The following is a 70588-nucleotide window of genomic DNA, read 5'->3' on the forward strand; positions in this document are numbered from 1 at the left end:
GTGGGCATCTTAGCATTATTCAGCTACCACCCCCCGAATCTGTCCGTGTGTATTTCCTAAGAACATTGGTACAGTCACAGCACAGTATTCTCATCAGGAAGTTAACATTGCCACGATTAGTACTATTTTCTAATCCCAAAACCACATTATCCCAATAATGTCTTTTATACAAAAAAAAAGTTTTTCACAGACCATATGCCAATATGGCATATGTGCTTTCTAGCAAAGAAAAAACGTTTTTTTAAGTTATGTGTGTGCTCGCGCGTGCACACACACGCACGCACACACACATACACTTCCCCAGTCCGGGATCACAGGTTGAGTTTAGTCATCACATTTCCGTCTCTATCCGTCTGGCCCCGTTCCTGAGTCTGCCTTTATCGTTCATGACCTTGACACTTTTGAAGATTACAGACCAGTTGTTTTGTCTCAAACTTGGGTGTGTTTCCTCACGATTAGATTCGGTTACACATTTTTGGCAGGAGTATCCCGGGAGGGTACACCCCCCTCACCTCTGCGCCACCCTCTTTCTCTAAGTAAACTGCGTAGCAGGGTAGCGCAGGCACCAAAAATTGCACCATAGACTGTAAGCGTCTAGCTCAGGACCTCGGCCAGGGAACGCCGGGTATAACCGGCCCCTTCCCATCACCGGCACCCCCTGAATGTAACCATTATTCTGGGGTCTGACAACATGGAGTTGTGTCGCCCGTTCTTGAATTTGGTACAGACAGACCCATACCGTATGCATACTGGTGTCTGGCTTTTTCCACGCAACCCTGTGATTGTGAAATTCATCCGAGTTCAGTGAGTGGCCAGCAGGGGGCGGCGAGGCGCTGGCTCCGAGCTGCCCTCGCTTTGTCAAGACTCCCTGAGCAGGAAGTGTTGGTTTGTGCGCTTCTGTGTGTGTGTGCTCTGTGTACGTGTTTACATTAGAATTCTACGTTAAAGGGACGAGGCAAAGGGAACCACAGTCGTTAAGAATATAGACCCCAGAGTCAGGCTGCCCGGGTTCGAATCTCAGGCCTGCCGCTTATGAGCTCGAAGATCCTAGGCAAGTTCATGACCCCATGTGCCTTGGTTTCCCCATCTGTCAAGTGGGGGTTTTACTCAGTTTTCCATCTGTAAAATGCTATTGTAGGACTTGCCTCATTGAGTTCTTATGAAGCTTAAATCAGTTCTTTTGTGTTTGGAACAAGACCTGGCATGGAGAACGTAAAAAAGAAAAAAAAAGAAAAAAATCAGTGTCCGTTTCAATCCGTAAATCGTGAAGACTGCCCTAGAACTGGCGGCTGATGAGGCGCCTGGGTGCTTGCCCCATCTGTAGCACCCCCGTGAAAGCAGCGGACGCAAGCCCAGCCTGGTGTAGGCGTGTTACGCGGTCGACTCACGTGCCACGCGCGGCTTGGCGGTGGGAAGCGAGAGGGTTCTGAAATGCTGACCGCATCTGAAGAAAATTCTGAACAAAACCAACACCAGTTTTTCCTCGGATTGCACAGTGGCTCCCGTCCTGGAAAATTCACTGTGTGTAAAAACCAAATCCTTTTGTGTTTACACGTAAAACAGTTGGGATTCGTGTCTGAGCATTAGAGACCATTATTTCACGATGTGACTGTGCAATGGGACGTTTAGGAGTCACACGGGATGTGGACAGTTCTTTGCGGTCCCGAGGAACGTCTGCTTCCTGTCCTCACTCCCGATGACATCCAGGAACACCCCACACGTTGCCTCAGTGACCCCCATCTTTATGTCAACCAAACGCTACACGTTTCTGAGACGTACACTAGGGGGCAGCATTGCCCCCTTCTGACACGCTTTCTAGAAGCTCTGCACAGACAAGGAAATACAGACAGATACTCTTAGACGCATGGATGTGCTGCTCACCTCCTGATGAGCCCACAGTAAGGTGAAAATGTCCTAAGTCGAAAATGCACTTAACACAGTGTGAACGTCATAGCGTAGCCTAGCCAACCTGAAAGGTGCTCAGGGCACCTGCATTAGCCTACAGTTGGGCCCAACCATCTAACACAAAGGCTATTTTGTAATCAAGTCTCGAACACTTCGTGTGATTTATGTAATTGTGGCTTGTTGCCTTCCTGCTGGACAGTGATCTTGAGTTTCATCTCAAGGGTAATTGCTTTCTCACCAGAAGCAGGAGACACAGGCAGGTGTTTGTAGACATGATGGGACAGGAAACCACAAAACACAGTACCCCCAAAATGCAGGCAACACAGCACCCTTAGACTATGGGCTGTTTACCCTTGTGATCAGGTGGCTCACTGGGAGCTGGTTCTTAGGGGAAAAAAAATCAAAATTCAAAATTCGGAGTATGGTCTCTGCTGGAGGTGTATCTCTTTGGCACCATTGTAATTTTTTGTTTTTTAGATTTTATTTATTTATTTTTAGAGAGAGGGGAAGGGAAGGAGAAAGAGGGGGAGAGAAACAACAATGTGTGGTTGCCTCGCGCATGCCCCCAACTGGGGACCCGGCTCGCAACCCAGGCATGTGCCCTGACTGGGAATCGAACTGATGACCCTTTGGTTCACAGGTTGGCGCTCAATCCACTGAGCCACACCAGCTGGGGCACCATGATTGTAAATTTGAAAGATTTTAATTTGAACCATCATACGTTGGGGGACATCTGTACATCCTCATTCATGGTTTCTGTTCTTGGGAATTACCCCCCCACCCACATTTATTTGTAACCCCAATACTCCTGCATTTGTGGTCATTGAGGTCATTCACAGAGCGGGGGGTGGGGGGTGGGGGGGGAGCTTGAGTTGCCCAGTGCACACTCACAGGGGTTGCCCAGCCGTCTTGTTTCAGCTCTCGTATTGTACACCAGTGTCCTTTGTGTGGTCGGTGGAGTTTTTCACGTTTTTGTGCTTTTTTTCATTGTGATGGTGAATTCTCTGTCTATAATGCCTTCCAAGCATAGCGCCGAAGTGCAGGGTAGCACTCCTAAGCACAGGGCGGCTGGACTGTGCCTTACGGAGAAAATACGCATGTTAGATGAGCTTCCTTCAGGCGGGCGTTACAGTGCTGCTGGCTATGAGTTCAATGTGAATGAAGCAACAGTGTACCCCCGGGGAGGGGCAGAAGCAGGTGTACAGCTGTGAGTACGCGCAACACGGACTTTATTCTTGTATTGTTTATTAATTATATTATTTTCCATATAAATAACTGTAAACATAATTTTGTCCCGCTCTGTCTATCAATGAGGTGTCTTTAAATGGAAACACACATTGCTCTGGCTGGTGTGGCTCAGTGAATTGAGCCCCGGCCTGCTAACTGAAAGGTTGCCGGTTCAATTCCTGGTCAGGGCACCTGCCTGGGTTGCCGGTCAGGTCCTCAGCTGGGGTCGTGGGAGAGACAGCCAGCTGATGTTTCTCTCCCTCTCTATCTCCCTCCCTTTTCCTCTCTCCAAAGTAAATAAACAAAATATTTTTTAAAAAATAAGCAGAAACACACGTAAAACAAAGTGATGTATTGATCAGTCGATGAAAACGTTGTGGCCAGAGGCTCACAGGAACCAAACCCTGTATGTCCCCTTAGGAGCACTCATTCGCAGTCACTACGTCAGTGTTCTTGGTGACTTTGTGGAACATTTCTGCAGATGACGAGAATCAACTGTCCTTCCTGTTTTCTGCCTTTTGTACACAGAGTACGCCATGAACACCCTTCTGCACCTCGCACCTTTCACTTGATAGTTCAGAAATCCTTCCATATCGCTCATCCATTCTCAAAGTTCTTCTAAGTCTTATCGGCATCATTTCATGAAACAGACAGTGTGAGCAGACACTGAATGGTCATACCGTGAACCTCGAACACAAAATACAGGATTCACTTATCTGTTCATGTGTTTTAAGTCCTGCCCAGTGTCACATGTGAATTTTAAGCTCAGGATGATGCTGTAAACTGACATAGGATTTTTTCTTTTCAATCCTCACCCGAGGATTGAGGGTATGTGTATTGATTTTAGGGAGAGAGAGAATAGAGAGACATCGGTCAGTGGCCTCCCGTACATGCCCCGACCGGGGACCAAACCTAGGCACGGGCCCTGACCGGGAATCGAACCCGCAGCCTTCTGGTGTACAGGACAATGCTCCCACCAACTGCACACCCCAGCCAGGGCTGACATGGGATTTTTAAGCTAGATTTCTGAAGGGACAGTGAAGACCACACACAGTGTCTGGAGCCGTAGTGATCTCTCCACCCCCCCCCCTCTCTGCCGCCCCTTAGCCATGCTGCGGATGGTCTCTGCGGTCCTTCAGTTCGGCAACATCATCCTGAAGAGAGAACGAAACACCGACCAAGCCTCCATGCCAGACAACACAGGTGACACCCCCTGGCCTGCTGCCCAGCCCCGTGACCCTGCATCCCTTGCCCCACAGACAGAGCACCCCCTCCCGGCCGGGCCGCTCTGACTCCCTGCCCTTCGCTGAGTCTTCAGCATTTTCTCACCCTTCTTCTGTTATAAAAATATGTGATCCCTGCTGAAAGTCTGAACAACACCAGCCTGCCAAACAGGGGACAACAGGGTCCCCGGTCGTCCCAGCGCCTTGGAGAGACCTGCCATCAGTGCTGGGCACATCTCCTCCTGGCCTCTGTGCTTGCATATGTGTATATTTTTTCCTTTTCAAAAGCAGGATTATAGTTGATATTCTTTTTTTTTTAATCAAAATGGAAATAGTTCTGCTTCCTAATTATTATAAAATAATATGAGCTGGATGGGGAAAAATCTGACAGACAGAACAGTATAAAGACAGTCCGTTCTTTGATTCAAAGTGAAATACACGTATCATGAAATGCACGCCTCAGTTTAACATGTCATGAGTTTCCAACGTAATGAGGGTGGAACAGCCATTCAAATGGATGAACTCTGCTCCTCTAACCAATCCCCAAGTGCTGGACGTTCAGGTTATTTCCTGGTCATGTCCACTGTAAACAATGCGGTGATGAACATCCCCGTAGTCCAGTTTTGGCTCACCCGGGATTATTTTCGCCCACTGGGGGTCCCAGAGGAGACTTGCGGGCCAGAGGATGCGCACACTGGTAGGACCTGTGCAGCCTCCGGGGGGAAAGGCCGGGCAGCCGCGTCCTGGGACAGAACGCTGACCCCACCCACCTCGATGCCTGTCTTCCTCAGCCGCCCAGAAGCTCTGCCGCCTGCTGGGACTCGGGGTGACGGATTTCTCCCGCGCCCTGCTCACCCCCCGCATCAAAGTTGGCCGGGACTACGTGCAGAAAGCGCAGACCAAAGAGCAGGTGGGCGGTGTGGCGGGGGGTGGGGGGCAGGTATCGGGCTCCCGCCGCCCTCCGACTCCGGCGTCTAGGAAGTGGCTTATGCCGTTTTTCCTCGCTCGCTCACGCAGACTGGTGCTGGCTGCTCAGTTACCGGCTCCGGACTAGGCACCGGGAATAAAAGCAGCAATAGAAACGTGGAACTCAGGCTGTAGTAAGAAAACCTAATAAACGAAGATTAACAGGATGCTTGTAGACAGGGGTCGACAGGGGTGCCGTCTGCCAAGGAGGGGGTTGGGGGGGGGGTCTGGCAGGCCCTCTCCCAGCAGGTCACGTTCCAGCCAAGACCTAGACCGTTCAAAGTGGAGGGCATAGCCTATGTAAAGGCCCTGGGGTTGAAACAAGCTTGGCGAGATGGGAACACTAAGGAGGTGGGTGAGGCTGCAGGCGGAGAGGTTGGTAGGGGACAGATCACGCAGGGTCTTAGGGGCCACCCTAAGGAGGTGAGTTTTATTCAGGGTGCAGCAGGAGGCCAGCGAGGGTTTAGGCCAGGGAGCGATTTGATTCAGGTTGTTTTTTTATAAAAACCCCCTTGTCTTCTGCATGGAGGGTGGAGTCCCAGGGGCGCAGGTGGAAGCAGGGAGTTGGGAGGAGGCTGCCGCCATAATCCAAGCCAATGACAGTGTGGCTCAGACCAGCGGGCAGGGCTAGGGGTAGAAAGAAGTTAACATGGGCTAGTGGTTTTCAGGATCCAGCTCTTGGGCAGAGGCCTCTGCTGGGCCCCAGGCCGGGTGCTCGAGGCCCTGGGATGAAGAAGACACAATAGGGGAGGCAAGGACCAGAGACTGGAGGTCACACTGGCCGTGATTCTGCTCTCAGGGGAATTACTATTAGGATCCATTTTACAGATGAAGAAGTTGAGGCACAGAGAGGTTTATTCACAGCCTGAGGTAACACAGCCTCTAAGTGGCAGGAGCAGGATTCAAACTCAGGTTGTTGGGTCCAGAGTCCACCCTCTTAACTGTTATGTTAATTGTTCCAGGAAGTGGGGTCAGGAGGGCAGAGGATTAATGAACTAATGAGCCCTGAGGACTTCAGGCAGTGCCTGGAGCACAGTAGGGCTGAGGAATGGAGGGCTGCTGTTAATGTCATCTTGAACCATGGTGGGGGCCCGGACAGGCCGGGCCACTCATGTGCAGGCTGGACCCTCACTATGCATCCCATCTGCATGCAGGCTGACTTCGCCCTCGAAGCCCTGGCCAAGGCCACCTACGAGCGCCTCTTCCGCTGGCTTGTCCTGCGCCTCAACCGGGCTCTGGACCGCAGCCCCCGCCAGGGTGCCTCCTTCCTGGGCATCCTGGACATCGCCGGCTTCGAGATCTTCCAGGTCTGTGCTGTGTGCCCCGCTGGGGCCTGAGGGCGCCATCACGCTGCCCTGTTCCCTCCCTCTGTGCCCCTGCCCTCCTCACCCCCTCCCTCTCAGCCTCTGTCCCCCTCCCTCTGGGTCCCTGCCCCACTTTCTCCAGGTCTCTGTCCCCTTGTCTCTGGGTCCCTGTCCCCCTCTCTCTGGGTCCCTGTGCCCCCCTCTTTGGGTCTCTGTCCCCTGTCTCTGGGTCTCTGCCCACCCCCCCAGGCCCCTGTCCCCTCTCTCACGCATCCCCTCCTCCCTGCAGCTGAACTCCTTCGAGCAGCTGTGCATCAACTACACCAACGAGAAGCTGCAGCAGCTCTTCAACCACACCATGTTCGTGCTGGAGCAGGAGGAGTACCAGCGCGAGGGCATCCCCTGGACCTTCCTCGACTTCGGCCTTGACCTGCAGCCCTGCATCGACCTCATTGAGCGGCCGGTGAGTGAGCCCGTGGCCACTCCCTCCTCGCAGCCCTCGCCATCTCACCCCGCCCCCTCCAGGCCAGGAGCCAGCCCCTCGCCCAGCTGGCCTCAGCCTCCGCATCAGTTACGTGGAGAAAACGATGTAGGTCTGTGTGACCGGTAGCAGATCAGGCCCCGGGACACGCCCGCCACAGGGCCTGGCTCCAACCACGGGGCTAATCCTGGCTGTTACTAACTGTGGTTCTCCGTCCAAGTGTCGCTTACAAACACTAAAAACCAGCCGCAACCTAAGTGTCCAGTATTTGGGGATCTGACCTACTCTCCCCTTCCTGTCAACGGTCAGGCCAACCCCCCTGGACTCCTGGCCCTGCTGGACGAGGAGTGCTGGTTCCCGCAGGCCACGGACAGGTCCTTCGTAGAGAAGGTGGCCCAGGAGCAGGGCGGCCACCCCAAGTTCCAGCGGCCGAGGCATCTGCGGGACCAGGCCGACTTCAGCGTCTTGCACTATGCGGGCAAGGTAGGGGCGGGGCCCGCCTTGGGGCCTGCGGGTGGGAGTGGTGACAACCTGGCTGCAGATGTGGGGAAGGGTGCAGAGGGACGGCAGGGCCACCGGGTGTCCACTGGGACAGGACACAGCCAAGGCAGGGGCCAGGAAAGCCCAAGGAAGAGTGAGAACTATCTGACGAAGTCAACAAAGGCTTCCTCAAGGAGCGGGTATTTGCAGTAGGCTTTGAGGGATGGATAGGAGTTTGCCTGGAGGACAATTATGTGCATTTTATCCACTCATTCAGCAAACCCGTGCCTTCTTTATTTTCTTTTTTTTTTAATTTTTAAAGTATTTATTTATTTATTTTTAGAGAGAGGGGAAGGCAGGGAGAAAGAGAGGGAGAGAAATGTCAGTATGTGGTTGTCTCACTCACCCCCCAACTGGGGACCTGGCCCACAGCCCAGGCCTGTGCCCTGACTGGGAATCGAACCAGCGACCCTTTGGTTTGCAGGCCGGCTCTCAATCCACTGAGCCACACCAGCTGGGGCTAAACCTGTCTTTTGTGCACTCAGCCCTGTGCTGAGCAAAGTTGGGGACCCAGGTCGGACATGGTTTCTGTCCTTACAAAGTTCCTTATCTGGAAGGGAGGCAAATCCAGACAACCGGGATGTAAGGCCAACAAGCGCCTTCATAGGGGCAGCGAAGGGCAGCGTCAAAGCCGACGCCCAGAGGAGGGAGGAACACCGGGGAAGCGTCCCCAGGGGAGCGTAATGCTTGATCTGAAATCTAAACCAAGGGTCGGCAAACCTTTTTTGTAACTGCTTCCCGCTCTGCGGGCCAGACACTGCCTGTCACAGCTACTCAGTTGTGCCGTTGCAGCGTGAGGGAAGCCACAGGTAACACATAAATAGATATACTAACGGGGGCTGCATCCCAATAACCCTTTACTTACAAAAAGAGGTGGCTGTCTTGACTTGGCTTGGGGGCTCTATGGTGTGAACGATGTGTAACGGGTGCCGGAGAGGCCAGGTGAGGGCGCGAGGGACTCTGCGGGCCCAGGGGACGGTGCGCATCACGGCGAGGGGGCAGGAGCCCGGGTGTCCTGCGTGCGGCTCCAAGGTGCCCAAACATTTGCTGAGACCTGCTGGGGCCCAGGCCTGTGCTGACACGAGTCAGAGCCGGGCCCTGGCCTCAGGGAGCCCCTGTCTGGTGGGCGGGGGTTGTGGTCAAGGCCGTGACGGCGGAACTCTCAAAGCAAAACCCTGCATTCTCCCAAGCAGCCGTCCGTGGGAAAGCGCACAGAGAGGGAATCCCCGGCGGCGGGGACAGCTCGGGGGGAAAACCTGAGGTGGAAATGCGGTTGCACGTGTGAGGAGGGACAGTGGAGAAGCCAAGGTGTCTGGAGTAGAATGAAGAAGGGAGAAAGTGGTGATGGACGGGGTCAGCGGTGGGCAGGGAAGGAAAGGGAGAGGAGTCCCGCGGGCGGAGGGTGCAGTTCAAGGTATGGACACGAGGTGGCACCAATGTCCTCCCCCCGTGGTGAAGCCTGGAGCTGGAAAATCAGGGGAGCCCGTGAACCTCCAAGTTCACCACGCTCCAATGCCTGGTTTCATTCAGGTCGACTACAAGGCCAATGAGTGGCTGATGAAAAACATGGACCCTCTGAACGACAACGTTGCCGCCCTGCTGCACCAGAGCACGGATCGGTTAACGGCGGAGATCTGGAAAGATGGTGAGGACTGGCTTTCCCCCGGCCCTGTCCCTGGGGCTCTGGGCATCCCTGCTCCCAACCCACAGTGTGAGCACCTTTGTTTCGGGGGCTGAGTTGTCTGCTCTGACGCAGCACTTCTGCAGGCCAGCCAGTTAGTGTTCCCAGTTAGTGCTGATTGATGGATATCTCAAGCCAGCATCGTATTCAATAATAAAACACTCCTCCTTAAACAAGACAAGGCTGCCCACTGTCAGCACTGCTGTGAAACACTGCTTTGGCAAAACTAGCCTATGCAATCAGACCAGAAAAATAAATAAGCATGTGAGCATTGCAAAGAAAGCGATAACATTATTTGCAGGTGGCATGTGATCCCCTAAAAAGAGATTTGACTGGAAAAGAATTAATGACAAGACAACTCAGAAGGGTGCTGTTTATCAGGTTGGCCAACTTTCAGACTTTTCTTTCTTTGCTCTCTCACAAAGTTCCCCTTAGGGCCCCCAGGAAGAAGAAAGAAACAATGGACTGAGATATAGTTTTGGAGTTGTCTTGCTCCAACAAGACCCATGTGAATTTTTCCCATCAGTCTTTTCAGAATGACACTTCTAAGAGGCATAAGCAGAAAAGCCAAATGCCTTTGTGGTAGAACCCCATACTTTCCAAGCTGCCCCCTATCCTTAGAGGGGGTTTGAGAGATGATTTTATACAGCTGGAAGCACCAACATCTTGTTTTTTTTCTGATTTCAGGTTTCTAGAATCTGTCAGTTTACCTTAATCTTTTGTAAAGATTTTATTTTATTTTTTTCAGAGAGAGGAGAAGGGAGAGAGAAAGAAAGGGAGGGAAACACCAATGTGTGGTTGCCTCTCGTGCGCCCTCAACTGGGGACCTGGCCCGCAACCCAGGCACGTGCCCTGACCAGGAATCAAACCTGCAACCTTTTGGTTTGCAGGCTGATGCTCAGTCCACTGAGCCACACCAGCCAGAGCTTGCCTTACTCTTTGATGGGAGTGAAAAGCATAGTTGTAGATGTGCCAGTCCATGCAACTAGACAAGAGAACAAAATAAGCAAGATGAGTGGTTCCCAAAACCAACTCACAGAGCGAAAGGGCATTGGGTCCCTTGATCTTGTGAGCTGACTTAAGAAAGAAAAGTCTGATATTTGTGTCTCATGGAGTTTACACAGGAGGGATTGAAAAGCAGTGTTTGATGTTTAGCAACAAAACCGGATTCTGCTAGAAGCTCTCCTTCCGAATGAACGTCCCCCCACCCACCCTGCTTGTTTAGAATCTGTGCTTCATTTACATGATGTCCCAGTGACCCCTCACACGTCCCACCCCGCATGTGGCTGACTCAAAGCATTCCAAGAGGGAGAGTGGAAACGGCAAAGCCTCTTGAGTCCTAGACTGGAACGTGGCACAGTGATCCTTCTCCCACAGCCCTCCTGAACGCAGGAGCCCACACTCGAGGCGCTGCAGGTCCCACAGAGGGGTAGGGAGTCGGGGCTAGTTTTGCATCAGTCCCTGTGACAGCTGCCCTGAGCCCAGAGCGGGAAGCCCAGCATCCTGGCAGCCCAGGGGAAAAGGCAGATGAGGACAAGCCTCAGAGAGACCAACGCCACATGCCGGGCAGAAGCCACAAGGTCGTCCTCGAGCTTCCTGGCCGTCAGGGGGAAAAGATACCTAATAGGACATACAGACTCAACCTCGAGGGAGAGAGACCTTTTCCCTCTGGTACTAAGGCTCATGGAGGACATTTGTCCCTTCAGCTGACATTGATGCCCTCAGTGGGTAGGCACAAAGATGAACAGGACAGTCTCCCTGGTTTTAGATGTTTATGGCCAGTATTCAGGCTCTCCCTCCTGCTCTGGCCCGTGCTGTTGACTAATAACCCTCCTCTTTTTTTCCTTCCTGCCACCTCCTGTCCCTCTTCTCATACTGCTCCCTTTGCATCCCCCATCTTTTGCATCTCCCCGCATCTGTCCTCTCCCCACATCTGTCCTCATTCCCCAGAACATGGGGGCTTCCAGCAGTTCTCTTTCCTTGGCTCCTTCCCACCGTCGTCCCCGGGATCTCCAGGGAGGCGCAGCTCTGCCATTTCTCCACCAGGGGGTGGGTGCTACTGTGCATCGATGGGTGAGATTTGCCAGACGAGGCGGGCGGGCCTGTTGGACCGGGAACCTGGTTTTGAACACCCGTCCCCTCTTTTCTCCATGAGGAGGTCTCTCATGCTTCTTCTTCCTCCTTGCCAGCTCTCCCAGCAGTTTCCAGACTCAGTGCTAACTAGACTCTTCTAACTAAACTGCATGCCAAAGTACAATGGGGCTACTACCAGCTGGCATTTATTGAGCACTTACTATGTGCCTTGCATTGTGCGAAGCCCTTTTATGATCATTAACACGTAGAATCCTCTGTATGACCCACTGAGGCAGGTGTTGGTACTAGTACCCCCCTTACACAGTTGAGGAAACTGAAGCACAGAGAGGTTAAGTCGCCAATCCAAGATCACACAGCCACTAAGTGGCAGAGCTGAGATTTGAACCCAGGATTTTGAGTCCCAGAGCCTCAGCTCTTACCTGTTCTATAAGAGCGTAATAAATGGCAGTTATCATTTTGATAATAACTGTAAGGATGGTGGTGGGAGGGAGATGAAACCTGGGGAGGAAAATGCTATATCTGAGCCCCCACCATACACCAGGTCCTGCCTAAGTGCAGATGACCTGGTTGACCCATGATGACCCTCATCACTGGGGACATCAGATTCAGCCCCAGCTGTAGGATCCTGAGAAACCCGGCATGATTTGGTCATCGAATTCTAGAAAAAAGCTTACTGTGAAGGCAGATTGCCTTATTTCACAGATTGCACATAAAAGCCAGACCCTATTGCAGTTTTAAAAATCCTCACCTGAGAACATATTTATGGATTTTAGAACAAGAGGAAGAGAGAGAGAAAGAGAAACATCAATGTGAGAGTGAAACATTGATTGTCTTCCGTACGCACCCCAGATGGGGATCAAACCTGCAACCTTTTGGTGCATGGACTGCAATCCAAACAATTGAGCCACCCAGCCATGGCAGAGACTATTACATTTTTTAAAACATAATTTATTTATTTCTAGAGTGAGGGGAAGGGAGGAGAAAGAGAGGGAGAGAAACATCAATGTGCGGTTGCCTCTTCTGCACCCCCAACTGGGGACCTGGCCCACAACCCAGGCACGTGCCCTGACTGGGAATCGAACCACAGACCCTTTGGTTCATGGGCTGGCGCTCAATCCACTGAGCCACACCAGCCAGCGCTCTATTACATTTTTAATGTGACTCTGTTTCATGTTCCTACAAATGCAGCTGTGCTTGTGATTACCCTTTTCCTTCTCTGTGCCTCGGTTTCCTCATCTGTAAAATGGGAGCGACTCTCACAGGCTTTTAAATCAGCCAGAGTATGTGAAGCGCTTTGAACAGGGCCGGGCAGAGACTGCGCGCTAAGTCAGCATTTGCTATTGTTGTCTTCACCTGTCGGTAAGGAGAACGGAGATCATGTCCTTGAGGAGGAGAGGGGTCAGCGATCAGCCTTCGAGAGGACTCACCCTGCCTGGGTTTAAATCCTGCATCTGCAGTTTCTAAGCTGTGAGGCTTTGGGCGCTGCCTTCCACTTTAATGAGCCTCAGTTTGCCCCCCAGTACAATGGGGCTGGTACTACCTACCTTACCAGGCTGTGGGAGGCACTTTATATATAAGATGCCAAGCCCTGTAAATAGTAAAGCCCTTAACCTTTGGCCAACTCAGCCCCTCCAAACTGACCACTGAGTCCCTTCTCACCCTTCATCTGATTTCCTCTTCACGCAGTGGAGGGCATCGTGGGGCTGGAGCAAGTGAGCAGCCTCGGGGACGGCCCACCGGGTGGTCGCCCCCGCCGGGGCATGTTCCGGACAGTGGGGCAGCTCTACAAGGAGTCCCTGAGCCGCCTCATGGCCACACTCAGCAATACCAACCCCAGCTTCGTCCGCTGTATCGTCCCCAACCATGAGAAGAGGGTGAGTGACCTGGGCCGGGGAAGGGGAGCTCTGGCAGCTGGACTTGGCTGGAGCCACATCTGGGCCCAGCTCACCGCTGACCAGATGTGTGACCCCGAGGGACTTGCCTCTCTCCCCAAATGAGTGCTCTGTTAGGAAAATTTATTTGTTCATTGGACTTACATTTTATTGAGCACCTACTAAGTGCCAGGTACTAGGGATATATTAGATAGAAGCACAGCCAACCCCTATCCTCACAGTCTAATACAGAACACATATGTTCAACTAATCACCCAAAATGAATGACTGGTTGAATTTGTAGGAGTGGTAAGTACCACGTAAGGTTTTATCTGCTCAGTGAAGTCAGGGAAGGACCCCTGGAGGAGGTGGCAACTGAGCTCTGAAGCATACATGGTATTCTGAGCAGAGAATAGTTTGTGCAAAGGTCCTGTGGTAGGTTAGAGCATGGAAGGCACAAGGGATAGAAAGAAGGCCACTGGGACTGGGGATGTCATGCAGGTTTGGGGAGACCATCTCTGGCCTCCCAGGGCACTGAAAAGTATTTTTGTGGGGAAAATCAAAGAATGGGCCTCGTAGAGAAGGGTCAACATGAGAGGAAAATGAGAGCACGAAGTTAGGGTGCTTGAGGCTTACACTGTCCTTGGAAAATAGCTGTAGTTATTGGGTTGGTGGATCTCTGTATGTGTGTGTCTCTTTCTCAGGTCTACAAACACCATATTTTATCAAATCTAAGACACATGTATTTCTGACACTTTAGCATTTCTGAACTTGGGATATGGCTTATAATCAATAGCTTGTCAGAGTTTAATTGACAGGAGTTTTGCTTTCTCGGTGACATATAAAATAGAAGTGTCTCACTATTGATGGGACTTACAGTTGATAAAATATGACATCCATAGACATCCACTTCTCCAAGAAGCCCTGGTTCTTTCTGGTGGAGAATGGTGCTTAGAGTCTAAGATCTGGGTGCTGGGTGTGCTCAGGGCTATCAGGGTGGCACTCCCAGGACCTCTCAGTAAGCAGAGCTATGTTTTTATACACAAATGTATATACAAGCACACACATAGGTTTACACATGCACACACATAAATGTATACACATGTTTACTTCTGTATTTATTTTTATAACTATCTTTATACTTTGCAAACCATGCGTTCACACTATGTCAAGTTGCAGTCCAATGCCATAGAGTTCATTGTAATTCTTTCCCCTGTACAAATTCGTAACTTTTTTTTAGCCACAGGGGAGACCTCGATCTTATAATATAGTACATATTTACCTGTTTTATTGGTCCCCTTTTATGAAATCAATCTCCTGGCCTTGCTGAGTGCTTACCCACTCAAGCCTGCCAAATATCTTGTCAAAGAGTGGGATGGAGGGAGAGAGTGGGAAAAAAGGAAGGAAGTTCTTATGAGACCGTCTTATTTATTATGTCCAATTTCCAGCTGTTTTCAGCTAATTCCTGCGGGCTCTTTCGGTGGTGAGAGAGTGCCAGCTAAGGCAGCCTAAGCGAAAGTGAGAATGTGTAGATTCACGTAATTGACAATTCCACTGTTGGGTTCAGATACAGCTGGATCCAGGTGCTCAACTGGTGGCATCAGGAACCTTTTTCCTTTGCTTGACACTGCTTTTCTGTGTGTTGCCTTCACTTTGAAGGAACCTCTCTGTGGGTCTCTTTCTCTCTCAGCACCCTCAGGGTGGCAAGGCAGCCCCCAGTGGGTCCAGCCTTCTATCTCCCAGTTCAGCAGCCCTAGGGAAAAGGGCATCTCTTGCCTCACAGCCCCAACAAAAGTCCCAGGGCAGGCTCTCATTGGCCCAGGATGGCTCTGTGCCCACCTCCGAACTGGTTACTCTGATTGGCCAGACCTAGGTCACATGACCATGCATGGAGCCAGGATGAGATTCCACCCGGTCACTCTGGACTGAGATCAGAGGGGAAGGCATGGCTCCCTCCCACAACATTGAAGCCTTATTGCCGGGACAGGGGAGTATTATATAGTCACAGACAAACAGAAACTCCCTTTTGCCAGAACACGAACAACCTGAAGTTAGGTGCTTTTATCTCCTTTTTCACTGCTCAGTCCCCAAAACCTAGAGCAGTGCGTGGCATGTGATGGATATTCGGTAAGTGTTTGATGGATGCATGGATATAAAATAATATGCCTAAATGGCTGTAGAAAAAGATCCAGCCCGGTGGTTTTCCTGAGTTAAATCCCACCACCCAGCGGTTCCAATTCTGCCCTAGGCTAGGGCAGGAGCATTGGGTGTGGGGTTTTGTGTGTGTGTATGGGGGTGGTTTTTGTTGTCTTAATTGTTTTAAGCTTCCCATGGGCCCTAGAGTTTAGCCGGGGTTGGGGACAACTAATCTAGAAGGTTCCATAGGAAACGAGGGATTGTGTTGACTGCTCTGGGGACATGGGCAAGGCAAAAGGTCTCTCTTGGAATGTATCATTTAAATTCGTGTACTGTTTACCATTTTTGCCATTCTTACCAAAAATAGTGATTTATGGGCTTTGTTCACACCACACACCTTGACCGACCATCCTCTGCGCTAAGTCAGCGCTTCCCGCTCCTGTTCTGTTCTACTGCGCACTTACCGTTATTTCTTTCTTTCATTTATTAGTCACTTCTCCGCCTCATTTGCTGTCAGTCTCTCCCACTGGACTGCGAAGTTCCCCAGGGCAGGGATTTCTGCCTGGCACGTAGTAGGTGCTCAGTAAATTATAGGTGGAACCATACGCAATGGCCAACCAGGGCTGACCTGCGAAAACGGCCGTTCCACGTGGTTTCCCCGGACGGCTGTCGTCCCGCGAGTGGCGCCCCCATGCGGGCGCCGCTGACCCTGCGTGTCCGTTCCACCGCCCACAGGCCGGGAAGCTGGAGCCGCGGCTGGTGCTGGATCAGCTGCGCTGTAACGGCGTCCTGGAGGGCATCCGCATCTGTCGCCAAGGCTTCCCCAACCGCATCCTCTTCCAGGAGTTCCGGCAGCGGTGAGCGGGGTCAGGGGCGGCGCGGGGCTCGGGTCTGGAAGACACCCTACCTGCATCCAAAGCCTCTCGCTGCTACTTCTGAGCCGGGACAGCGGGCAAGTTCCTGAGGTTTGCTGAGGCTCAGTCTTCCCCTCTGTGATGCGGGCCAGCAGTCACCCGCTCGTGCGCTCCCGGAGAGAAAGGGCAGGGAGCATCATATTGCGATCAACGTGTTGCAATTGGCATTTCTTAAAAAAAATTGCAGTGGAATAGGCTAGAATAGAAAATATCAACTTAGAAAAAAAAGAAAGCAAATAATATGGTAAATATTACAATAAAAATTACGCTTCACACAAGCTGTATATATCAATGCTGTCCATTAGAAATAGAACATTAGACCTGTATACAATTAAAATTTTTGTAATAGCCATATTTTTTAAAGTAAAAAGAGGTAGGCAAAATTAATGTCGACAACATATTTTATTTAACTCACTACATCTAAGATATGGGGTAAATTGAACATGTAATCAGTATAAAAATTAGTGGTGAGACATTGTGCATACTTTTTTTCCTACCAAGTCTTAGAAATGTGGCGTGCCTTACACTATATTTCCATTGGTCAAAGTGAATTATAGTCCTATCAAGACAATGAAGTTGTGTTAAAGAAAAACATATTTTACACTGCTTCAGTTTTTACATTTAAAGTTCAGTTAGTGAAAAGTAAATACAGTTACAAATCCAGTTCAGCTCTTGCCGGTGTGGCTCAGTTGGTTGGAGTATCGTCTGGTGTGGCTCAGTTGGTTGGAGTGTTGTCCCGTACACCAAAAGGTTGTGGGTTTCATCCCCAATCAGGGCGCTATAGGAGGCAACCAATCAATATTTCTCTCTCTCCCTCTCCCTGTCCCCCTTCCTCTTCCTCTAAAATCAATAAACAGCCCTAGCTCATGTGACTCAGTGAATTGAGCGCTGGCCTGTGAACCAAAGGCTGCCGGCTCGATTCCCAGTCAGGGCACATGCCTGGGTTGTGGGCCAGGTACTCAGTTGGGGGTGCATGAGAGGCAACCACATATTGATGGTTCTCTCCAAAAAGAAAAAAAAAAAGGAAAATCAATAAACATGTTTTTAAAAATTCAGTTCCGTTGCCCAGATGACATTACAAGGGCTTGGCAATCACACATGGCCGGGAGCTGCTGTACTGGACAGTACAGGTCTGTAGTTTGCTACTCAAAGTGTGGTCCCCGGAGCAGCAACACCAGCAGCCAGCAGCTGGTCAATATGCAAATTTCAGACCCCGCCCAGGCTTACTGAACTAGGATCTGTATTTTAACAAGACCCCTGGTGATTGAGAAACCCTGATACACACACACACACACACATACACACACATTCTCAAACACCAGTCTTAAAAATGTATATTATATATGACATATAAATGTGCATATATGTGTTTATAAATGGTATAGATAATATACATTATTTTATAGGAAATATTGAAATCTGGGGAGAGGGCACAGCAGGAGCAAGGCTCTGAGGACAGACCATGTATATGTTTATAAAATGTATTTTTTAAAGATTTTTTTTATTTATTCATTTATTTTAGATGGGGGGGGCAGGGAGAAAGAAGGAGAGGAACATCTAAATGTGTGAGAGACATCCATCAGTTGCATGCCCCCTACTGGGACCTGCAACGCAGGCAGGTGCCCCAACAGAGAATCAGACTGGCGACCTTTTGGCGCGCAGGCCAGCTATCAATCCAGTGAGCCACACTAGCTAGGGCTATAAAATGTTGTTGTTGTTTTGACGTTCTGAGTTTCACTCAGAAATTGGAAAGAAATTGATGTAGAGCAGCCCAGGGCCTGACCCATAAGAGATTCAAAACATCAACTGCTGTTTAAAAACATTTTTTAAATTGATTTTTAAAGAGAGAGAGGAAGGGAGAAAGAGAAAGAGAGAAACATTGAGTTGTTCTTCCACTTATTGATGCTTCTTGCATGTGCCCTGACCGGGGATTGAACCTGCAACCTTGATGTATCACGATGCTACTCTAACCAACTGAGCTGCCTGGTCAGAGCTCAGCTGCTGTTTTTGTTATTCTTACATGCCCATTCTGAGACCCTCCGTTATTTTCTGTCTCAGTGAAAAGTGGTGGCGAGGTAATAAACGCTCATAGTCAGCATGAGGTAGGTATCCACGGAGCCGGGTCTGCTATTATCGAAGTTGGCGGCGGTGGTGCTAGTGCTCTTAGCTCAGGGTGTGGCTGAGGTCGAACGTCCACTTTTCTTACTGTTCTCGTTATTGTCATTGGTTATTGCTAGCTGTCACTCTGAGCCCAGTGTCCGGCCATGGTGACAGTTTGCTGTAACTCTCGACTCCCCACCCCTGCCCGTCCCCTGAAGGTATGAGATCCTGACACCCAATGCCATCCCCAAGGGCTTTATGGACGGGAAGCAGGCCTGTGAGAAGATGGTAAGTGTGTGTGTATGTGCGCGCGTGTGTGTGCGCATGTGTGTGTGCGCGCACGCACAACCCCAGGAGGGAGGAGAGGGGCTGGGACCTCCCCTCTCACAGTCCCTTCTTCTTATCATCCCCGATCCCTCACAGATCCAGGCCCTAGAACTGGATCCCAACCTCTACCGTGTGGGACAGAGTAAGATTTTCTTCCGGGCGGGGGTCCTGGCCCAGCTGGAAGAGGAGCGGGACCTGAAGGTCACAGACATCATCGTGTCTTTCCAAGCAGCTGCCCGGGGATTCCTGGCTCGCAAGTGAGGCACCACACTGTCTTCTGGGGTCCCGCTGACTAAGGAGGGGGGCGCACATGCAGGGAGGGGTTGACCAGATGGCCCCAGATGGCCCCAGATGTCAAGGCCTCCAAAATAGTAGAAAGGCTGAGAGGCAAAGGGAGGGAACCACCAGGTGCCCACGCCTCTTGGCTCTAAGGCCCCTGGGGCCCCTGTGAGCTAGGCCCAGTGCAAGGCGACACTAGAGACTCGCAGAGCTAGACTCTGTCACAGGGGGACCAACCCTCCCTGTTTGCCTGGGACTGCAGGTTTCCCAGGATGCATGATTTTCAGTGCTAACAGAGAAAGCCCCAAGTCCACTAGGTCGGGGTGGTCACCCTACTGGCCAGTCCCTCGAGGGACTTCAGTCTGGAGGGGGAGACAACAGAGGCACAAAGCAACATAGTCTGGGGCAAGATGTGCTTTGATGGGGGCCGTACAAGTGCATCAGGAGGCCCCGCAGAACAGGGCGCCCCCCAGGTCACACTTGATGCCCAGGGGGGCCAAGCAGGGTGGGAAAGACTCTCTGGGCTGCAGGAATGCAGGAAGTTTGCAGGAGCATCTCCTTCTTGGAACTGGCCCGGAGGAAGGATCAGCAGATAAAAGACCCCCAAATACAAGGCTGAGGGGCGGGGGCCTTGCTTGGGGTGCTAGGGAGCCTCAGGAGTGGGTGGAGAAAGACCGCTCTGGAGGCTGGGGGCCTGGGGAAGGGGCTAGGTGAGGGTGCAGGTGGTGAAGGTGAGGCTGCGGGGCTGAGGAGGGTCAAGGCCGAGAGGGTCGAGGGCGCAGAACTGATGAACTGTCCACAAGATTTACCAGGAGTAGAACGGTGCTTGAGCACAGTAGGCACTTAATAACAGTTGACGCAGTGAAGGGAGCTCTCTGTTGCTAAGGGGGCAGGGCCTGGGGGGCTGAGCGCCCACTCTCCCACGTGCCCGTCTCCCCGCCCAGGGCCTTCCAGAAGCGGCAGCAGCAGCAGAGCGCGCTCAGGGTGATGCAGCGGAACTGTGCGGCTTACCTCAAGCTGCGACACTGGCAGTGGTGGCGGCTGTTCATCAAGGTGAGGCCGCCTGAGCAGCAAGGAGGTGGGGGCCTTGTGGGCAGGTCTGCTGGGGCAAGTGACCTCCTCTGTTTGGGCCTCAGTTTGCTGCATCTGTAAAATGGGACCAATCAGCCAGACCTTTGTTCATCGGGATTCTTTAGGTAGCAAGTGACCCAAATATCCCATTTCAACCAACATGGAAAAAAGAAGTAGGACAGCTTCAGGTGCAGCTGGATCCAGAAGACCCCTTCAGAGTCAACGATCCACGGGAAGGCCTCACAGAGATCAGAAACACTGTTATACTCATGGTTGCAGTTTATTACGGTGAAAGGACACAGATTAAAATCAGTAAAGAGAAAAGGCACACAGGCCAGAGTTCAGGGGCCCACGCAAGCTTCCGTGTGTCTCTTCCAGTGGCGTCATGTAGACAGCTCCTAACCTTCCAGGCATGACGTGTGACCACACATATGGGATGCTGCCTGCTGGGGAGCCTCACCCAAGCCTCAGTGTCCAGGGTTGTCATTGGATCTGTCACATAGGGGTGGCTGAGCCCCATGTGGATGACCTCTGTTACTCGGTCTCCAGCCCCTCCAGAGGTCAGCTGATACCATCCCTCAGATAAACCAAGTCATCCATCAGGCAGATATTCAAAGGGCTTAGCGGCTGCCTCTAGGACCCAGGCAAGGGCCCGTCCTTTCTTTGGAATGAGCAGGGTTTGGGCAGCCCAGGCCAGCTGAGCTAACCCTTTTCTGCACCGAAAGGGCCCGAAGAGTGAGGTCGGTTATCCCGCATTCTTTGGGACCCAGGAAACCGGCCGTATGCTCAGTGTGAACGCTTAGCTCCTGGGCCCAGCCGCCTCCCAGCCATTTCACCACCTTGACCTGCCCCTAGGTGAAGCCACTGCTGCAGGTGACACGGCAGGATGAGGTGCTGCAGGCGCGGGCTCAGGAGCTGCAGAAAGTGCAGGAGCTCCAGCAACAGAGCGCCCGCGAGGTGGGCGAGCTCAAGAGCCGCTTGACACAGGTAAGGGGGCGGGGCTGAGGGTGGGGCGGGGCTGGGGTGGAGCCAAATTATAAGGGGCGGGGCTTCCGGCCGAGTCCCAGGTTCCCCGGGCAGGGCTATGGCGAGAAGGGGTAGGATAGGTCAGACCCAAGGTGCACTGGGGCCGAATAGGAGTTGAAACTCTGGTGTGACTGAGCCGTGGTGTGCAGGAGGCAGGACCCTGGGGTGTAGCCAGGGTCTTGGGTACGGGGCTGGTTCCTGCCAAGCCAAGATGCTCCAGGCGTAGGGCTCCAGGATGGGGCCGAGCACGGGAACAGCTCTGTAGCAGGGTTAGGGTATACAGGTGGTCGGCTTCTCACTGAGAATTTTTCCGTTTGCTTTTCCTAAATCATGTCCTTTGGTTAAATTGCTGGGCGGGCGTAGGAGTGTTAAATGAAATGTAAGATGGTGGAAAGGCCTCTCTGGGAATGTCTGTAGGGTGGACTGGAGAGGGGGAGACTGGAGGCCCTGAGGCTGCGGAGAGTGTCCATTGGGGGAGAACAGGCCTGAGCATGTTGGGGCTATGAGGACAGAGAGGAGGGGACAAGGCAGAGGGAGTCGGGGAAAGAAGGACAGGGCCGGGGACTGACGGAGTAGTGAGGGACAGGGCGGCACCCAGGGCTCTGACTCGGTGACCAGGGGAATGTGGGGTCATCCTGAGATGGGGACCTGGCGGAGGAATGGGTTCCAGGGCTGTACCTCAAAGAGCCAAGCAAGTCAGGGGACAGGAGGGACCTGGTGTCCACTGACTGGGAGCACCGCCTGCTAACCGCTGCCCTCCCACCCCACCCCCAGCTGGAAGAGGAGCGTGCTCGCCTGGCAGAGCAACTTCGAGCAGAGACAGAGCTGTGCGCTGAGGCCGAGGAGACCAGGGGGCGGCTGGCAGCCCGCAAGCAGGAGCTGGAGCTGGTGGTGTCGGAGCTGGAGGCCCGCGTGGGTGAGGAGGAGGAGTGCAGCCGCCAGCTGCAGAACGAGAAGAAGAGGCTGCAGCAACATATACAGGTCTGGTCCCCCTGAACCCATGGGCCACCGCCCCCTCCCTTCTGTCTACCCTGCCTACCTTTGCTTTTCTCCAAACAATGTTGCTTTTGGCCATGAATTTGCAGAGAACAGCTCAAAGTGGGTTAAGCAGAAAGAACACTTTTTTGGTTCAAAGAATGGGAGACTCCAGAATGTGTAAGCTTCAGGCATGGCTGGATCCAGGTGCTGAAGTGACTTCCTCAGTACTCTGCCTCTCCCCATCTCCTGGCTCCATTTGCCTCTGTGCTGCTGCATTCACAGGCAGGCTGCTCTAGCGGGGTTGCCCTTCAAAATCTGGTGTATATTTTACATTTAAGACTCATCTCAATTTAGAGGCTGAGTTTCCATTTGGCAATTCTTATATTTCATAACTTCTGTTGAAAAAGTCGATTTACATACCCAAGTTGTTCCAAACATACTTAAAAGTATCCCACAGATTAACTGGATGTCTTATTTGAAATTTAAAATAAATAAAATAAAATAAAGCAGGACACGTAATTGCTCATTCACACTGCCCACATTTCAGGAGCTCTGGGATGTTTTCGTTGCCTCCTCTTTAGCTGGTGGGGGAGGATGGGATCCTCCCCTTCAGTTACGGAGACAGCCTGACACACCGCACCCGACCCTGGGCAGATGAGATAGACAGCAGTTTACGGGTCACGAATACTCACAAGCAGAATGAAGCAGATACCATGCCCCAGGGAGCCGCCGGGGGGCGCACTCAGGAATAGTGTGAACAACTGTGGCTGTGGGAGGCAGGCTTCGTAGTGACAAGAAGGGGAGGTGACCCTGGTTCCTGCAGGAAGATGCGATGGTTGGTTTGACTCATTCCCAATGGCAAGCCACTGACTTCCCCTCTGCAGGGACAGGCAGGCACGGTGCCTGGTCCCTGCGGTACAGAGGGCTCCTTGGCTCGGGGACCTTGTCCATGGAGCAGAGCGGGTAGGAGGGCTTATGGCCAGGATGCTATAGTTCCCCCCAATTTTACCAGATGTCAAGGCAGCTCATAATGTTGAATCGTAATTTCTGGGTTCACACCTAAGTCTCCACATGCCATAGGGGACAGTGCCCACCTACATGACATGTTTATTTATCATGTTTATGTTGATCTAAATCTTCACGCACGCACGAGAATGTAGTTTCCACAAGGACAACAGTGTTTGTCCTCGGTGCCTAGAACAGTGCCTGGCACACACTAGGCACTCAGTCAATGCCTGTTGAGCTGGTGAGTGGAACAGAAAGACCAGAAAGGGTTTTATCCTCCCCAGCCTTGCCCAGAGTGTGGACCCATCTGAGTCCCGAGCCCCAGGGGTCCGTGGACCGTCACCTCCACCCCATCCTCCCCATCACACCCCGGCCCCAGCCCTGGGGCCTCACTCGCCCTCCTCCCCATGGCAGGAGCTGGAGTCTCACCTCGAGGCAGAGGAGGCTGCCCGGCAGAAGCTTCAGCTGGAGAAGGTGACGACGGAGGCAAAGCTGAAGAAATTTGAGGAAGATCTGCTGCTCCTGGAAGACCAGAACGCCAAGCTGGGCAAGGTCAGTGACCGTGACCCCCCGGGCAGGGGGCGTGGGCATGTTGGTGGGTGTGTGGGTCCCTCTGCCTGTCTGCCCCCAGTTCACCCTGCCACAGGGTCTGTGTCCCTCGCAGTCTGGGCTGTGTTTCCCTTGATCCCTGTCTCTCTCCTTGTCTCCCTCTGTCACATGGTCACTCAAGAAGGTGCTGACTGAGCAATGACTGTGTGACTGTGTGTCGTTACCTGTCACTCTATCACAAGACACCCCAGAGCCGCACAGCTGCAAACAGCCACCGTTTCATTCTATCCCGTCGTTCTGCAGCTCGGCCTGTGGCCCTCTCAGGCGGTCACCTCTCAGGTGGCCGGGGCTGGGTGTCTGGTGTCTCCGTGCCCCTCTGTGTGGCCTGTCTCCCCATGAGAGAGCCTGGATGCCTGGCACAGCTGCTCAGGGCCCCAGGGCAGGGAAGCAGAAGCAGTCAGCATCACCTCCATTGAATTCTGTCCATCAGGTGTTGGCGAACATTTGCTCTGGAAGGCCAGACAGTGAACATCTGCAGGCCACTCCGTGGCTGTCACGGCTGCTCAATTCTGCCATCGTGGCTGAGAGCAGCTCCAGACTGTTCACAATCAGACAGGCATGGCTGTGTCCCCATAAAACTTTACCTGTAGAAACAGGCAGCGGCCTGGGTTTGCCCTGCAGACCGTGCTGTGCAGACCACCAAGCTTAAAGCAGTCACGGATTCGGAGGCAGGGAATTAGACTCCACCCCAGTATGAGGGCATGGTGAAGGGCCTGCCGCCGTCTCGAACCAACCACGGCCAGGGCTGCGTTCGGCACAGGGGACGAAAGCCACCCATGCCCTCCCAGGGGAAAGGGATGCTACATGAGTCACCACAGGAAATAAGCATAATCACACTGTGTGACTTAGTTATAATTACTGTGGCAGGAAAGAACAGAAAACTGTGGAGAGGGGTGGCCTGATCTCTTCTGGGGGTGGTCAGGGTGGCCTCAGGCTTTCTGGAGGACCCATGCCTGAGCAGAGCTCAAGGATGCACAGGAGTTTTCTGGAACCTTCCTGTGGTGCTGTGGCTATTCTATCGTACTCTGTTCCATTTCCTTCTTTAAAAAGAAAAGATTTTATTTATTTAATTTATTTATTTATTTATTTATTTATTTATTTATAGAAAGAGGGGACAGGAGGGGGGAAAGAGAGGGAGAGAAACATCAATGTGTGGTTGCCCCTCGCACACCCCCAACCGGGGACCTGGCCCACAACCCAGGCATGTGCCCTGACTGGGAATCGAACCGGTGATCCTTTGGTTTGCAGGCCAGAGCTCAGTCCACTGAGCCGCACCAGCCAGGGCCCATTTCCTTCTTTTTAAGGGTCGTGCTGACCCACTGCATGGATTTCTAAAACTGCTCTCAGTTTGGAAAGCACTGCTCTGGGCTGGTGCCTCGCAAACGCTCACGAGCACAGACCCGTGCACCTGGGGAGCCTGTGCAGCAGGCCCGGTGTGCGACCGAGACCCGGCTTCTCCAACAAGCTCCCATTTGAGGCTGACGCTGCCGGTCCACGAGCCACACTTGGGGCAGCAGCGAGGGTCCAGCACTCACACACGATGCCGCAGGCGTGGGTTGCAGTGTCGTTTACAAGAGCAAATGATTAGAATCACCCTCTGGGCTCATCCGGGGTTGGTGGTCAGTGAGTGGTGCTGTATTTCCAATAACGCGAGTCTGCACCGCAGTTAACAGGCATGACCGGGCGGGCTGGGATGGGTGTACAGACCCTAGACTAGAACGGAAGGGAGGAAGGGATTGGGGGCAGGAGGATCGGAGGGAATGGAGACAAGCAGACACCCCAAAGAGAACGATGCCTGAGATGGGGGTCAGGCAAGGGCTGCCCCTGACGGCCCCACCTCCCACGGCCCTCAGGAGCGGAAGTTGCTGGAGGAGCGTCTGGCCGAGTTCTCGTCCCAGGCCGCCGAGGAGGAGGAGAAGATCAAGAGCCTCAATAAGCTCCGACTGAAATATGAGGCCACGATGGCAGACATGGAGGGTGAGTGCCCTCCCGCAGTGGGCAGCCGTGGGGGGGCTGTGCATGCTCCCTGGGGACCCCTGGGGCCAGCCTCTGGTGCCACACGGAGCCTCAGTGGTCGTATCTGCTAAATGGGGGTAAGAAGGCTTGAGACAGTGGGTGTCCTCTTAGCTCTTACGTTGTTTCTTTCTCTCGGTGCCATTTCCTTGTCTTGGGTCTCTCCCTCTCTCTGACTGTCCCACTCACTGCTTCAGATGCTTTTTTGGTCCCTCTGCCTCTCTGTCTTTTGCTATGGACTCAGAAGCAGAAGCAGAAGGGATCAAGCGCCGGAGGCCGGTGGCCGGGAAGACAGGGAGGAGAGGGCAGGGCAGAGAGGCAGTAAGCAGGAGCAGAGGCCGTCCTTGGGGGCGAGGAGAAGGGGGCAGTGTCTGAGGGTCTGGCCGGGAAGCTGGAAAGAGGAGGGAGATGCTGAGCCGAGTCTGACACCTGGCAAGTGCCGGGCCGTGGGTCTCCGCGGGAGCTGCCAGGCGTGGGGCATGTGGGTGTGGCGCCCGTGTGCATGGCCCCCACTCCCGTTTCCAGACCGCCTACGGAAGGAGGAGAAGGGCCGCCAGGAGCTGGAGAAGCTGAAGCGGCGGCTGGACGGGGAGAGCTCCGAGCTGCAGGAGCAGATGGTGGAACAGCAGCAGCGCGTGGAGGAGCTGCGGGCCCAGCTGGGCCGCAAGGAGGAGGAGCTGCAGGCCGCCCTGGCCAGGTGCGGGGTCGGGGTGGGAGGTCGGCGGGGTACGGAGCACTGCACCTGGCCTGCCAGCACGGGGGCTCACCCCAGCGAGGCCCTCCCGGGGGCGGGGCCGCTCACTGGCTGTGCACCCGCCACCCCCTCTCTGAGCCTCAGTGTCCCCTGTGTGAACTGGCCTTGACGAGAGCTCCAAGCCCACCTGCTTAAGGGAACGATGAAACTAGGCCCTGGTGTCTAGTAACTTGCATGGTTCTGGGTTCAGAACTGGGGCAAGAAAATGGGATTTCTCCCTCCCCTGCTCAGCCTCCCCTCACCGAGCAGCCCAGGTTCAGCGTGACTTGAGAAGCAGTCAGACCATCTTAGGCACCAGAATCATTATAATGACACATTCATGATTATTGAACACCTCCCATGTCCTAGATGTGGTGCTGGGCTTTTCAAATGCTTTTGATCCACGGCACTTTATGCAAACCGAGACACCCTTGACTGTAGGAAAAATGTGCTTCTTAGAACTGCTGGTCCAGGGAGAGTGTGTGTGTGTGTGTGTAAGGACACGCACCCTGAGTCTGACTTCTGGGTTCAAATCCTGGCTCCTCCCCTTTCTGGTCATGTGACCTCACCCAAATGACATCACCACTGTAGCTTCAGTTTCTTCCTCTATAAAGTGGGGGTTAATGTAGGAATTAAATAAGAAGGTGCTCATAAAATGCTTGGCACACCCTGAGCCCTCAGTAACTGCTGGGTGTGTCTGTTACCACTTTTCATTACTTTATTGCTTTGTTCTTGTTATATTTTTAATAGACTTTATTTTTAGAGAGAGGAGAAGGGAGGGAGGCAGAGTGGGAGAGAAACATTGATGTGAGAGAGAAACATTGATCGGTTGCCTCTCCCACGATCGGGGAAGGAACCTGCAACCCAGGCATGTGCCCTGACTGGGAATTGAACCAGCAACCTTTGCAGGATGATGCCCAACTAAGCCACACCAGTCAGGGCAGACTTTCCTATTCTCGATAAGGGGGATCATACAGCATTCTTATTAATTTTATTGCCATTCTCACGGCAGCCCGTGAAGTAGGGTGTTCATGCCTCTCACAGACCAGGAGCCTGCTGTTTAGAGAGGTTGTCACTTGCCAGGCAGGTGACCCAGCAGCGGATACAAACCCCTGTCAGCGCAACCCCCCGTCAGAGCTGCCCCTCCATTCCACTTCTCTTTGCAAGAGGCTGTGTTCTATAGAGGTTATGGGGCGGGTCTCCAGGATCAGCTCTGCCACTTGCTGACCGTGTGCCATGGGCACATGCTTTCCCTGCTCTGCGCCTCGGTTTCCTCGTCTGGCATAAGCGTTACCATAGAGCAAAGGGCTTGCACATGGCAGGGTCTTACTTAGCAAGTGTCCCTGGGATTAGTTAGTGTTGCTCCACTTTTACAGCTCAGAAATTGAGGCTCTGAATCCTGGAGGCACATGCCCAGGGGCAGAGCTGTGTGTGAACCCAGCACAGGTCCCCCCAAAGAGGCCACATCTGGCCTCTTCGCCCCCAGAAGAGGAGGCCTTCCCTGCCCCTTGCCTGCCTCTGTAACTAACTCCAAGGTCCTGTCTGCCCCCAGGGTAGAGGAGGAGGGCGGGTCACAGGCCCAGCTGCTCAAATCCCTTCGGGAGGCGCAGGTAGGACTGGCCGAGGCCCAGGAAGACCTGGAGGCCGAGCGTGCGGCCAGGGCCAAGGCAGAGAAGCAGCGGCGGGACCTAGGCGAGGAGCTGGAGGCCCTGCAGGGCGAGCTGGAAGATACGCTGGACTCGACCAACGCTCAGCAGGAGCTCCGGTGAGGCCCGGCTGCCCGGCGCCGGCACAGCCTGGGCACGTGCAGGGGCGGGGGAGGGAAGAAGGCCTTGGGTGCGAATTCTCCATCTCTACAGAGGGTTCGTCATTCAACAGTTGTTTACTGAGTACTAGCTCTGGACCAGCTGGGGACAGAGATGAGTCAGACCCAGGCATGGCCCCCAGGAACTCCCAGTCTCGGGGGAGGCAGATTTGGGCAAAGAGCAGACCCGGTCCAGAAGAAAGTGGGCTTTGATGGAGTCATGTAGCATGGTAAGAGAAGGCCCCTAAGCCGCCTCCACGGGAGGAAGTTCAGGAAGTCATCCCTGGGAAGGGGCCTTTTGAACAGGGTTTTGAAAGATGAGTAGGAGTTCACCCCTAAAGCCACATTCCCCCCTCGGCGTACACTGAGGTCCCATTCTTGGACAGATACAATAAACGGAAGCCCAACCAGTTGTTGGGGGGCTCCCCCATAGTCCCTGCCTTCCCCTGTTCTGAAATTCTGTTCCCTGCCCCTGTCCCCCAATCAAAGGTCCAAGAGGGAACAGGAGGTGACGGAGTTGAAGAAGACTCTGGAGGAGGAGACACGCATTCACGAGGTGGCAGTGCAGGAGCTGAGGCAGCGCCACACTCAGGCGCTGGGAGAGCTGGCGGAACAGCTGGAACAGGCCCGGAGGGTGGGTTACGGCAGGAGTGGGGGTGGGGCCCAGGGAGGGAGGGCAGGATGCTGGGTTGGAGGAGGTGTCCTTGGCAGGTTCCAGGCCAGCCCATCTGCCTGGGGTTCCTTCCTCACACATCCACGTCCTCGTTCCATCTTCATTCAGCATTCGCTGGGTGCGCACCAGCCGTGAACAAAACCACCAACGAACCTTTCCCTGCGGAGCTCCTGTTTTAGCAGGAAAGGCAGAGTGTAGACAATGTAAACATATTCATAATTGATACTGGGGTAATGAGTGCTACAGGGAAATGATGAACAGGAAAGGGGGATCAGGTGCTAAGTCAGGGGCTTGTGACTTTAAATAGAGGCCATGGAGGGGCTCTGTGAGAAGTGACATCTGAGTTAAAAAACTGAGGGAGCTGAGGGTTGAGCCATCCCAGCATCAGTGGGGAGGTGAGTTCCAGGCAGGGGGCATAACCAGTGCACAGGCCTTGAGGCAGGAATGTGCCTTGTTGTTTAAGGAATAGTGAGGACTTCCAGCGGGAATAGCCAGTGCAAAGGCCCTGAGGCAAGAACGTGCCTGACCTGGTTGGTGGGGAGAATCATAAATCTTTGCTTGTTTCTCTTCCCTTCAGGTTGGGGCCTTCAGGTTGGGTGGGCTGGTGTGGGGCCAGCAGAGTACTCCCAGCAGCGACGGTGGCGGAGGCGGTCGGTGTCAGCGCCCGGAGCGGCGCCGTCCGCGGTGGGAGAGCGGGGACGGCGGCGGCGGAGGTGCTATCGACCACCGCCTCTCCGGCCGCCCCCGCTCCCATCGCCTCCGCCGCCGCCGCCGCCGCTCCGGCCGCTGCCACCGATAACACCTCCGCCGGCCGTCCCCGCTCCCACCGCCCCTCCGACGGCCTCTCCTACCTCTGCCGCCACTGGGGCCGGGGTCGGCGGCGCCTGGAGCGGGGGTGGCGGCTGTGGGACCGTGGCCGGCGGTGGCGAGAACGGGGGCTGCGGCAGTGGAATCGGGGCCGGCGTCGGCGGGAGCGGCGGGAGCTGGAGCTGGGGTGACGGCGGAGGTGCTATCGGCGGGAGGGCCCGGAGCGGGAGCGGCGGTGGCCGATAGCGCCACCGCCGACGCCCCAGGTCCTGCCGCCGCCCCAGCTCACACCGCCGCCCCAGCTCCCGCCGCCGCCGCTCGCGCCGCCGCCTCCGGCCCTGGTCCCACCGCCGTCGCCCCCACTCCCGCCGCCGCGGCCCCCCGACCCCATCCTAGCGCCGCCGCCCCGTGTCCCAGCGCCGCCGCTCCGGGCCCTCCCGCCGATAGCACCTCCGCCGCCGCCACCGGGTCCCGCCGCCGCCGCCCTCCGGGTCCCACCGCGGCCACCCTCGGGTCCCACCGCGACCGCCCCGCCGATCCATCGCCGCCGCCCCCGCCCCCGCCGACCCTCAGACGGCCTCTCCGACCTCTGCCGCCGCTGGGACCGGGGGCGGCGGCGGTGGGACCCGGGGCGGCGGCGGTGGGACGGGGGCCGGAGGCGGCGGCGCGAGCGGCGGCGGTAGCTGGGGCGTCGGCAGGACCTGTGGCATCGGCGGAGGTGCTATCAGCCACCGCCTCTCCCGCCGCCCCCGCTCCCGCCTCCTCCGCCGCCGCTCCGGGCCCTCCCGCCGATAGCACCTCCGCCGCCGTCCCCGCTTCTGTCAAAGACGCCGCCGCTGATCCGACAGGCGGCGCCACCGACCCCGCTCCCACCGCCCCTCCGACGGCCTCTCCTACCTCCGCCGCCGCTGGGGCCGTCTCCGCCACCGCTCCCGCTCCGGCCGCTGCGACCCACCGCCTCCGCCACCGTCGCTGCTGGGAGTACTCTGCTGGCCCCACACCAGCCCACCCAACCTGAAGGCCCCATCCCCGCGCCCCACCGTAGGCAAGTGACCTTACGCCCTGCCCTTTGTCCCCGCCCCTGGCTGCCACTGGCCGAGGGCTTCCTTTGGTAGGCGAAGATCGGCGCTGCCATTGGCCGACAGGGCCGCCGATCACTGCCCCTCTGGCTTCCTCCTCCCCTGCGCCCGCCCACCAGACTGCCCCGCCCCGGGAGTGCGTAGAGGCTCCAGTAGCATCTGCTGCGGCCGCGGGGCGCCCGGGACACTGGTGGCGCCCCGACCGCAGGGACCCGAAGCGGCCCGGCACCTGAGAGGCGGGCCCGAGCGCAGGTAGGCAGCGGGCCCAGGAGGCCGCGTCCATGGGCCCGCGACGGCCGGGCGGCAGGGACCGCGCGCTCTGTTGGGGGCGCGGGGCACGGGGCGGAGGTGCCCGGGCGCGCGGTGCAGCGGAGCACCGTGGTGCGAGGGAAGGCCCGGCCCGCATCCCGGCGCTTGCGGAGCCACCCTGCGTACGCGGCCCGGCTCTGAGGCGGCGGCCGGCCGGGGCATGCCGGGGAGCCCGCGCTGAGCCCGTCCTCCGTCTCCCGAGCCCGCCGTGGATGGTGCCGCCGCCGGCCGCCGCGCAGCGCGCCGGACCGGGCCGTCGGGCCTCGCCGAGCAGCCGCGCCGACCACACACTTGTCACAAGTGGGAAAGATACATGTGTGAGGGGAGCTCCAGGGTCCTTGAATAGCCCTGTGGCTCCGCTTTTCTGTAGTGAGAAGTTACAGTGAAAACTGGGGCCACCGAACTGGGATCCTTCATTGCAGGAGGGCCAATTGCGTCTTGGAATGGCAGGGGCCAGGAATTTCCCGAGTCTGATTATTTTCCTTTCCCCACGGCAGGGTTACATGGGTGAAAGACTGTAGGTGCCTTGGGGGAGAGGCAGGAGAAAAATTAACAGTATACAGTTTGGGTAGTGTACTGGGGTCCTTCCTCAAGGGGTCTGCCGACTGGCTCAGTGAGGAACACAGTTAAGGAGCCATGACTCTTTGTGTTGGTGATTCAATTGATATTTCTGCTTACTTGACCTAGGACTCTTCTGCTTATATAGATTAAGTAGGAGTTTAATAGACTGCCCATGTTAGCCCTGACTGGTGTGGTTCAGTGGGCTGAGTGTCATCCTGTGAACCAAAATGTTGCTGGTTCAATTCCTGGTCAGGGCATGTGCCTGGGTTGCAGGCCAGGTCCCTGGCTGGGGTGTGTGTGTGAGAGACAACTGATGGATGTATCTCCCTCACATCTTTTTCCCCTCTCTTTCTCCCTCCTTTCTCCACTCTTTAAAAACAAATAAATGAAAATCTTCAAAAGAACCAAACAGACAGCTCATCTGCTTCTCTTCCAGGAGCACCATGATCCACTAGCCAGAGCCAAAGGCGTCTGTGAATGAGATTGTCCTGGTGATGCGTTTGGCTCCGCCACCCTCTGTCTTTGACGGGTGAGGACCATTATTTGGCCCCTGCCATTCCAAGACGCAATTAGCCCTCCTGCGATGAAGGATCCCAGTTCAGTGGCCCCAGCTTTCACTGTAACTTCTCACTACAGAAAAGAGGAGCCCCAGGGCTATTCAAGGACCCTGGAGCTCCCCTCACACATGTATTTTTCCCAGTTGTGAGAAGTGCGTCCTTTGGGTCCTCCTGGCATGGGTGGGCAGGTCCTACATGACAAACCCACTCTAACAGGCTAATTTCCCTCGATGTTTCACCTTCACTTAGTGCGCATCCCCTTTTGGTCCAACGGACCAAACTAACTGAGAATGCTTTCTAACCCCTCGAGCTACAACGTCAGGTCCAGAATCTCTGCTTAGTGGTCCTAAATTAATAAAGTCGGCCTGATCCACCTGGCCCAACTTTATGTTCATTCCACTAATATCCCTGAGCTTTTCTTTAGATAGGCCTATTCATATTTACTGTTTCTTCTTGCATCAATTTTATAGAAATTTGCCTATTTCATCTAAATTACGTAATTTGTTGGCGTATGGTTGTTCATAGTACTCATTTATACTTCTTTTTATTTTGGCAATGGCATTGGCGATGTTATTTCTTTTACTTCTGACTTAAGTAGTTCAAGTGTTTTCCCCTCCTTTATGCTTAGTTCATCTGGCTAAAGATTTGTGAATGTCGAGCTTTCAAAGGACCATCTTTTGCTTTCACTGATTTTCTCTATTGTTTTTTCTACTCCTATTTATTTCTACTCTAATCCTTATACATCCTTGTTTCTGCTCGCTTTGGGTTTACTTTGCTCTTCTTTTTCTGCTTTTCGAGGTGGAGAATTAGAGAAAGAATTTAAATTAACATAAGCATTTACAGTCATAACTTCCTTCCAAGCTCTGCTTTAGCTGTTCATCCCGTAAGTTTTGGTGTGCTGTGTTTCTGTTTTCGTCTGTCTCAAAGTGCTTTCAGTTTCTCTTATGATGTTTTTGACCCATTGGTGATTTAAGAGTGTGTTGTTTATTTTTCAGTTATTTGAGAATTTTCCAGCTTTCCTTCTGTTATTAATTTCTAATTTAATTCCCTAGTAGTCAGAAATGTGCTTTATAGGACTTCAGTTATTTAAAATTTAATGTAGCTTGCCTTATGGCCTACCAAATGGCTTATCCTGGGGAATTTTCCATTTGAGAACGGGGGAATGTGCATTTGAGAAGATGTATTCTGCCTGCTGAACACCTCTCTGTGCCTGTCTGTTAGGTCTGTTTGGTTTATAATGTTTTTCAGGTCTTCTATATCCTTGCGCATCTTCTCATTTTTCCTCTTTATTGAAAGAGGAATATTGAAGTCTCCGATAATTATTGTTGAATTGTGTATTTTTTTTTTTAGTGTTGTCAATTTTTGCTTCATGTGTTATGATCCTCTGTTAGGTTCATTATATATTTATAATGGTTATATCTTCTTGTTGGATTGACCTTTTCATTATAATAAGTTCCATTATAATGTGTAGCACTTTGCTTTAAAGTATGTTTGTTATTAGTACAGCCGTTGCCGTGCTCTTGTGGTTGCTCTTTGCGCGGTATATCTTTTTCCTCTTTTTACTTTAAACCTGTTTGTACCTTTGGGTCTAAAATGTAGCTCCTTTAGTCAGCATACAGTTAGGTCTTGTTTTTTATCCAGTCTTTCTCTCCTTTAATTGGACTGTTTAATCCTTTCACACATGGTACGCTTATTGATAGAGTTTAGGTCTGATATTTTGGTTTCCATGTCTCATATCATTTTTCTTCCTTTCTTCTTTACTGCTTTCTTTTTCATTAAGCAGATATTTTTATTGTGCTATGTTAATTCTTTTACTGGTTTTTTTAATCTATATTTTTTGAGACAGCTTCTTAGTAGCTTCTCTAGGTCTCCATTATAGATTTTACCAGACTCTACTTCAGATTTATAGTATCTCAGTTCCAGCAAAATGTAGAAATGTTGCACCTGTACAATTCTAGTCCCTACTCACTGTGTTTTGTGCTGTTGTTACATGTATATGTAGATGTATAATGTTTATGCTGCATGCCCATGCCCATCAGTACATTGTTATAATTATGACTTTTTATAGTTCTGTGTATTTTAGTGAAGCTGAGAGAATAGAGAAGAGCAAGTACTTTTATGGAGTTTGTTGTATTAATCCCTTTATTTAAGAATTTTGTTTTCTTTCTTTCTGTGAATTCAAATTGCCACCTGGTGTCCTCTCCGTGCTCCCTTGTCCCGCCCACTGTTACTGGGAAGTGTGCAGCTTTGTCCCCGCCTCCTGCTGTACACGGCTCTTTCTGTAGATTAGAGGTCCAAGAACACAAACACGCACGTATGATATATGTGTTATGTATGTTTAGATATACAACATGTAATAGATACATGGCCCTGGCTGGTTTAGCTCAGTGGATTGAGCGTCGGCCTGCGAGCTAAGTGTCGCTGGTTCGATCTTCCAGTCAGGGCACATCAGAGAAGGAAAACTCTGACTCCAAAAAACCTCCGCTGCCTTGCAGCATACCTCTTCAGGGGAAAGGCTAAGGGAGTAAACCCCGACAGAAAATCCGGAGCCGGAGTCCCTAAGGCGGTTTGACGTTGTAGTCAACACCGGCAACTCCTGCGGCGCACCTGAAGCCAAGCTGTATTGACTCCGTCTTTCCCTTGGATCCTTCAGCTGCGAAGAGAGGGGGGGTCTGCTGCATGGGCAACAGCAGACCCTCCATATCACCCTGCCCAGGCTCTGTAGCTTCAACACGGGAGGAGACAGATACCGTGTCACTCCCGAGTCGGACTGCACAGCCATTCTCGGCGGTGCAGATAGACTCTTAGGAAGCTACACCATCGTCTCTCGAGACGGACGGCTGCCGACGACGAATAGATACATGTTTAGATATATATATATAATTTATATCTTCACATGTGTTTAGATATCTACAGGATGGGGTAAAAGTAGGTTTACAGTTGTTTGTGTGGAAAATAATAGAATAATTAGTAAGTGATAATATGAGAATAAACTCTGTTTCATGTACTCAGAACTGTAAGTGTACTTTTGCCCTATCCTGTATATCAGTAATTGTTTTTAAGTCAGTTAAGAGAAGAAAGGACAAATGTGCATTAATATGGTATTTTGTAATTACATATGAAATTATTTTCATCAGAGCTCTTTGTTTTCTCTTGTGAATTGAACTACTGTATGGTGCCATTTGCTGATAGTTCGAAGAACTTCCTTCACAATTTCTTGTTCACTGGGTCTGCTAGAAGTTTCTGTTTGCCTTGTAATGTCCTAGTTTCTCCATTGATTTTGAAACATAGTTTTGCCGGATGTAATATTTTTAGCTGACAGCTTCTTTATTCAGCACTTTGAATATGGCCATCCCACTCCTTTGTGGTCACCATTGTTTCTGACTGGAAGTCAGTTTTTAAACTTATTGGGGTTCCCTTGTGTGCAAGGAATTATTTCTCTTTTGCTGCTTTCAAAATTTTCTCTTTCAACATTTTGACTATGATACATCTGAAGGTGAATTTCTTTGTGTTTTATCTTCTCTGGACTGACCTTGGTGAGCTTCTTGAATGTATAGACTAATGTTATAAAAAACATTTTGGGGAATGTATTCTGAGGCTCTGCCCAACTCATTATATGTTTATAATGGTTATATCTTCTGATCGGATTGACCTTTCTATTATAATATGTTTTATTTGATCTCTAGTAACATTTTTAAAAGTTCATTTTGTTTATTATTAGCATAGCCCCTGCAGCTCTCTTGTGTTTGTTATTTGCATAGTATATCTTTGTATTTGTATAGCATATAGATTGATGGGTGGTCGCATTTCTTCAGATACTTTTTCTTGTCCCTTCTCTCTCCTTCATCTGATGTTACCATTAAGCATAATGGTGACTCATATTTCTCAGAGGCTCCGTTTATATTTTTCTCTTCCTCTTTTTCTCTCTGTTGGCTGATTCTGTCTTCTGCCAGCTGAAATCTGCTTTTGCGCCCCTCTAGTAAATTTTTCGTTTTGTTTGTTTTGCTTTTCAACTCCAAACTTTTCATTTGGTCCTTTTAAATAATTTCTACCTCTATTGATATTTTCTATTTAATGTGACACTGCCATCATACCTTCCTTTGATTCTTTAAATGTTATATCCTTTTGTTAGTTTAACACATTTGTAATAATTATTTTTAAGTTTCTGTCCAGTCAACATCTGGCTGTCCTCAAAGGCAGTTTCTTTTGTCTGCTTTTATTCCTGTGTATAAATTACACTTTCACATTTCTGTGCATATCTTGCAAATTTTTTGCCGAAACTGGGCATTTATGACAACATAGAATTTTCTGCATTGCTTTTGAGTGTATATTGCTCCACAATTTGATCAGATTAAAGTCAGGCCTTTTGCAGAGGCAAGTTGCTGAAGCCAGTCTTTGAAGCTTGTTTCAAGCCCACGACAGTTCTGACCTGTCTCCCTGTCTTCCTTGAGTCTCTTTACTGAACTTCTAACTGATCCACCATTTTGCTCACTGCTATTCCAACGCTACACATCTTCTCTAACTGCCTCACAACAAAATCTTTACTGTCTATCAAAATGCTTTTTAGCTTGAACTTTTCCACTCTCTGTTGCAAGTAAAGTCAGACTTTTTAGGGAGATAAATGGAGCTCAGCTCTCCGTTCCTACAGCCTGCCTCCCCACTGAGCAGAACTTCTGCACTGCTGCTCTGGAGCTGGGGCCGGGGACAATGGCCCACTGCCCTTGGAGCGGTATCCTTGCTCCATGAGCACAACTCTGAGCATAGTGGCAATCTCTGGTTTTCTTGCCTTACTTCTTCAACCACAGAGCCTCCACCCTACAAGTGAGCTAGGCTCAGGGTGACCTGGGCCAAGTATTATTGGCCTGCTATGTCTAGGGTAGATTTTGCACCTTATGAGTGTGGGGGAGGCCCAGACCTCTGGGTTTGGGGGACACGAACTGCTGACAAGCTGCTCCTCCCAAGGGGTAACTATATCCCTAGACTGAAAATGGGGTGAGAGTGAGCCCTGTCTTCCCGGCAACATCTGCCCACAGTAGAACTTCTTTCACACTGTGCTGGTGGATGGACAGGGTGGAGAGAGCCAGGTAAGGAGTAGGTTGTGACTCAAATACCACTGGCTTACTGAGATTTAGTAGGTTTTCGTGAACAAATGTTTCTCCATTTGCTGTATGCCTTTAGAAAAATTCCCAGAGACTTTTTTTTTTTTTTTTTTTTTTTTTTTTGGTTTTTCAATTATAGTTGTCCCCTTTTCCCCCAATTTCTCTCCCCCACCCAGCCCACCCCCTCTCCCGCAATCATATCCCTCCCTGTTGTCTATGTCCATGAGTCTTTTATACAGGCTCTTTAATTAAACCCTTCCCTTACCTAGGACTTCCAACACTATGTTGAAAAGGAGTGGAGAGAGTGGACAACCTTGTCTCGTTCCTGAGTTCAGGGGGAATGCTTTCAGTTTTTGTCCATTGAGTATGATGTTGGCTTCAGGCTTCTCATATATAGCCTTAATTATGTTAAGATATGCTCCCTTTATTCCCATTTTGCTGAGTGTTTTCATCATAAATGGGTGTTGAACTTTATCAAATGCTTTTTCTGCATCTATTGATATGATCATGTGATTTTTGTCTTTCATTCTGTTTAGGTGATGTATTATATTTATTGATTTGCGAATATTAAACCGTCCTTGCATCCCTGGAATGAAGCCCACTTGATCATGATGTATGATCTTTTTGATGTGTTGCTGGATCCTGTTTGCCAATATTTTATTGAGGATTTTAGCATCGATGTTCATCAGTGATATTGGCCTGTAGTTTTCTTTCTTTGTTGTGTCTTGACCTGGTTTGGGGATTAGGATAATACTGGCTTCATAGAAAGAGTTTGGGATTTTCCCTTCTTCTTGGATTTTTTGGAACAGTTTGAGGAGGATAGGAGTTAGTTCTTCCCTGAATGTTTTGTAGAATTCGCCTGTGAAGCCATCCGGTCCAGGGCTTTTGTGTGCCGGGAGATTTTGGATTACTGTTTCAATTTCCTTCTTTGTTATTGGTCTGTTGAGACTTTCCACTTCTTCTTGATTCAGTTTTGGAAGGTTGTATGTTTCTAGAAATTTGTCCATTTCTTCTAGATTGTCAAATTTCTTGTCATACAGTTGTCTGAAGTATTTTCTAACTATCATTTGTATTTCTGAGGTATCAGTCGTGATTTCTCCTCTTTCATTTCTGATTTTGTTTATTTGTGTCTTCTCTCTTTTTTTCTTGATTAGACTGGCTAGAGGCTTGTCGATTTTGTTGATTTTTTCGAAGAACCAGCTCCTAGTTTCGTTGATCTTTTGGATTGTTTGTTTAGTCTCTATGTCATTTAGTTCTGCTCTGATCTTGATGATTTCATTCCTTCTTCTTGCCCTAGGCTTTGTTTGTTGTTGTTGTTCTAGTTCTTGTAGCATTGTGGTTAGGTTTTTTATTTGAGATTCTTCTAGCCTTTTCAGATATGCCTGTATTGCTATAAACTTCCCTCTCAGGACTGCTTTTGCTGTGTCCCACAGGTTTTGGGTTGTTGTGTGCTCATTATCATTAGTTTCTAGAAATTTCTTGATTGCTTCTTTGATATCATTGTTAACCCATTCATTATTTAATAGCATGTTATTCAATCTCCATGAGTTTGGGTGTCTTTGATTTTTTCCTCTGAGGTTGATTTCTAGTTTCAAGGCATTGTGATCTGAAAAGATGCTTGATATGATTTCAATTTTCTTGAATTTGTTGAGGCTTGTTTTGTGACCTATCATGTGGTCTATCTTTGAAAATGTCCCATGTGCACTTGAAAAGAATGTATATTTTGCTTCTTTGGGGTGAAAAGTTCTATATATATCAGTTAGATCCATGTGGTTTAGTGTGTTGTTCAATGCCTGTATATCCTTGGTGTTTCTTTGCTTTGATGATCTGTCTATTGTTGATAATGGAGTGTTGAAGTCCCCTACTATGAGTGTGTTGTTGTTGATATCCTTTTTGTGGTCTTCTAGTATTTGCTTTATGTATTTGGGTGCTCCTATGTTGGGTGCATATATGTTTATCAAAGTCATATCTTCTTGATGGATTGTTCCTTTAAGTATTATGAAATGTCCTTCTTTGTCTCTTTTTATTGTCCTTGCTTTGAAATCCATTTTGTCTGATATGAGAACTGCTACCCCGGCTTTTTTTTCCGGTCCGTTTGCTTGGAATATTTTTTTATATCCCTTTACTTTCAGTCTGTGTAAATCTTTTGTTTTGAGGTGTGTTTCTTGTAGACAGCAAATATGTGGGTCCTGTTTTCTTATCCATTCCGTTACCCTATGTCTTTTAATTGGAGCATTTAATCCATTTACATTTAAGGTTATTATTGACGTGTATTTATTCATTTCCCTTTGTACCTCTGTTCCTCTCCTCTCTTGTTTTTTCCTAGAACAGTCCCTTTAGCATCTCTTGCAATGCTGGTTTGGTGGAGATGTATTCTTTCAGTCTTCCTTTGTCTGAGAAACTCCTTATTTCACCTTCTATTTTGAATGAGAGCCTTGCTGGGTAGAGTATTCTTGGTTGTAGGCCTTTGTTTTTCATTGCTTGAAATATTTTTGACCATTCCCTTCTGGCTTGTAATGTTTCTGTTGAGAAATCAGTTGATAGCCTTATCGGAGCTCCCTTGTATGTTATTTGCTGCTTTTCTCTTGCTGCTTTTAGGATTCTCTCTTTGTCTTGGAATGTTGCCATTTTAACTAAGATGTGCCTTGGAGTGGGTTTTTGGGGGTTCCTCTTGATTGGAACTCTCAGTGCTTCTTGGACTTGCATAGCTTTTCCTCTCATCAGGTTCGGAAAACCCAGAGACTTTAGATTACTGTGTTTATAAATTTCACCGATAATGGTTATTCCCCTGGCGAGAGTGCTATGAGCTGAATCTGTCTCCTCCAAATCTATATACACTGAATCTTATCTCCCAAACACAGTGTTGTTAGTAGGTGGGGCCTTTGGGAGGTGACTGGGCGGAGCCCTGGGGGATGAGATGACTGCTCTATGAAAGGAGCCCCAGAGATACCCTTCAGCAAGCCCCCCACACCATGTGAGGGTACAACAAGAAGTCTGGGACCTGGTAGAGGTCCCTCATGACTATGCTGACAGCACAATCTTAGACTTCAGCCTTTCCAACTACGAGCAATAAATTTCTGTTGTTTTAAAGCTACCCAGTCAGTCGTATTTTGTTACAGCAGCCTGAACAGACTAAGACAGAGGAGGCGTGTGGAACTTCCCAAGCTGCCATTCTAGGAGTGCTGCTTGAATACTGCTGTGTTTCTGTGTTGACCTCCTGTCTAGGGATCTTGCTGAACCATCTCATTCATTCATTCATTTATTCATTCATTCATCTACTCATCAACTTAAATATTTGTTAGTTTAATTTCCTTTAGCTTTCTGTATAAATGAGCAGTGTCTCTCCAAAGCATAGCAACTCTTTCTGTTTTTTCAATCTTTGGCCTTCTTTAAAAAGATTTTATTTATTCTAAGAGGAGAAGGAAGAGAGGGAGACAGAAAAACATTGACATGAAAGAGAAACATCGATCAGTTGCCTCTCGCATGCTCCCCGACTGGGGACCAGGCCTGCAACCTAGGCATGTGCCCTGACCGGGAATCAAACCAACTGGTGGCCGTTCACCTTGTGGGACGATGCCCAACCAACTGACCAAAACTGGTCAGGGCAATCTTTTGCTTTTTTTTAAAAATCTTAGTGAATTGGGTAAGACCTTCCAAACTGTGGTCAACAGTAGTGGTTAAAATGTGTATCTTTGCTTTATTCCCTACCTTCTAAAATGTCTTCATTATGTAGTTTGTTTGCTATAGGTTTTTGAAAGATAAACTTCATATCCCTATCCTCTGAAGTTTTACTAAGAATGTGCTGACTTAAATAAAGTGATTTCTCATTATTTATTGAGATAACCATGACTTTTCTGTTTTAAATTTTGAAGTGGATTGATAGATGTTATAATGTTTAATAATCCTCCAATATCTGGGGTGAACTATTATGATGACTTATTTTTAAATATATGTTACATTCTGTTAGTCAGTGTTTTATATTTCTTTTCTTTACTTTTTTTTTGTATTTCTAAGTGAAATGGACCTACAATATTCTCTCCTTGTATTGTCCCAGTTTTGTTTTGACATCTAGATTATACATTTTTCCTTCTTCAACATTATTTTTTAAACTTTTTTATTGACTTTATTGAAGTGACATTGGTTGATAAAAGTACACAGCTTTCAGGTATACACTTCTGTAATACATCATCTGTATATGTGTTATGGCTTCACCACCCCAAGTCAAGTAAACAACCTTTTTATTATTATTTCTTATTAGGCAACTTGTATAATATAAGGGTTATTTGTTGTTTGAAGTTTTGATAATACACACCTGTAAGTCCCTCTGTGCCTGGCTTTTGTGTCTGGGTGTGAGTTTGGGGAGAAGGCTTTTTATTACGTTCTCGTTTTCTTAAATATTATTTGTCTGAATAAGTTTTCCATTCTTTCACATTAAAATTTTTTCATTTTTATACTTTTAAAACAACATACCCATTGCTTCTGGATTCTGACGTTTTCTGGTGTTTGTTCACTCATAATATTTCCTTAAAATTATTAAAACATCTCCTATGTCTGTAGTTATTTTTCCCTTTCTACTTACTGTAGTGTTTATTTACATCTTCTCTTTTCTCTTGAACATTCTTCCCAAAGTGCTATCTTAAGACCATTTTCTATGAGCCAACTTTTGGTTAGTTAACCGTCTATCCTTTTTGATTGCTTGTTTTGACCCTTATTTTATGATTTCCACTCTCTTTATTTCTAAAAAGTCCTCCATAATTCAGCCTCAACACTGATGAGTTCATTAGACTCTTTCATATGTAAACAGCTTCTGAGAAATGCTCCATGTTGAAGAAAAACACAAATGTTTTAAAATATGGAATGATAATAGTCCTTAGAGATCATCTCTTTCATTGAAGGCAGATATTTGATGTGCTTATTTTGAAAGCATTTTACCACGTTCAACTTCCCCCCACGGAGGCTGAAGTATCCCCAGCACTCCCACCACGGCTCTCCTCGCAGGCTCTACCAATGGACGGCGGGTACAAGGAAAGGGAGCCCTGCCGTCCGGGATTGTTTTCGTACTTAAAGTGAGGTTCTCGGGTCAACAGCATGAAAATCACCTGAGTTTGTTAGAGACGTGGAGCCTTGGGCCCCCTCCAGTGTTCTGATACTAAATCAGAATCTGTATTCTAACAGCATCCTCAGAGGCATCGCTTGCACATTCAAGTTTGACAAGCACTTGGTCTTACACTTTCATGTTACAAGTGAGAAAGTGAAGGGCTTGAGAGGTAAAGTCATTTACTCCAGATTATGCACAAGAAGAGGAGTTTCATAGGATAATGAGGGGGAGAGAGAGAGAGAGAGAGAGGAAACCAAGAGTGTGGGAAATGAGAAAGAAAAGCAAGAAGAGACGGGAAGGCAGTGCCCACCCACGCACAGTTCATCTAAGGCCGACCTTTGCGCTTGTGGAAGAGCGGGGAGACGTTGTAGCCACAATAGCAGAAGTTTGTCTAGTGCGCTTGGTGACAGATTCGAACGGCTGTAAGAAAACACACTCAGGATTCAGTGACCCTCAGGGTCTTTTCCTGGCTGTAAGAGTAGCAGTAGAAACGCTAGAAAATGGAAAGGTGTCCTGTGGCCCTGGGGTGCCCAGGTGTCCCACAGCCCTGGGACCAGCCGTCCTTTCATCGTGGTGCTGCCTCGGACCTCCCGCCGTCCGCGGGCCCCTGCGCTGGCTGTGTGAGCCGCGGCCTGGGGGACGCGCTCATAAATCTGCAGTGACCCTACGCTGTCCGCACACACAGCTCCTTTCCAGGAACATGCGGGGTTATTTATGGCCGCCCATAGACTTCTCTGTAAGGTTTCAGCCCAGATGCAGGAGATGCATGTTCTATTTCTGTTTGACATCCCATGTCAGGAGTGAGCCCTGGGAGAGGCGTAAGTAATTCAGCATTGTATACAGAGGGTGAAGTTACGTGGTTATATATCAACACCAGGCACTGGAAGTCCTTGGAAATCAGGAGAGTATAATTTTAGAATGAATGTAATGAAAATGTAAAAAAGCGATCCATTTTTCTCTTCTGCTTCTAAGATGTGCCAAAAAGTAATTGGAAGAATTTTTCCAGTGTGGATGAGTGCCTCATGCTGGAGCCACTCCTGCAGAGGATGCCGAGGTGGGACAGATGCATCCATCTCACCAGCCTTAACCTCTCTGCTGTTCCAAGACCAGACTTCTAGCTGCTTCTCAGGCGTCTTCCCAGGAAAGTCCTGCCAATAGCACCTCCGGTTCACCATGTTTGAAACTGACCTCATTATTTTCCTTCCGAGTTCCTCCTCCTCCTCTATTTCCTATCTAGGCTCCTGGCACATTCAGCTACCTGTTGCCCAGCCTCTAAGAAGGTGTCACCCTTGACTTCTCTCTTTCCTCCACTCCTTCTAGCCAAAGAGTGGCTAGTTCCCGACAATGCTGCCTCCAGACAGGTTTTCAGATCCACGCTCTTTCCGTTCCAGCCACAGCTCTCCTAATCCAGGCCTTCATCTTTCACGTGAATCACAGCAGTGACCTCCAAAGAGACTCCAGTCTCTGTCCATGCCGTTGCCAGGGTTATCTTCTGCAATTACCCAACAGACTGTATCTCTGCCTCCTCAGAGAGCTGCGTCTCCAGCAGAATGAAGGACACACTTCAGAGCATGGAAAACAGGCTTCCCTGTTTTCCCTGTTCAGTTTTACACCTTGTTTCTCTCTGCCTCCTGTCCTGCCCCCAGCTTACTAGATGAGGCTTCTGACCCTCCAGGTCTGAACAGAGGAGGGAGGAGAGGTGAGGGACAGGAAAGGGCTGGTGTGCCCGGTGTTCATGGAATCAAGTGTTGACTACTTTGGACTACAGCAAGTTAGTAGATGAGCAAAACTGACTTCACTTATTGGGGTACATTTGTGGGTTTCTCTGGGTCTGTACTGGGAATATTACATTTTCTCTGAGTGCCAGTTCTGTTTTTCTCCCTCTGCTCTTAGGAATCTAGGTCTGGCCACTCACCGCTGGTTGGGGTCATCAGGCCTCCTGGGGCAGATCTATCTCTTGGGCAGAATTTAAGCAGTTCTGCAAAGGGCCTTCCTCTCCTGTGGCTCATGTCTGATTCATTGGACACACTCATGCACGTTTGCCCTGGACAGAAGAGGACATGTCTACGTCTCTGGCGCAGACCATAGCAGCTCCTGTTTAGGAAGAGGCACCATTAGAGGGAGGTTGAAAGTTCTTGGTGTCCTTCAAACTCCAGGTAACGCAAGGGAAGGACTCCATATGGTTCCTTGATGTCCCGTCACTGGGCTTAGATGAAGACAGAATACATCTCCAGCACAGGGCTGGGAAGGGTGCTCACTGCTCATTAAATACTCTTACAAAGACAACTTTTCTCTGATTTCCAACTTCAATTCTTTTTAGCTGTTAGGTAGGTCAAGGTGAGCTATGGGTCACAGAATCATTCAGCTATATCCCGTGCAAGTCCGGCAGAATCGGCCGAACCCCTGACTTTGAAGCGTGGAAGGACTTGCTTCCAGTTACCATGGGCATCTTCTGGAATGCCAGCTCTTGGACCTCCAGCCACAGGACCATCAGTGTTTTTGCCCCGGAGTTGTTCCTCAGAGCAGTGAGGCTTCCATCCTTCCTAAGTGGAAATGATGCTGGTGGGGGGTTTCCTGGCGTGAACCGAAGTTTCTTGTACCCTAAAAGGACCTGGGAACTGCAGAGCACAGCTTTGGACTGGCTTAAGTACACAGCCTGTCTTTTTAGATTATTCAGCAGTGCCCAGAAAAATACAGATGTGCCAGGTTTGCCCACCCATGAATGGTCTACCTCCCACAAGGTTGCCACCTGGAATATCAAAGCAGAAGTGGAGATTTGTTTGAGATTTGAGGCCTAAGTGGGTGCAACAGAGAGCCAGGTGACAACGACACACCCCGTCATTCCACAGCTGGTTTGGGCAGTGAAGGGCCAGGCTCCGGGCTAAGCATTGAGGACACGATGATTAGCAGAAAACATAAAGACAGAACTAGCTCTTCTACATTCAAGAAAGGTGTGAGTTCCCCACCGCAACAATGAAAAGCTGCTATGATTTCTAGTATTTTCCAAACCAGAGCCAGTTAGTGATTGAGAGGCCAATCCAGGTATTAATATGCTTTTTGGATCTACATGATATTATAAGATAAACTGAATTAGTTGGTGATCTTTAGTAATTGAGCGCTTTTATGTAAAAATCTGTTTGGCTGGGTTCTCTTGCAAATCAGCAGGTCTGGCAAGACTGGGTCCTCAGTCCCTCAGAGCTACAGCTCACTGGGGCCCTGTGGTAGCTGCCCCATGGAGGGCGTATAGACCCTCCAGTCGGCCACAGTCCCCACCACCCCCTTTTATATATTCGCCAGCCTGCTTAACACATGTAGGTTTTCTCTCTGCCTCTGTAGAGGCTAAAATTTGGGCTCTACCTCTCAACTAGTCATTTTAAAATTGTTTTTAGTAAGAAGATGGTTTTTTTTTTGGTCTTAGAAAAAGAGCAATGAGCCTTGTACAACCCTTAGGATACAAACCACTGAAAGTCAGAGATGCTTTGGGTGAAGGCAGAGTCGCGCAGAGTCTCATAGACCCACCCCTTCACGTCCTCTGTGGGAACTTGGGAGCTCTGCAGGATGGCGTCTGAAAAGCCCCACCCCACACCCGGGGAGCCCGTCTCAACTCTGGCCCTGCGACTGCCTGCTGGTTCTGGCCCCATGCTGTAGCCCTGAGCAGCAGCCAGCTAGCCCTGTGACCCGCCCTGTTCCTTCTCCGGCCCTGCCCAGCCCTGTCTGGTGCTCAGCGCTCTCCTCGCTCTGGCCCTGAGCCCGGGGCGGAGTGGCCTCACGGCTGCTGTGGTCGGTGAAGAACTTGCAGAGAGACCTTTTCACAGAATGCTCTTCGGGTTTCCTGTCGCTTTTCATAGCACTATTGGATTTCACGGGACTTCGGTCACTGCCTAATGAATCTAGGCGAATGAGGCAAATAGGAATCAAATACTCACATGAAATGGAAACAATTCAGGAGGAGGGCCCTTGGTCTACATACGGAATAGTCCCATCCTCCAGTTTCTTAAATATTTTCAATTCTGTATCCCAAAGGGTGAGCACGTGGATAAAGAATGCAAGCTTGGAAGGTAAAAAAAAAATTGTCTCTCTTGTTCTTCAGATGTTTGGGGCCGAGGCCAACGTGAGGCCTCGTGTGTGGCTTGGGTTCAGATGGGGGCGCTAGTTTGCTCTGTACCTCAGTTCCTCGTCTGTCTTCCTCAGGGTCTGTCTCGGAAGGAACGGTTGCTTTTTTGTGCAAGATGACACCGTATGTGTGACTCCTCAGGTGGCCTGAGGCTAGCTCAGTGATCCCCTCCCCCCATCTTCATCATCCTCCCAGTTTGGCTTAAAGGCTGCAGGAGGGCAAAATTGTACGACTGCTTTGAAAAAGAGCCTGGAGTTTCTTATAAACATTCACCTACCCTATGAACAGCTGTTTACCCAAGTGAAAGAAAACCTAAGTCCATTCAAGGACCTGTCACAGCAGCCTTATGCAGAATGGCCCCAAACTGCAAATCACCCAAGTGTTCGCATGTAGCTGGGTTAACCGATGTGGTGTATCTATACCATGGAATACCGCTCAGCAGTGGAAACAGACAAACTGCAGACATGTGCAAGAACACGAGTGAATCAAAATCATTAGTCTAACCCAAAAGCCAGACCCAAAGACCAAATATTGTGCGATTCCATTTCACATAGCTTCTTTAAAGAAAAGCAAAACGAGAGGACAGAAGGCAAGGGGAGAGTGGGGAGGGGAGAGCCGACTACACCGGGGTATGGGGGAGCATTATGGGATGAAGTTCTGTAACGTTAACTTTCTCATTTAGGTCTGCGGTCCATTAAGAGTAAAATTTTGTGTATGGTGTGAGGTAAAGCTTGAATTTTTTTTTTTGCATGTCCAGTTGTTCCAGCATCACTTATGGAAAATTCTCATTTCCCCGTCAAATTCCATTTGCACCTTTATAAAAAAATCAACCGACCATATGTATATTTCTGTGGTGGTGATTATTTTAAAAATAATATATTTTAATCTAAGTTTGTAATTTGAAAAATTCTGAGTCTTTTTTCCTAGTTTCAGCCTCTGCCTTTTACATCACTGCTTCCTAGTCGTAATAACTAGTAATGGTGACTAGCTAATGCATATTAAACAGACCTGGCACCATTCTGAAGCTTTTATGTATAGGAACTAATATAATCCTCACTACTACCCTGTCAGGAATGTTTTGTGCTCTCCATTGTATAGATGAGGACCCTGAAGCTCCGTGACGTTCAATAATTTGCCCATGTTCCAAAACTAAAACCCAAGAGCTGGGACTTGGTTCCTGGCAGCCACTCGAGTCTATGCTGCTGAAATCCCACATGCCACCGCCTGTCTCTTCCCAGCTCCTGGCATATAGGAAGTACTTAACAAATACTACTTTGATGGAATTAGTGAATATAATTATAGTTACACCACTGCATTTTGATTGTTTACTGGTTTGTCATTACTACCTGATCATATGCTCCTCTTTTAGGGAAGAAAATGTGTCATTTAATTCTAAAACGTATGTAAGGCTTACCATTACTGTAAACGCTGTTCCGGATGGGAGGAATGCAAAGATCAGCGAACAGAAGAAGGGTGAGATGAATGAACACATTGGTTTCAACTGGGAGGTTTCATTCCCAGAATGGTTGACTTTACTCATAAAATCAGTCCTGTGATGTAGAGTCCCAAAGGGAATCCCACTGCTTGCTGTGTTTCCTGCTTTTCTGACTTCTTATTTGATCATCCATCACATGGGGCTAATAAAACCTGCCCTGTGCATTTCTTAGGCTTATTGAGAGGCCAAATTAATGCTGCCTATGAAAGAACTGAGGGAAATGTACAGAGCTAAGCAGATGCCAGAAGCTATTACCTTGACCTGAAACTTGGCCCAGATGGTGTGAGGCCAGCAGTGTGCTCTGCTCATGTGTCGTGGTCAGTGGCTCCTGTTTGGAGGTGTGGGGGCTGGAGAGCAAGACTAGGGATGGGGCACAGGCGCCGAAAGGGCAAAGGAATCTGGCCTGGAAAGTGGCCCAGTGGTTTTTTGCTGGCCACCTGAGCAGTGGCAGCTCATCAGCACACTTCGGTTCGTGGTCTGAATATAATGCCCACAGGTTGTAGTACTAGATGAAGATACGCATCAGGTGTCTCAGCGCCTGGTACGGCAATGGACAGACAAACGGCTTCAAAGCCTCCAATGGAAGACTGAACGGAGGCTTTAAAGTCCTTTGGGCTTTGGGGATAGGCATCAACTGTGTCACTACCGGCACGTTTTGATTAGAAATAATGTTAAAAAATGTTTATCTAAAGCCAAGAATACTCAACGGGGAAAGAATAGTTTCTTCAACAGATGGTGCTGGAAAACTAGACAGCCACATGTGCAAAAATGAAATTGTACCCCTGTCTTACACCACTCACAAAAATTAACTTGAAACACATTGAAGGCTTAAACTAAGATCTGATACCATAAAACTCCTAGAAGGAAACATAGAGGAAAGAAGCTCTTTGACACTGATTCTGCCAATGATTTTTTTGGACATGACACCAAAACCATAAGCAACCAAAGCAAAAATCAGCAAGTGTGACTCCATCAAACTAAAAAGATTCTGCACAGCAGAAGAAACCATCGACAAAATGAAAAGGCAACCTATGGAATAGGCAAAAATACTTGAAAACCATATACTGCGTAAGGGGTTAATAACCAAAAATATATAAAGAACACATACAATAACAACAAACACAAACATTTCAATTAAAGAATAGGCAGAGGATCTGAACAGACATTTTTCCAAAGAAGACATACAGATGGCTAACTGGTATGTGAAAAGATGCTCAACATCCCGAGTTATCAGGAAAGTGCAAATCAAGACCACAATGAGATGTCACCTCACACCTGTCAGAATGGCCATCACCAAAAAGAAAATAAATAAATGGTGGTAAGGATGTGGGGATAAGTGTTGGTAAGGATAAGTCTTGTTTTAGGGTGGGAATGTAAATTTATATAGCCACTGTCAAACATGCTACTGAAGTTGCTCAAAAAATTCAAAATACAACTACAGTATTCCCTTCCTTATTGCAGGTATTATGTTCTAGACCCCCCCGCCCCCGCGAAGTAGGAACCTTACATTTATTCTACACTCTTAAACCTATGTAACTTTAACAGCATATATATACACCACTGCAAAATCCCATGATATAGGAAAAAATCCGCGATAAATAATTAAAAATAATATTTTAAAAAATCTCGCGATACAGTGAACCACAATATAGAGAGGGACTACGGTATATGAATTAGCAACTCATTTCTGGGGACATATTTGAAGAAAATAAAACCACTACCTTGAAGAGGTATCTGTAGCCCATGTTCATTGCAGCATTCTTTGGAAGCAACCTGAGTGTTCTTTAATGCATAAATTGATAAGGAATATATGGTGTATATCTATGCAATGGAATATTATTCAGCTACAAGAAGGAAGAAAATACTGACATTTGCAACAGCATGGATGAACCCTCAAGGACATTACGCTAAGTGAGATGAGCCAGACAGAGAAAGAAAAATACCGAGTGGCGTCACTAATATGTGGGATCTAAAAACGTCAAACTTGTTGCAACAGAAAGTAGAACAGTGGTTCCCAGGGGCTGGGGGATGGGAAGATTGGGGAGATGTTGGTCAAAGGGCGCAGATTTGTGTGTAGAAGACGAATAGGTTCCGGACACCTAAGGCACAGCATAGTGATGATAATCAATAATATTGTATTATATACTTCAAAGTTGCTAGGAGACTAGATCTTAAATGTTAAATGTTCTCATGACAAGAAAGAAATGATAATTATGTGATGAGATAGAAATGTTAGCTAATGCTGTAGTGGTAATCATATTACAATATAGAAATAGAGCAATGTACACCTTAAACTTATATAATGTTGCATATCAATTATATCTCTAGATAAGGATCCATATTAATACAATTCTATTCCATAAATGTTTAGTGGACACCTACTATGTGCTTGACATTGTATTAAGTAGTACGGGGACCATAAAGATGGGCAAGACCCCAAGCATGTCCATCTGTAACAGGTGTGCCCCCTCCCCGTTAACTGAGGCTCAGGGGAACATGACTTCTAAAGAAGCGTGCCCCATTGAAGCTCATCCTCCAGGTCTCCATGGGCTCACCCAGTTTTTAGCTGCTTCTTGACCTTCACTTAAACCCCATCCTCTTCCTTGGCCTCCGAGGAAAACTTGACACAGTAAATGTGCACCAGCTAAGCATTCGTAAACAAGTTCGGTGCTCTACTGAGGGTTTGTGAGGTCGTGGTGGAGAGAGCACGCTCTTCGGCACGTCTGTCTAAAACATTCCTGCCTGACGGGTTCCTCCCAGCCCCAGCCAGGGGGCCTCTCCGCTTTACCCTTAACCCCACAGTGCTCTTCCCAGCTCCTTCCTTTCCCCCTGGGAGGGATTTCTTTCCTTGCACCGGAGCCCTGGGTCCCAGGCAGGCTGGGGGACGCATTCCTCCTCCCACAGCTCACTCGTCATAGCAAGGGTCTCCTCGAGTGAGGAGGGTCCTTAGAGCAGCACTCTGAAAATGCACACATCTATAGGATTTAGTAGGTGTTCTTTTTTATTGTGGTAAATACTATAACATAGCACTCATCATTTTAACCATTTAAAATGTACAATGCAGTGATTTTAGCTCACTCACAATGTTGTACAACCACCATCACTATCTAATTCTAGAAGTTTTCATCACCTCAGAAGGAAACTCATTAATGAGTCTCTCTCCCCATTTTTCCCTCTAGGACTTGCTTTTCTCGCTGACAGGAATCCAGAGACATCCGCTGAGTCCGAAGCTCCCGTCCTTTGACGGAACCGCGATACGGTCACAGCGTCTGCCTGGACCGCGATCGATCCCGCCGGCGCCTGCTCGCTCCTCCCGGGTTTCTGCCGCTGCTCGCTCCTGAAGGCTGAGCTCTCGGGTGAACCCGCGTTGTCAAAGGCTGTATGTATTTTTCAATTTAATAGATATCAGCATATGACTTTCCAAATAAAAAAAAAAGCAATTATTTTTGTATCAGGTGACATTTTATTTCCTCTTCCAAATACTGCACACCGCTTGTGTAGTTTTGCACATTTTTGAGGTCTCAGTGGCAAATGTTAAGTCTTCATTTCCACGTGTTTGCGCAGATCGGGTCTGGGGAATGAAGCGGACAGGGGGGTTTGCCCCTGGGCTCCGGGTCCCTCTGCTCCCTCTCCTGAGGCAGACGTGGTTGGCAACGACCGTCTGTCCACCTCATTCTCATCGGCTTTGACTGTGGAGGTCCTTCCTGTTCCTGTGTTTTCAATAACTCTTTCATGCAGAGCAGTTTTAGATTTACAGGAAAGTTGTAAAGACAACACGGAGGATCCCCGTGTCCCTTGCACCCAGTCTCCCCTCCATACCGCCTCACGCTGCGTGGCCCATTTGGTGCAATTCATGAACCAACGCTGACTCTCACCAGGAGGGAAACTGCAAACCTTGGCGACCTGTGGGCACTCAAGGAGCACTCGAGACAGCCAGGCGGGTGCACCTGAAAGCAGCGGCTTCCTTCGAAGGGGTTCTTCTGGAACAGCAGCGGCTAAACCAGCCCCCACACTCCCCGGAATGTGAAAGGAGCTCCCTGGGCTGATTCAGGGGTGTGGCAGAAAAATCTCTGAAGAGGATGCAGGCAGGGCAGAGGGCAAGGACACACCCCACGGGGACACAGACGGGGCTGCATCAGGAAACCCAAGAAATCAGCATGTGCCAAAGCCCTCCCAGGGCCCAGAGACTCCAGGACACTGGCTCCCGAAGGCCAGTGGGGTCGACAGCCCCACTTCTTGGGGAGCTGCCACCAACACAAACGCCCCATGTCCCACGTCGCCCCAGGTGTCGGCCAAGGGCTCTGGATTCCTCAGGCTGCGACTCTGATGCACGTTTGGGAGCTACTGGCCTCCCCTAAAGCCCTCGCCTGGCGGATAGAGCAGGAAGGGAACGACTCTCCCCAGGACCCACAGGCTCCTCAGTCCTCGAAAGTGACTGGAGAGCTGGGCCCCAAGCGCAGAAGAGGAGCCCCAGGTGAAGTTCAAGAGCAAGGCCCTCCCCCCAGACCTCAGGACCCCTCAGCTCTGCAATCCCCGACAGGGGCGATGACGCGGAGCAAGGGCAGGCTGGGTCTGACACGAGGGACACCCCGGGCCCGCTGGGGGACAAGTCTAAGTGCGGCCCTAAGTCAGACTCGGGGGGTGGGGGGGCCGTGAGGCAGCAAGACCTCCTAAAGCGCCTTGTTCCTACTAAGAAAAACCAGGCGTTGCTGAGTCACCCAAGAAGCACGAATCACAGGGCAGGGCTACGGGAACGGGAAAGGATGTTATTTCTCGGCACACTTGAGCATCTTCCCTTTGTCCCGAGTCTATCAATACACTTCTCGCCCTCCCCCCGCCCCCTCCCCCAAGGACTCACGCACATTTTTTCTGCTCCTTTTCCATTTCCTTCAGATGCACCCCCACCTCCGCCCGCCTCGGGCACAGGGCAACCAGGGCAACGTCCGCTCGCTTGTCCACAGCAGGACTATGGTCTCACGGGCGTCAGGACCGGGGGGCGGGGGGGTCGCTGGCACCCCGGGCGAGGCGCTCTGCCCGCCTCAGCCGGCCCTCCAGACCCTCAGCGGGGTGGCCCGCGCCCGGGAACTTCCAGCCCGAAGGGGACGCCCGGGACGGCGGCTGCACTGCGCGGGGCCTGGCTCTCCGTCTCTGGGGCAGCCCTGGGACCCCCCGCCCGCTCACCTGCGTCAGGTCCTCGTCGTTGAGCAGATGCGACTCGCGCGGCTTGAAGCAGTTCTGACACTTGCTCTTGTTGAAGATGTTGACCTGGACTTTCCTGCACGGGTTCTCCTTGGCCGCCGACAAGGTCGGCGCGGCGGCGAGGCCCGACGGCCCGCGGAGGGAGGGGCAGCGACATCATCCACGGCGGGCTCGGGAGACGGAGGCCGGGCTCAGCGCGGGCTCCCCGGCGTGCCCCGGCCGGCCGCCGCCTCAGAGCCGGGCCGCGTACGCAGGGTGGCTCCGCAAGCGCCGGGATGCGGGCCGGGCCTTCCCTCGCACCACGGTGCTCCGATGCACCGCGCGCCCGGGCACCTCCGCCCCGTGCCCCGCGCCCCCAACAGAGCGCGCGGTCCCTGCCGCCAGGCCGTCGCGGGCCCATGGACGCGGCCTCCTGGGCCCGCCGCCTACCTGCGCTCGGGCTGTTTAGTTAGGGGTCCGATTGCCCGCCGCCAGAATTACAACTCTGAATACCAGAGTTTGGTGAAAAGGAAAAGAATTGTTTATTTACACAAAGCCCTGCCTCCCCCTCCCAGACCTGGCCAGTCTTAGGAAAGTCAGAAACACCGTTTCCCTACTTCCCAGGCACAGTTCAGCTTTACCAGCAGCTGCCAATCACTCAGTTCTGACTGGGGAGGCCCTTTCTGTGCTGTGGTGCCCTCCAGCTCTCAATGCAGGACCGCCTGGATTCTCGGCCTCCTTGGAAACTGCCTTCTTCCTGCAAATCGCATGGATCTCCTCTTCTTCTCAAAGCAGTCTGGCAAGAGCGTCTTCTTAAAGCCGCCTGGAGATCCCTTCTCCAAGCCAGATGGAGGGAGCCCACAAGAGCCAGAGAGTGAGGGCGTGAGGGCCAGAGACAGCCTTAGAGTGAGCCTCCTAGAGCCAGAGCCAGCCCAAAATATGTCTGCAGCTGCTTCTCTCTTCCTCCCTGCCTCCTCTCTCTCCCCGCGTCCTCTCACAGTGGGTGTTGCAAACCGTCCTGACCATTCACAGAACCCTAGTAGGCTCGGTCTGCTTCTTCCATACCAGCCCACAGTCCAAGATCCCTCCCATCTCCCTGAGTCTTGGAAGTAAAGCGGATCTTTGCAACAATGTATCCAGCCACTAGCTCCAGGCATGCAAGGGCATCCTGAAAGCTGCTTCCTGCTGCCTATCTCCCAGCCGCAAACTCTGCGGTTTGTTTTTGGACTCTCCTGTTTCTGTAACAGGAGGGCCTGGGCGGCCGGTGCAGGAGCAGTGGCTGCGTAATTGGCAGAAGCCGTTCGCGTGCGCCTGCCCCTCCCCCAGCCCGAGATGGGGAAGCCCCGAACTGACCTCAAGAGGCGTCTGGGCGCGCCCTTCCCACAGAATCTGGGCAAGCTGGAGCGCGCGCCTTCCTCCTGCCGGCCCTCCACGTGGCCCCCCTCCCCGCGCCCCCCCCCCCCCGGGAGTTCCAAGTGTATCCAGGCAACAGACCAACAGATACTTCTTGGCGAGCTCTCTCTGGCTGCTGAGGACGGTTTCTGTGCTCCCGGCCAGAGCTCCCAGACGCGCCCAATGGGCAACTGCCTGAGTGCACTCTGCCCCCACCCCCCGCCCTGGGGACCAGGGGGCCAGCTCAGAGCTCCCCCAGGTGGCCAGTTTCCCTTGGTCCGCCAGCGGCACCCAGTTGTCCCTGCTCCTCCACCTCCTGCAGGGCCAGCCCGCCAGCACCTGCTCACATGCGGTGTTGCAGCCTTCGTGAGTGTCTGTGTGAGGATCCCCCAGAGCCTGTGGCGTTTGCTCGGGATCCTGAGGTCCCTTTACCAGTGGGCCTGTGGGGGGCACGGGGAGGAGGTAGGTGAGGAGGGGGGGCAGCCCACTGTGCTAGAGAGTGAGGCTGAGGGCTGTGAGGGAGCCCCGCCTACCTGCAGGCTCCCAGGGGCCCAGGGAGGCCTCCGTGCCTCGGTGCTCAGGCCTGGGCCCCTGCAGGGCACCCTCCAGGTGCAGGGCCGGGAAGACGGAAGGCGCGGTAAGGCCCAGGCCTCCGTGAGGGGCTCCCCCTGCCTTTGCAGGAAGAGGAACCCCATCACCAGCTCCTATAGCTCTACCCGAGGCTGCCCTCCGGTGGAGAGGGGGAGGCGTGCCGCCCCTTGCCACGCCGGGCCGCCCCAGAGGGCCGGGAAGACGCTGAGGCAGCAGCGCCCTGGGGCTCCCTCCTCAGCTGCCGCCCTGCCACGGAGGCTGAGCCAGCCTGAGCAGGGCCAGGGTGCCACCAGAGGGGACACAGCACCCTCCAGGCGCCGCAAAAGGAAGGTCTGCCTGCTCCCGCGCAGGCGAGGGCCCCCTCTAAGCCTGCCACCAGGTCCCGACCCCGGGTACAGGGTGACCCCAGAAGATTTGGACAGAGACCGAGAAGCGCGGTGGCGGATCCTCAGGGCTCTGCTTGGTGAGGCGTGGGCCCTCTCGGGCTGCGGGGCTCCAGAGCCTGTGCCTTCCTGCCCGCAGCCTGTGCCTGCCCTCAGTGCCCCTGTGTCCGCCGGTGCTCCAGTCACCTCTGTGCTGAGCGCCAGCCCCTCGGCCTGCACATCTGCAGGCTTGGCTGCCAGGCCAGCCTCTGACAGCGGGGTGACCCCCATGGACACCAGCCCACCTCCCAGGCCAGCCTCTGACAGCGGGGTGACCCCCATGGACACCAGCCCACCTCCCAGGCCAGCCTCTGACAGCGGGGTGACCCCCATGGACACCAGCCCACCTCCCAGGCCAGCCTCTGACAGCGGGGTGACCCCCATGGACACCAGCCCCGCTCCCTATGCACTTCCCTCGGGGGCTCCACCCAGCTCTCGAGGCAGAAAACGGGCAGCCTCAGGCCCAGCCCAGGCCCCAGTCTCCACTGTAGGCCAGCCAGCCCTGGGCAGCATCGCCCGGGCCCCCCCGGGAACGCACGCCGGCCCCAGGCCTGCCTTGGCCGCCTCGTCATCGGCTCCAGGCCCGTCTGGCATGGCCACCCAGCGCCCTGGGGGAAGCTCCGCACAGAACACGCGGAAGCGAACTCGCCAGGGCACCCTGGTCACGACCCCTGGCGCCAGCGCTGGGAAAAAGCCTACACTCGGAGGCGCTGCTGCGCCCGCCGTCGTGCCCACCCACGGACCTGCACCCAAGCAGAGCTCCCATGCTTCCAGCCAAGGGCTGGGCACCACCACCACCACCAGCACGGTGGCCTCTACCGTGGTGTCCCTCTCAGCCTCCACCCCCAGGGGCCCTGCCTCTGCTGGGCACACGGCAACAACTCAGAAGACCACCAGCCTACCAGTCCCTGGGGCAGTCGGTGCGGGCACATCTGCAGGCTTGGCTGCCGGGCCAGCCTCTGACAGCGGGGTGATCCCCATGGACACCACCCCAGCTCCCTAGCTCTCCTCTCTGGGACCCCTCTCTGGCTCTAGTGGGAAAAGCCTTGCTGTCAGGGCCCCACCATCGCGTTGCCAGAAAACCACGGGGCCGTCAACCCAACTCTGAGCTCCAACGCAGGCTCTTTTGTCTGCGAGCTGTCGCAACAAAGACAACCAGGAAACCCAAGAGAGCGTCACAGCACAGGCTTCGTTCAGTGGCCAGACGATGAAGGAGAGGGAGTTATAATTCTCAGATCTTCGCTGGGGTCAGAGAGGCTGCATAGAGAACAGGAGGTTGGAAATGAAGGCGCGGTGCAGGCTGTTAAGAAGGAGGAATCCTTGTGGGCTTTCTGGGAAAGGAGGAAGCTGGCAGCGGGAGAAACCAAAGAAGAGGAGCACAAATGGTAAGGATCTGCGTCCCCGTGATGGCCGACTTTCTCCTCTTACATTATGTCATGTTGTATGACTTGAAGGGACAAAAAAGTAGAGCACAGTCTCCCAGGTGCTGATGCCAAAGGTGCCCCTTGGGTTTGGCAGCCGGGCCAGGACCCCTGCTCCCCGGAGTGGCCTTCAGCCTGACGGCCTCCTCCCCTCTTCAGCACTGCAGTTCCTGACTTCTGGTCAGAGGCGGATTAAGGCGGGTGGAGGCCCCCGACGGGGAAGTAGATATTGGTTGGGCCCCTTAAAAACAAGGAGAGAGCCAGGGAAAAGAAAAACCCGCATTTCCCATATTTTATGCAGCGTAGTAATGAAAGCAAACTTGGTGTCATTAGAGGAAAGTGTCAAGTTGGGGTTTTGCGGGGCCCTTCAGAAGTCGGGGCCCAGGGTGCGCGCCCGCTGCGCCCACCCTTCAATCCGCCTCTGCTTCTGGTAGGGCTGCAGGGCCCCAATTACTTGTTTAGAATTGATATTTTAGAAGAACTCAGAATGATTCATTTAAGATTCATTCCTGTTTAAATCAGCAGTGTGTTACCTTTTCTTGTTGACCTGTATTTCGTCGCATGGCTGTACCACAGTTTGTTTATTCACGTGCCGTGAAAGGTCTGACAAGTGTCAACATTTGTTTTTTATGCCAACTCTTCTAATAGGTAACCACTGGTATCTCCTTGGGGTATGGATTTGTAGCTTCCTAGTGATGAATGAGGATTTTCTTTTCCTATGCTTATTAGCATGCACAGGTTTTCTTTGGGGCAGAATCTTCAGGCGTCTTTCTCACTTAAATGGGCGGTTTTTGTCTTGTTGTTGTTGTTTTAATTGAAAGGTTTTTCACATATTCTGGGCACATATTTATCACAAGTGGGAGCCCTTTAATTTTGTTGTTTTTTGACTTTGCTTTGGCTATTTTGGGCTCCTTGCAATTCCATGTGAATTGGATGACCAGCTTTTCTATTTATGTAAAAAGGGGGATGACATTGTGATTGAAATCGCATCGAATGTGTCCTCATAGTATTGCTATCTCGATCATTTGTCTTCTGACCCATGAACACGGAATACCGTTCTATTTATTTGGACATTTTAAATTGATTTCCTGCATTCTTTATAGTTTTCAATGTACAAGACTTTCATCTCCTTGGTTAAGCTTATTTCCAGTATTTAGTTCTTTGAGATGCCATTGAAATGGAATTGCTCTTTAATTTTCTTCATGGATTGTCACTGTTGGTGTATAGAAACACACAGATTTTTGTATGTTGATCTTATGACCTGCAAATTTGCTCATTTCATTTGCTGTTGCCACAGGTAGATCTGTGGTAGATTCTTTGAAAGATTTTATATATATATATATATATTATATATCGATATATAGATATAGATATATGGAATCATACCATCAGTGACATAATTTTACTTCTTCCTTTCCGATTTGGATGCCTTTTGTTTCTCTTCCCTGTCTACTTGCTCTGGCTAGAAGTTCAGTGTAGTAATGAATAGCAGTGGTGAAAACAGGAACCTTTGTTTTGTTCCTGATCCTGGTGGGAAAGCTTTCAGCCCTTCAATATTGATTTTGTTGTTTTCTGTGGGGTTTTCATAGGTCACCTTTATTATGTTGAGGAAGTTCCTGTCTGTTCATGGTTTCGTCAGTGTTTTGTTTTGTTTGTGTTTTTTAATCTACTTATGGTTTTCTCACTTTTATTTTTTCAATCATGAAAGAGCATTAGATTTTGTTAAATGCCTTTTCTGTGTCTATTGAGGTGGTCAGTAATTAATTTCATTCCATTAGTGTCTATTGTATGGATTGATTTTCTTATACTGACCTTCTTTGCATTCCTAGGATAAGTCCTGCTTGCTCACGGTATATAAACCTTTGTACATGCTTCAGATTCAGTTTGTTAGTATCTTGTTGAGAAGTTTTTCATCTATGCTCATTAAAATGTATCCTGGCCGTTATAATTTGGGGGGGGGGGCATGTCTTTATCTGGCCTTGGTAGGAAAAAGAACTGGTGATCTCATCGAATGAGTTAGGAAGAGTTCCCTTCTTTTCTGTTTTGGAAGAATTTGAAAGATGTCAAGGTTACTTCTTCTTCAGTGTTTAATAGTGTTCTTCAAGTCTTTTATTCTTTCTTTCTGTTTTTTTCTATCCTCCCTTGATGATTGTTTTATTGCTTTTTAGAGAAAGACAGGAAGGGAGAGAGAGGGAGAAGCATCCATTGGTTGACATTTTGTACGTGCATTGACCAAGAAATGGACCCACAACCTAGGTGTGTGCCTTGACCAGGAATCAAACTCATGACCTTTCAGTTATGGGATGATGCTCCAGCCAACTGAGCCACCGCAGCCAGAGTTCAAGTTTTTTTGTTTTGTTTTGTTTTTTTTTTGTTTCTTAGTGTAGGTGTTTACTGGCGCACATTATTTCTCACAAGTGCTTTTTCTTCATCCCATTAGTTTAGGTATGCTGTGTCTTAATTTTTTGTGGTCTCTAAGCTCTTCCAGTGTATTTCAAAGAGTTGTTTAAAGTCTTTGACTAGTCTGTTTCCTGAACTTTCTCAGGAATTGTTTCAGTCAGTATATTTATTCCTGAATGGGCCATACTTTTTAAATTTGCTAATGCCTTGTGATTTTCTTCTTGAAAATGGCGTGTCTTACTCTTATGCTGTAACTTTGGAAGTCAGATCTTCCCCTTGTCCAGGGTTTGACTTATTTTTTTGTGATGGTCGAAGGTTATAGTAGTCCATTTTTCAGGGGTTTACTGAACTCTTTTTACAGAGGATGTATTTGTTGCTATGCGTGGTCACTGAAGACTGCTCCTCAGCGTATGTTCGGGTAGTGTTTGGACAGAGATCTCCTTGAATACCAGGAGCCAGAAAATGAGAGAGTAAACTTTTTTTCAGTCTTTGAAGATTGGCTGTTAGGGCTGTCCCTCAGCACTCAGCCGGGTTTGCACTGAGCCCAGGGACCAGCCCAAAGTGAAAGCTTATTTCTTCCAAGGTAATTTTTGAGCAAGCCTCTTCCCCGACGCATGCATGTGGCTTTCTGAATTCCCCAAATATATGGGTGATTTTGAGTGCTCTAATTTCCCAATAAAAGCTCTCTCCCCAATTTCCACCCATAGGCATTTTGCCACCTGTGGTATTATGCCTCCACCAGGATCTTTTGGTCCCGGCAGCTACGGGTTGTTGGCCAGCTTAATGGCTTCCAGCAATGCCCGTAGCTTTTCCAGCCTTCAGGGAGCTCTCAGACAGCTTTAGAACAGACCTGCCTACACGATCATTAGCAAAGAGGTCTTGCTCTGCTTTCTCCAGACCTAAGGACCAGGGTCCCACCCTGGGAACTGGGGGATGCAGTTTTCATGCCCACAGCCAAGCTGGGCAGGCAGCTTTAGAACAGACCTACACGATCATTAGCAAAGAGGTCTTGCTCTGCTTTCTCCAGACCTAAGGACCAGGATCCCGCCCTGGGAACTGGGGGATGCAGTTTCCATGCCCACAGCCAAGCTGGGGAAGGAGTGGCACAAGGGCAAGGAAAACCGCCACGAAGCTTTCCTACCGTTTTCCAGTAGCCTTTTTAAAAATTCATTGTTTGCTTGATTGCTGTGAACCTTCGACCATTTATAAAGTTCTAACAAAATAGAGTTGTTTAAAAACAATTACTGTTTAGTAGAAATGATTTCCATTTTATACTCTTCTTGGAGATTGTTCCTGACAGGCTGCAGAACTGCTGCGTTCTTTATTAAAAGTCTTTAAAGTTCTTTAAAAGTCTCTAAAGACTTTTAAAGTATTAAAAGTCCTAAGCTCATTGTAGACTCTATGGGTGTTATCTCTTTGTTGTGTTTTGCTTTTCTGATTTGTTGGTATGGGAGATGAAAAGGGATAGGTGTTGGAATTCAATATGAAAGAGTCATAATTAATATAACTCTGTTAAGCAACATAATTGATAGGATGAAGTCTTTTATTCAGGCCTGCCTTTGGTCTGTTTATTTTAGTGTAAGTAGGGAATAAAGTGAACTAAATGCCTCAGGTAGTCTACTTTGTCTTGGGTTGCCTAGGAAAGCTTTTGAAATGCACACACTTGGTTTGTAAAGACTTTCATTTATTTTTACAGAGAGACGAAGGGAAGGAGAAAGGGAGAGGAACAACTACCCTTGCCTCTGGAATGCAGTCCCCCGGGTTGCGAGCCAGGCCTTTCCTCGCACCACGGTACCCGGATGCACCGCGCGCCCCCGGGGACCTCCGCCCCGCCCACGGACGCGGCCTCCTGGGCCCGCCACCAGTGCCCCCGACGCCGGGCGCCTGCAGCCGGGCGCCCGCAGCAATGGTACCGGAGCCTCACGCACTCCCGGGGCCGGGCAGGCGGGTGGGCGGGCGCGGGGATGGAGAAAGCCAGCGGGGCAGCGCGAGGCCGGGATGGGCGGCCCTGTCGGCCAATGGCAGCCCAGAGCTTCAGCTAGCAAAGCCCTCGGCCAATGGGAGCCAGGGGTGGGGGCAAAGGGCAGGTCACTTGTGTAAGCAAGGAAGGTGGGCCGCGGGGATGAGACCTTCGGGTTGGGTGGGCTGGTGTCGCCGGCGGCAGAGGCAGAGTACTTACAGCTGCGGCGGCGGCGGTGGCGAGGCGGTGTGTGACAGCGGCCGGAGCGGGAGCGACGGCGACAGCGACGGCGGTGGTTCCAGTGGCGGCGGAGGTAGGAGAGGCCGTCGGAGGGTCGGCGGGAGCGGGAGAGGCGGCGGTGGGACCCGGTGCGGCGGCGGCGGCGATGAGACCCGGCGGGACCCGGCGGCGGCGGCGGCGTTGTGACACGGCTGGGCCCGCGGGGGCGGCGGTGGTATCCCGGTGGCGGCGGTGGGACCCGGGGGGCGGCTGTTGGACCCGGCGGTGGCGGCGGCGGCGACCCGGGGGGCGGCTGTTGGACCCGGCGGTGGCGGCGGCGGCGGCGGTTGTACCCGGCGGGGGCGGAGGTGGGACCCGGCGGCGGCGGCGGTGGGATCCCGGTGGCGGCGGTGAGACCCGTGGGGCGGCGGTGGGACCCGTGCGGCGGCAGTGGGACCCGGCGGCGGCGGCGATGAGACGCGGCGGGACCCGGCGGCGGCGGCGGCGATGAGACCCGGCTGGAGTCGGCGGCGGCGGCGATGTGACACGGCGGGACCCGGCGGCGGCGGCGGCTGTGGGACCCGTCGGGGGCGGCTGTGGGACCCGTCGGGGGCGGCGGTTGGACCCGGTGCGGCGGCGGCGGGACCCGGTGCGACGGCGGTGTGTCGCGGAGGCGGCGGCGGTGGGATCCGGGGGGCGGCGATGAGACCCGGGGGCGGCGGCGATGGGACCCGGGATGCGGCGGCGATGAGACCCGGTGCGGCGGCGTTGGGACACGTGGGCGGCGGTTGGACCCGGCGGCGTTGGCGGTGGGACCTGGGGGGCGGCGGCGGCGTCCATGAGACCCGGCGCGAACGGGAGGCGGCGGCGGCGGCGATGAGACCCGGCGGGGCCCGGCGGTGGCGGCGGTGGGACCCGGGCGGCGGAGTTTGGACCCGGCGGCGGCGGCGATGAGACCCGGGGGGCGGCGATTGGACCCGTGGGCGACGTTTGGACCCGGCGGCAGTGGCAGTGGGTCCTGGGGGGCGGCTGCGGGACCCGGCGGCGGCGGCGTTGGGACCTGGGGGGCGGCTGCGGGACCCGGAGGCGGCGGCGGTCGGAATCGGGGCGCGGCGTTGGGACCCGGCGACGGCGGCGGGACGGGGGAGGGGGGGCCGGCGGCGGCGGCGGCGGCGGGGGGGCGGCGGGGGGCCGGCGGCGGCGGCGGCCGGGGGGGGGGAGCGGGGTCCGGCGGCGGCGGCGGCGGCGGCGGCGGCGGCGGGGGTGGGGCGGGCGGGGGCCCGGCGGCGGCGGGGGGGGGGGAGGGGCGGGGGCCCGGCGGCGGCGGCGGCGGCGGGGGGGGGGGGGGCGGGGGGCCGGCGGCGGCGGGGGGAGCTGGGGCGGCTTCCGGGGCTGGGACGGCAGCAGGACCCGTGGCGTCGGTGGAAGTGCTATCGGCCACCGCCCCTCCCGCCGCCGCCGCTCCTGGCCTTCCCGCCGATAGCACCTCCGCCGCCGTCCCCACTTCTGTCCAAGACTCCGCCGCTGATCCGACAGGCGTGGCCACCGACCCTGCACCTGCCGCCCCCGGCTCTCCGACGTCCTCTCCTACCTCCTCTGCCACTGGGACCGCCGCCGCCGCTACCACTCCAGCCGCTGCCACGCACCGCTCCTGCCGGACCCGATCCCGCTACCGCCAGCAGAGGTAGGAGAGGCCGTCGGAGAGCCGTCGGAGAGCCCGGGGCGGCCGGTGCAGGGTCGGTGGCCCCGCCTGTCGGATCAGCGGCGGAGTCTTGGACAGAAGCCACGTTCGCATGCGCCTGCCCGTGCCCCAGCCGGAGACGGAGAAACTGCAAGCAAAGTAATACACACCGACGGGAGCAGAAGACCTCAGCCGGTCAGAAGGATTGAGGTACTTTGTGATGCTTCTATGATCTTAGCAAACTTTTATGCCACCGAGTGGAACCTGCTTCATTGCCCTAGGAGTCTTGTATAGTCCCGATAATGAGTGAGACATCCTTTGACCTGAGTGATTAGATGCCTCTAGAATCTGTAAATATGACATACATGACTGCATTTTCCCGAAGGTGGTGGCACCGGCTGTAAGTGATGATGGAGGAAGCAGCGATGGGCCCAGTTCATCACAGGAAATAGTGTGGGGTAGGCCAGGGGAGGGAGAGCGAGGGCTGGGTGCAGGTGGGCCAGGCTGGGGATCATGGGGAACATCTGGAATGCAGCCCGCCTGGGGACTGAACCTGACCGTGAATCGAACGGATGACCTTTCACTTTGCGGGACGATGCCCAGCCGACTCGCCGCACCGGTTCGTCAGGGCTGCGCAAACTCATTTCAAGACAAAAAGTAAAACAATAAACACAACAAATAACATCCAAAAAAAGTAAGTTCCTTTTTTTTATAATCTTTAGAATGTCGCCTTTTTCTGCCTTTTTAATTTATGTTGTATATATCAAGTATGATTTTTTACTGCTATACCATCTGATGGCTTTTCTGTTTTTCTGTAATTATTCAATGCAAAATACGCAGCCAATGTTCCACGAGAGCTGGAGCTGGATGGGTGTGCTCTTTGTGCACTGCAAGAAGGTCGTGTCGGTTCTCATGTAAAGCACTTGAAACTGACATCAATGCCTGTGAAGTGAAGACGGGCATGCTATGGGGACATTTCATCCTTGTTCCCTCTGGCTTGAAAGTTCTGGTGTTTCTGAAGTCAATGGCCTGATGAAGGCAAGTTGGCTATTTCAACCCAATATTCTGCCCTGTGCTTTCAAAACTTTGACACAAATCTGTCCGTGTCATGGGTCACGTATACTTCTTTATACTCCTAGCTCTTGGCTCAGTGCTCCTAGTTCACATAGGTTCATGTACACATAGTTTTTCTTAGATAGCTTTAATGATGCCGTTTTCTGAGGAGAGAATTCTGGTCAGTCTTTTCCTATTTCTTTGCCGTTGCCGTTGGCAAGTACCCAAAATGCTAGATCGGGGGATTCGAAAAACAGTTAAAAAGATGTGATCACAGGTGGCTTCCCGCCCCCCCCCCCCGGGCCTTCTTCTGCTTTGTGCTTTTCTGGAATTTTTACAGTGAATTTCTTTTGTAAATGAAAAAATAAATTTCTCCCCATTGGAATACATTACATTCAGTCTCAATAAATGCAAAGGAGATACCAATGATATTTCACATTGTTTTTCCTCAAAGCACTGAACAAATAAAAAATAGACTTAAAATACAGCCATTTCCAAATTATTACATCTTTATATACTTCATTCCTAAGGGGACTGTTTTGTTTGGATCCGAGGGATTATAGTGCTTTGTTGTCTACATGTGTACATACACTTTTTTTATTTCTTTTTTTATTATAACTGAAAATTTGAAGTTTAGTTTGTTTTCATGCATTGCTTTCTCTTTTGATTTTTATTATTTGGTTCGCATCTAGACTGCAAACAAAATAATACGTACCATCCGGAGTAGGAGGCCTCAGCTGTTCAGAAGTATTAAGGCCCTTTGTGATGCTTCTATGATCTTAGCAAACTTTGATGCCACTCAGTGGAAGACTCAGAGTGGTATGTATCTAAAGAATGAGTGTTCACTTCTGGCTATGTTACTTTCTGTGGGGATATGTTAATTTTGGAATCCATATGTTAATCTCTCTAAGATCACTAGCAGTACAGTAATTACAGATATGAAGGTCCTGATGATCACAATTCACACATGATGGAAAACTTAATTTTTATCTAATAGCTTCAACCCCGTCCACTTTTCCACTTGATATCCTTTGGTGCGACTGATAATAAATGACTGCACTGACTTCATTATTTGATTTCTCTGGGTAATCGTCTGTTGCAGAGAATTGTAGAGAAGCAAGTCCTTTAACTGAGTAGCTGAGAGTTTTTAGGGTCAAAAGTGTTTTAGAATGGTGTTAGTTACTCACTGTCAGAGAAGGAAAACTCTGACTCCAAAAAACCTCCGCTGCCTTGCGGCATACCTCTTCAGGGGAAAGGCTAAGGGAGTAAAACCCGACAGAAAATCCGGAGCCGGAGTCCCTAAGGCGGTTTGACGTTGTAGTCAACACCGGCAACTCCTGCGGCGCACCTGAACCCAAGCTGTATCGACTCCGTCTTTCCCTTGGACCCTTCAGCTGCGAAGAGAGGGGGGGTCTGCTGCATGGGCAACAGCAGACCCTCCATATTACCCTGCCCAGGCTCTGTAGCTTCAGCATCATCACAAGATGTCGATTCAACACGGGAGGAGACAGATACCATGTCACTCCCGAGTCGGACTGCACTGCCATTCTCGGCGGTGCAGATAGACTCTTAAGAAGCTACACCATCGTCTCTCGAGACGGACGGCTGCCGACGGACGACTCACTGTGCCCTTGGAGTGAAAAGTGAAAAGGCTTCCATTTCCTCCATAGAATGCCTTGCCCGTAATCCATCCCTCTTCTTGCTGGGTCTGTACGATGGCTATAAGCTGCTGTCGTTTTTGGTTATATGCCCTCACTTATCAGTATCTTTCTCCCCATGCTTTAATAATGATATTGCTTTTTCTGTTCAGAATCAGAGCTTCCCCTTTAAATCCTTACTACTTTGAGATAAGAATGAGACTTCTCGTTGTGTTCCTCTAAGCAAACAAAAAGTATCATCAAGCCCTTTATTTCCTTTTAAATAGTAATGTGGCAGGAGTATATTATGTCATTATCTAATGTAATTTTTTTTTTTAAGCATGTAATTACCTTACGGTGCTCAGCCCGGCCCTCAGATGGAATGCGGCCACCGAGCAGGGGCAGGTCACCTGCAGACGCGCCGTGAGCCGTGCTGACCATCGCCTGCTCTGACCCTGAGCTGCGTCGGGTCCTGAGCCCCGGGGTCTTCGTTTCTAAGCCAGGGCCTGAGCCACGGAGCAGCGGCAGGTCGGGGGTGTGGCATCTGCTGAATGGGGCTGTAGTTCAGTGCTAGTCCTCCGTTTTTGGTTGTCACTGAAACCTCTGTATTTTAAATACAAAAGACATAAGTAGTCTAAGTTTGAGTTTGAAATGAGAGGTGCGGCGGGGCATGGCTTTCTCAGGTACAGTGAGAGCAGTCAGCCGTGCCGTCTGTGCTCTGAGCTGAGCAGAGAAGGAGGCGAGGCCAATAGACTCAAACTCTCGATGAGCCTGAAGACTGTTTAATAAGTGTGCGGGAGAAGAGGTTTGATTAGAATGTGGAACTTAAGATTTCTAAGCAGGTGTAGTTTTCGGAAATTAGAAACTATACAGTATAATCCGCATAAATGGTTTACTGAAAGAGAGTAAAATGGAATTACCTTGGAAAGAGATGAAGGATATTATGAATATAAAATGACTTTATATATCGGTCCTCTGCATTTTAAATTCTACCTGCAACTACTTCATTTTTGAAATCACCTTTTAATCAAGATTTCTCTAATTCTGTCCAGAAGTAGTCCATGTGTGTTTTATTGGAGGTGGACCTTCTAAACAGTGGTAGGGATGAGGAAGTCAGGCAGAGCAGAAAGAGAATAAACTAGTGTGCGCTGTAGTACTGAGGGGATCGGGCGACGAGTCATTTGGTGCCTCTGCAAAGTTTATGTGCCAGTTGGGAAGAAAGTCAGTTAGCTGTGGAGCCTCCGAACCTCACTGTAATTTTCACTTAGAAGTTGCTTTTGAACCAGGTAAACTCCTTCTTGCTCCCGGAACAGTCCTTTTAGACTCGCCAGAGATATCGTGGATGGGATGGGCATTACTGGTGTTGAAGGCATCTTCGGAAGGTAAGTGATGGAACGTAAGGTAAAGACGATGATTTTTGACGCCACGATTATTTGGATAGTCGATTTCTATAGGTTATAGAATTCATTGCTAGAATTACATCTCAGTGCTTTGCCAGTACTAAGGGCCAGACCCTGGGTGAAAATCATTATCATTTCCCCTTCTTTCAGATAACTTGGGACCTCTTCCAGTATATCCTATGGACTGTCTTTCCCAACTTCTTCCGGAAGCCTCCCACCTTTGCCTTTAATACCTCTGTTCTAGCTAACTCTTCTTTTTTACTGCTGAAACTCCTATCGGGCGCTCACAGTCGGGCTCATATGCCTTCCCAAAGGAGCTTACGGTCCACCTCGAATGTCTGCTACAAGAAATGTGCAGTTCCCTGTAGCTTTCCCACCACAGGTCTCTATACTCAGCTTTTAATGGGGCAGAGTCTAGTCAAAGTAAACTAATAATTACCATCATGAGTGACTGAAAGAAATATGTTGTACTATTGTATCATTATATTTGCAGATATTTTAATTAATGTATAGTTGACATAGCATCTTACATTACTTTCAGGTGCTGGGCGACGTAAGGATCCGACATTTACATACCGTACTAGATTGACCATCATCTAGTGGCAAGTAGCTCCTGCTCTAACCTAGTAGTCGGGATGTCCCCTGCTCCTGCTGCTGCCAGCCGGCGCGGCTCCAGCCCTCGTATTCGGCCAGACAAGACCTTGCAAATCCCTGATCCCGGCCAAGCGAGCCGGCCTTCCTTTTGGAACTTCAGCTTTCACCGCGCCCTACAGTCCAGCCCCAAAAGGCGCACAGCGCCGGGACTGAGACACCCCGCCCCAGCTTAGTCGGCCTCTCTTCCCGCGTTGTCTTCTCTCAGCCGCTTCTGTTCTAACAGGTAAGACTGCGGTATGTTTTTTAAATCACTTCCTTCTTGATTTTAGAGTTTGCATATGTGATTCCTAACACACATCCTTGGGTTGGAAATACTTTGCGTTGTTTCTCTACTCCAACCCAAGAAGACCATAGAGTCTCTTTATAATTGAGGCCTTCATTCCTTTTCATTAGTTGATTAGTAAAAGAGTCCTTCCTTTGGCGGTGAAACTGGTTTGGATCTCTGAAATCTAAAGCCATGTCACTGCTGAACTTGAAATCACATAGGGGCCCTGAACTTGTGGACAAACCACTTATATTCACAGTCGGTCCCGCCACACTTTTTAATGGGCCTGGAGGACGCTCAGAACCGCATAAACAGACACCAGATTTGGTACTGCTGATTCAGCGCATTAAACATGTAATGCTAAATACATTGTCCAGTCTCAGCCCGAAGACCTGCTGGGAAACGCAGTAAAGCCATCAGTAAAAAAAGCGTTCTTAACTTTATAATGCTGGAGTATCCTGCAACGTCCCTCATACCTAGAATTGAGTCTTCAGTTTTTATTAAGACCTGTGTGGTAAGCACTTGCTAAGATACGTTTTAAAAAATGTTGGTGCTTATAAACAGCAGAGGCAGTTAGCTGTTCTGAATTGTCAAGGTCATCCATCCCTCACGACCTCCCTTACTAAAATTTGTGATGTCAAGCCACTTGCTCTGGCCATACCAGTTATTTTGGTATTAAAATGTTTCTCCATGTATAACTTAAGATGCCAACCACAGCACTAGATCTTGTGTTTTGAGGAGCTTTCAATAAGTTAGACCTTTTTCTCTTCACTCAAAGTTGGAACTAATTGAGGGGGAAAAAAAGAGAGGGGAAAAAAAAACCCCACAGAAGAGCCTTGGGAATGGGAATAGGATAGAGATCAAAATGTCAGGTTGCTGCTATTAAAGCTCTTGGAGAACAAGACTCAGGAGTGAGGTCAGCAGGGTTGCCAGTGCTGTCACACTCGTAGCCTGGCCTAGCGTCGTGCGTGAGAATTGGGCCTGCAATGTAAACGCCCTCACCCAGCACAGGGAGAGAGGAGAAAGAAATTGACTGGCGCTTATCTCCTTTTAATAGATCAGTTTCACCACATGAGGAAACACGAGTGGAGGGATGTCACTGCCCCGAACAGTGGCCCGGGAAGGAATTCATTCAGAATGGGGTGAGAAGCCCGGAGCCCCGTACACTGTAGGTCCCCCCACAAAGAAACAAGAAGCCTGTGCGCGCAGTGAGTGTGTCCCTCCCCCAGTCACCTACCACGTGCCTGGCCTCTGCTAGTTTTATAACACTGTTCCTGCTGTTGCTAAATACGCCATCAAGGTGCATTTTGTTCTTCTAACACGTATGTTCTCCTTTCTAGGTCCTCCCGTATGCTCCTCTGTGTGACTGGACCATGAACCCTTCGAAAGCTTTGTATTCACAGCAGGGGCTGGGGATGAAACTGAGCTCCACTTCACTCTGCATGCGGACGACCAGGAACGCAAACAGTCTCCGGTGAGCAGTGTTTTAGGAAGAGCGGTCAGTTGTTCAGATTTTCCTATTCCCGAGGCCCTTTGAAGTGATCTGCCTCATTAATGCCTTTGTGTTCTTGTCATTAGTGAAATTGGCCAGAGTTTCAACAAAGTTCCTGAGGATCTCTTGATGAGAATACAAGAGAAGCTCAAAGGAGTGGAGGAAGGAGCTGTGCTCAGTGTGGGTGGACGAGCCAGTTTACTCCTACAAGAGGCCATGGACCCCCAAGACCTCCGCCGACCTTTCCCAGGGTGGAAAACTTGCGTGTGATATTCAGCATATGAATCACTCTTGAATTCAAGCTTTGGAAATTATACACTGGCCTTATCTCGAACCCACGCACATAACGTTGAATATATAGTATTACTCCTTAACTAAGCAAACTAGCTACTGTGTTTTTTTAAAAAAATGTGAACTTCTCACTTGGGTCACTTAGACATGCTTTGAGGGTCGCAAGGAACATCTCTTCTTGCGCCCTTCAGACATAATTGTCATTCATGCTCCGTTTCTTGGCTAAACAGCTATTTGTTTTTCTTCTCAAGTACACGCTGTATCATTTTCAGTAGAATCTCTAACTTGACGCTTCAGCTGAAACAGAGGCGGCAGGAAAGCAAGAGCGTCACTGGCAGCTTTTCCTCCAGGATGAGTACAGCAAATGTCCTGCTGGTTTTGAGGTGGCCTTTCCTTACAACCTGCTTCCCCGATTTTACGTGTGAATGAAAGATATTCAATATTCGTATGTAA

At 50.9% G+C, this 70588-nt stretch overlaps 1 protein-coding gene and 1 long non-coding RNA gene across 2 annotated transcripts; both read left to right on the forward strand.

The window, feature by feature from the left end:
• The first annotated feature begins 4239 nt into the window (after positions 1-4239).
• On the forward strand, positions 4240-43132 carry LOC149995118 (myosin-14-like). Its single transcript, XM_090259125.1, has 19 exons — positions 4240-4335; positions 5147-5265; positions 6476-6628; positions 6915-7088; positions 7416-7589; positions 9177-9291; positions 13108-13295; positions 16164-16285; positions 18661-18730; positions 18866-19026; positions 19993-20101; positions 20975-21106; positions 21920-22126; positions 23543-23680; positions 25591-25714; positions 26276-26447; positions 28036-28248; positions 28777-28921; positions 43016-43132. The coding sequence occupies exons 1-19, from the start codon at positions 4242-4244 to the stop codon at positions 43130-43132; spliced, it is 2727 nt and encodes a 908-aa protein (XP_090115251.1). The 5' UTR covers positions 4240-4241.
• A 20708-nt stretch (positions 43133-63840) lies between these two features.
• Positions 63841-65264, forward strand: LOC149995119 (uncharacterized). Its single transcript, XR_016507820.1, has 3 exons — positions 63841-64037; positions 64184-64381; positions 65089-65264. It is a non-coding gene; the product is annotated as an uncharacterized LOC149995119 (long non-coding RNA).
• The last annotated feature ends 5324 nt before the right edge of the window (positions 65265-70588 follow it).

Source organism: Furipterus horrens, unplaced genomic scaffold (genome assembly GCF_987537825.1).
Source record: "Furipterus horrens unplaced genomic scaffold, mFurHor1.1.pri manual_scaffold_13, whole genome shotgun sequence".
In the NCBI taxonomy this organism is placed as follows: domain Eukaryota; kingdom Metazoa; phylum Chordata; class Mammalia; order Chiroptera; family Furipteridae; genus Furipterus; species Furipterus horrens.

Coding starts and splice junctions, on each gene's coding strand:
- LOC149995118 (XM_090259125.1), top strand. CDS start 4,242: ATGCTGCGGATGGTCTCTGCGGTCCTTCAGTTCGGCAACATCATCCTG. Junction 4,336..5,146: donor CTCCATGCCAGACAACACAG/GTGACACCCCCT, acceptor TGTCTTCCTCAG/CCGCCCAGAAGCTCTGCCGC. Junction 21,107..21,919: donor TCAAGAGCCGCTTGACACAG/GTAAGGGGGCGG, acceptor CCCCACCCCCAG/CTGGAAGAGGAGCGTGCTCG.